Here is a 72,089-nt window from a genome sequence, read left to right as displayed (position 1 = left end):
ACCCAAATATAGGCCCTCATTACGACCCAGGCGGTAAGTTACCGCCTGGGCCGTGACTTTACCACCATGGCCTAAACTACGTTTACGCCATGGTGGTTGGCGGACTTACCGCCCCATTCCGACCTTGGCGGGGCGGTAAGTCCCCAATCCCCATTTACCCTTCCCCATTCCCATTTTTGCCCCATAGGGCATAATGGCAGTGGGGAAGGCGTTAATTACGCCACCGTAAATTATGGTGGCGTAATTAACTCCATGGTCCCTTAGCGCCATGGATTTTAACACCTGCTAAAAGCAGGTGTTAAGTCCGCCATGGCGCTAAGGGACCTCGTACTCAGGCGGTAAGGGTCGGCGCTGTTTACGGCGCCGTAAACCCCTTACCGCCTGAGTTGTAATGAGGCCCATAGACTCTGTTTTTCACTCACAGAACCATTCTTCTGATCATTTCACAGATACACACAGGAATGATCATTTATTGAGCATTAATTCATCCCTTTTTCCGTCCCGATGAAGGCCACCCAATTCTAAGCATCTTGCAACTGCTACAAGTGGCCAAAACACAACTGTGTCAATGACTTTGTCACACAGTATTGATTGCTCATACTGTCCATACAGCTGTTTGGTTCAGCCAAAAACATGACTTATGGCTCCCAATAGATGAAATGGGAGCCACATAATTCTTGCAATATTTGATGTAAAAAGTTTTGTCTTTACATGTGCATTTGCATTTGTTGCTTCTAATATACATTTTTATCTGTCATGTGAACACATCAAACTTATGTTAGTGTTTAAGAATGTCTAACACCATAATGATCCTTTGGAATGTGATGTCTATATTTTCTTTTCAACTTATGAGTAAATTCACTGAAAACTCTATGTTCACTGGAGTCTTTATGTATTTGGGCACGTCCTGATCAAGTTGTGTTTAGTATTGACCAAACACACCCAAGTAATCTTCGGTTCTGCAGCTGAACTCATTATAAGATTCAGACACGGTGCACTGCTCTTTGAAAAACGTAAAGTTTGATGTGGCTGAATTTGGTGAGTGTTACTGATTAAAAGTCAGATTTCCTTCCCTTGGCTCCCTATAGTAGCAAGAAGCAAGCTTGTAAGACTTAACTGCAAAACTCCTCCAGGTCTTTTTGAGGAGTATTTCACAGTTGTAGCCAGGGTCATTAATAGTGCCAAAACCTATCAATGGCCCCTTACTTGATCCAGATTATTACGGTATTACAGAACATAGGTATTTGTATTGTAATTATTACTCCAAGTAGGTAGAGACCACAACTCTCTGGAACATAGAAGGATGCACTGGTTATCACATAAGGTATGCAGCTGCTTCTCTGACTTTCATTCTCATTGCAATTTATGGCAACATTTCTGCATATCTTGGATATAAACTATATACTAGTAAAACCACCAAGATATACTGGCAAATATTTCTTCAGGTCATCCGTTCTCGATTGTTTTAAGAGTCGGGTGAATGAGAACTTGTGCTTCAGATTGAGTTAGCTATCATATACCCCATCCAATAATGAGTGCCAGATGACTATCTAGTTGTATCAGTATCAATCAATAACTATTTCACTGGTACCTAAAGTTAAATCCTTAAGGGTCCTCTTTGATTCACAGTTGAATATAATGGGCCATAATCATGGACGTTTGCAATTCTCTTTATCGTGGAGCCCTGCTAATCCCTGCTATCAGAGCTTCAAATACTACAGATAATTGAGCATCACATCATGATGAAATCCCCTTCAAGGACTGGGGCTTTCCATATCCTCAAAGAGTTGAATTCCTATTATTCCATTTATTACGCTGAAGGCAGCCATTTTGATCAGTAAAAAGGGATGTATGGTAACTCTTCCCTCTATCCCAAAAATCTATTTAGCTTGTATTGTTCTTGAAGGACAGTTCCATCCTCCACAGATGTCAAGTCAACAGTACGTGTGTTCAATCTAACCCAAGCTGGTGAAAAATCATTTGGGGAACAACATCTGGAATGCCCCCTTGCTATCCTGTGTTGTAACTTAGGGAATGTCGTCAAACGTATCTATTCCAACTTAATCTAGTAAAGTAGCCCTGTTGGATTTATTATTCCACCCCTCACATTCTTCCCTCACTCCAGAAATCAGTTGTGCTTAAATACTCCTTGGTCTATCACACTGTACAAGGAATATCTGATGTAAGACTGGAGGTCCTCTTACATCGCTGAATGTAGGCCAATGGCTGGCAGCTTTGCATACAAGTGGCGAAAGGTCTAATAAACTGCCTGAACATTTTACATAGACGTAGAACTTTCAATGAGGCCAACATGGAGTTGAATCACGGTTAATTAGATCAAAGAACAATCACTGGATCATGAACACTGCCTTTTACCCACCTGTACTGCATATTAAGGTACCACAATTACACAAACCTTTCACATATGCAACAATAATGCCAGGCTGTTAGGAACATTTTCTTTTAACAACTTTCCCTCCATAGTTTCCTTTCGAACCTCATTCTTTGGCTCAGTTTTTGATTCCGTCCTGATGTATTGAAGGGAAGTAAAGCCCTCAGCTTCACTTCACTGGCCTTTTTCTCACATGTTATGGGGAAACTGATCAGTCCTTCAGACTATCAGTACTGGGAAACTATGCTTCCCTTTTTATTTTATTTTATTTTTATATTTCACACAGCATCTTACAATGCAGTGCAATGGGGATATTTTGTATGACCATATCTTTTTACACAGAGGACTTTTGGTTTCTTTTATACATGCCATAGAAGTAAGGCCGCGGCAGCAGTTGCATTTTTTCAATGTATTCATTACTTTTGGTGTGCACATTCACGTTTACCATGTATGGCTACTAAACGTGGGTAGTGCCCTAAAATGGCTGTGCCACAAGATTTTTGCTTGACCTTTGGCCATATCGATTTTTGCCTTCTTCCCACCTTCTCAGATCAGGAAAGTCCTTATGGTCATGCCCTTACCCAGGAAAGCTGCGGTTTTAGCTGGCTAGTTAGCCTTTCTGTGTCTGTGGCCCTTGAAGATGGCTGGAACTGTCTTGATCCAGTCCACATCCTTGATGCCCGAAAGTCTGCTTCTGGGTTGGATGTGAAACCTTTTGTTGTCCCTGATTGAACAAATACTGACTGTTGAATGGTGCAGATCCTTAACATTGGTGGACCTAGACTTGCTTCCAGCTCGAATCTGGGATTAAAGAATGACCTCTGCAACTCTTTTGGAGATCTACGTTGGAGCTAAAACTCCCTCAAAGAAGAGCAGCCTGATGAAGATCCGAAGACAACTCCTAAAGTGGCCAAGGATCCCTTTATGTGTTTGGCCTTAAGAAGCCCTGCTCCTCTGTCTGATCTCTGCAGACCCGAACAGTGCTTCAGCCATTGGACTAGCGGGACCAACTAGTTTGAAAGCCTTCTCGAGGATGCAGTCCTTCAGAGCCTTCAGAAGTGTCTCTGGACAGCCCAGTGGATGGACCAGCTCTCTCATGGGCTACCTCGCCAGAACCGTTGCTGATCTGATTTGAAGTTCAGAACTTTGTTAGTTGTCAGCTTGTACCACATGTCACCTTCTTCCTGAATTTCACTTTCACACCTTCATAAGAACATGTCCTGGAGCAGAGGTTGTGACCGTGTCTGGAACAATGCCTGTCATTGCCTGAAGACAGTGATCCTCATTGGAACTCACCTTCTTCCATCCAGTGAAGGGAACTGAGGAGGTCTGCATCATTGTATTCTGGATTCCTTCTTAGATATAGTTTGCAACTTGCATCCGTAGCCAACTGGAAAAAATCATGGAACCCGCAACTCCTTGGCACCTTTCACTAAACCAACAGCAGGAGATAAAGCCCTCAGATGATCTACAAAGACAGCACAGAAAATCGGATTCTGGGGGTAAGTAAGCATCAGTGTGCCAGTCCCTCCTTCCCTGTCCTAAATAGGCTAACATTGGGAACAAGTACCTTAGTCTCCTTTCTCCATTCTACTCACCTTTGGTCATCGAACCTGGGTCGGGTATCCTGTCCTTGGGTTCGCCTTGGGTCTGGAAGAAAGGAGAATACTTTCCTTTCCTAAATTGTTGTACAACTTTGAAATAGCTTGAAACTAATATCACTGCAAGCCCATTGCCTCCATTCTAAAGTGAACTCATACTGGTGAGTTACTGCTCTTGTGATTTGGTTCCCATCATTTACTGCGTCTTACTTACTTAACTGCTCTGCTTGATTAAGTTATCTGATGTTTATTAAGTGAACCTACTAATGATTGTAAATATTTGTATTATAGTATTGTCTGATAATACTACCTGTTAAATAGAATTTTCAATGTATTCATAAGGCCAAAAATAAAACAAAACAGTATTTTTATAACTGTCTAAATTCTATTATTGTGTGCCATACTGTGTGGGCTCATTGAGGGCCCCTGACTCAACTCACACACTCCTGCGACTAAGCTTTGACCGCTCTCCACATTACCTTGATGTGAAATTCAAGTGGCGATCAATGCATGGACAAGTTCATGTGCCAGAAAAATAGGCCTCAATTGTGTAATGCAACCCTCAAGGGTACCAAATGTCGAATTGCCTCATGGGGAAAGCAATTTACAGCCACAAATTTGCAGAACTTGATCTCAAGGTGTTTGCTAGGACATCTTGAAAACTGACAAGGATCTGCAATTCAATTACCTAAAAGCGAATGCCTATGTCCTTGGTAAATAACGCACAGGGAATAACTGTCGCAACCAAAGAGATGGTGAAGGTTGAAAACCTATGTACTGTAGACATTATCAAGCCTTTGCAGGCTTGAGAATGGGCGCTCTTTGGGAATACAAGCAAATATGCTGGTAGGCTGTTACCGAGTGTTCACTCTTTTGTTATTTACAGTTCTATTCAAAAAGATCATGAAGACGTGGTTTTCGCCAAATGCCCTCAAATTGAAGAACCCATGATCGTGGTATACGCTATAGGAGGCATAACAGTAGAGAGACCCCAGATCTCAGAAAAAAACTACATTTTCATAACCCATAACTTTCTTCAGCAAGGACTTTTATAGGACACATTTTTATAGATTCAAAAATCCTGTATTTTTTAAGGTTTCTTCTTTTTTTAACAAGAGACTTCTTGGGAAAACACTTGGATACAAATAACCTAGAAGTAATCTTCATGCAATCCTTATATCACCTAATCCTTTCCCCAGTGATCCAGATCTTTTCTTCTCCTTGACCCCACAACCAACCCCCCCAGCCCCGCCCTTCAGTAGCCTTCAATATGTGAAGCTATGGTACAAAGCAAATGAAATCTCGGAAGGGGAAGCATTGGGTATGGTATACAACATCGTTCCAGCAACACCATAATCTGCCCCACTTTGCCTCCCCATAAGGATCATGTACATCTGGGAAGAGAACTTGTGAAAGACCTGACAAAGAGACATTCTCTCAAGTGCGCTAGGTCAATATACCTCCCCTGGCATCATTGATCGCTCTTTACTCTATTGTCAGCTGGACACTCAATGGTGTAGCAGTACTGAATGGAAGGCCCCCCGAAATGCTACAACTGCTATATTTCCTGTTAAGAGCAGTAACTCCACTCCAATTTCAAAGAGCTTTGGGACCCCACTGGACATCTGTGAGCCCCACCTAGAGGGGTCAGCCCCACCGTTTGAAGACCACTGTTCCATGTTTCTCAGATGAATAAAACAAGACAGTGAATTAACGCTCTTTGCGTTTCGTTAGAATGCCACATAATTAACTTACACCAAAAATGATGGCACTCAATACGTTTTCCCCCTGCATCTGGTATGCACCATTTTAAGCAAACTGGCTTTTAAACATCTTTCCAGCCAACAACTGGTTACATATTTGTGTATACCAGGATTATATTTTACTTTGAAGGTGACATTTTCGTGTGGGGTGATACAAGGCAAGTCCTTTTATTATTTCCAAGAGGACGCTTTTGGTTTCACAACAGACACCAGTCTGGTGCCCGTTTCTGGCACTATTATATGCCGACTTTGAGGCATAACTACAACCGCTGTCACTGGACCAGTGATCTTTTCCGACCTGCATGATGGCGCACAGTATTGTTTAATTACAAACAATGCTTTCTCGCACGCCTTCCAAACAAGCGAGTTACACGAACAACACATAGGGCCTCATTACACGGACGGAGGTAAGGGTTAACGGTCACAGTTAATGGTACTGGTGACTGTTAACCCTTACCGCCTTACTACGAGGTCCCTTTGCGGGTTGGAGACTTTAACGCCTGCTTTTTGCAGGCGTTAAAAACCAACCCGCAAAGGGACCAGGGAGCTAATTACGGTACCGCAATTTGAGGTGCTGTAATTAGCACCTTCCCCATTCCCATTATGCCCTATGGGGCAAAAATGGGAATGGGGAAGGGCAATGGGGGAAGGGGGAATTACCGCCCCACCAACCTTGGAATAGGGCAGTAATTCCCCTTTCCTCCAAGGCGGTGCCGGTATTTTACCGGCATGGACCAAGGTGCTAATAGCACCTTGGTCCACCGCTGTCCGTGTAATGAGGCCCATAGTCTTGTATGTGTTTGACCCAGCACCCCGTGACTAACCATACCATCCGGTGTTTAGGAAGTCTGCCCAGAGGAGAGTGGCAGGCTAAAACAGCCATACAGTGTCTGTACAAATCCTGTACCATTCTATTCCGAAGACTTCAGGCTTTCGTTTTCCCTGATGAATTTCCACACAATTGATTTAATAATGAAGATGGAAAGAAACATGTCGTTTTTTTTTATTCGTCCTTTAATTCATGTTTTGATTGTCAATTAATTTGAGATATTAAGTTTTCCAATTCTTGAGAAACTTTATTTCTAGCAGTATTATGTTTATTACTGACTAGATTTTGTGAATGATGCCATAAGTTTTTTATGCAATTAACTTTTGGTTTGTGTTCATGCACATTTTTGTGTATTTCCGTGATCACCATTGTATTTTAGGTATGCATTTTAGTATGTATGAGTGTAGTATGGATGGAGTATTTGGTGATATGAGTGCATCTGGTTTGGATGCACACTGTAAGTGATAAATTGTATTTGATTGAACTATTAGCAGTTTTTTGTTTAAATACATTTTCTGATCTGTTGTTTATTGTTTCCAATTTTTTATATATTATGAGATTTTTTAACTCTTTTGGTATATTTTAATGAATTAATAAATATATATCTTTTTGCAATACACTATGGATGTGAATTGAATTCTTTCACCTCCAGCCAAGTTATGTGTTTGCTTGGTTATGTTTATAATAAGCTGTGCTAAACACTTCGTAGTCTTGCTTTCCACCTAAACAAGATTTATATCCCGGCCTCTTAGTTGCTTCATATACACATGTTCTTTCCAGGCATGGCCGTGGATATATTTTGCCTGGAGTCCCCATTCGTGTGTTTTGCGTGATACAAGGCAAGAACACACAGAGAGGTTGCATTCTAGCTTAAATCTTTGAGTGCCACCAAACATGTGTACATTGACATCTTTCGAACCTGTGCTTTTTGCCTTCAGGGCCTATATACAGGGACGTTCTAATTTTGAAGCTTGAGGGCAGAAAGTTATGCCCCACCTTTTTTTGGCATATTGGCCTGTCGGGCGTTTGGTAATAGGGCAATTACCATTGCATTAATGAGGGAAAGAACACCTGGAGATAAACTGAATGCAGTTTGGTTAGACCTTGCAGGGGAGCCTGGGGTGGATTTTGCAGAGTTGTTCAGGTGAGGCCGAGTGAAACAAACTACATTTTCTGAATGCAGTTTACATTGAGTATATAATGCCAATAAGAGCTTTACAGTACCTATGAATTCACAGATGTAATAACACTTGAGCGCACCCAGTACTGAGGAATGTTTCCTTGGTCTTGTTTGGATTTGCAGTACACATAGTGAGAATGCGGCTCACTGGTAGCACCAAATGTTGGATTGTTACAATTTAAAAACTTAAGTATATTTGGTGGTGCCCGCTATTTCTCCTTCATTTCAGGTGAGGTAGAGGTACTGCATGGAGTGTGGTGTGTCTGGCATGGGCGGTGAGTATAGTAGCAGCGCCCAGAAATAACATGGGACATGAAAGGCAGCCTCAAGCTAAGACGTTAATAAGGAGCAAACACATGAAAACGCAATGGGTGCAGCTTAACTCAGGTGTGAACTGCCCTGAAATACCGTCTGCAACACGAATTGAGTCCAAAATAGAAACATAGTGAAAAATATAAGATAACTGTGCTGATTTAAAATCCCCATGCACGGGGGTTCACTAAGCTGTACAAAATAGAGACTTTTCCTGATGAAGGCCACCATAAACAAAGGGCACAATGATTGAGTTAGCTCAGGGTGTCGAACTCTAAGCTTCGAGAGGCGGAATCTGACAGGTTTTCAGGATACCCCCCATTAATATTCATGAGCAAAAATGTGCATACCTTTAGAATCATTGCATGCAAACGTATCTCCTGACTATTAATTAGGGGTATCCTGAAAATCCGACATGCTTCTGGCACTCTATGGAGTTGGACAACCCTGGTTACTAGCTCAAAATGGGCGAAATACAAGGTGTTGACATTATTTATTGGATGTAAAATTATAATTGAACCTGTGTATAAATAATGATGAATCTGATTGATATTGGCAAATTAATGATGGCATTCTGTAAAATATATCAACTATTATATGGTTCGTATATATTATTTGAAGTTTTCCACATTGAATAATTTGATGTAATTGTTTCTTAAGGCAAAGGTTTTCACCTGCGTGTGTGAATATTAATCAAATGGATGCAAGGTTGCTACATATATAGTTGTGATGTGGACCCACATGCAAATCTGGGAGGGATGCCACTATACATAGTTGACTGGGCAAAAGAAGACATTACAAATCAGTACATACTTGTAGACAACTTGATATGTTTGCTGTGTTAGGAGAAGAAGGCAGGTTCAAATGCAAATTGTCTGAAAGGGGGTGACAGTGTGAGTTTTTGGAATACAAGGAGAGTTTGAAGTGAGCCACAGTATCTATCCATTCTTGTATTGTGCACAGGGCAGACATGGCTATATGGTGTTCAGAAATGTTTCCAGGTGCATCAAGACACATGTGGGCAATTAGAATATTGGCAAGGTGATACAAGCAATTGATTGTAATTGGCTCTTCAATCGTGGGCCCGGGGAGCAAACCTGTGTTGCTCGCGTCGTCTTGCTACCAAGGCGAGAGCTTTGCCTTTGAGCTATCCTCCCGGTATCGATCGTATCGATCCCGGTATCGATCGTAGATGCTGTTGGAACAAGGGGGCGTGGTTAACATGGTCCGAGCCACAATCATTAGTTGGTATAGGGATCTAGACAGGCCTCTTACTGGGCTACACTGCTTCCCTAACCTTTTGTAAAGCAATTGTTGCATAACAAAGGCTGAAACTACACTGGGTGGAAATACATATTCTTGTCTTTAACTGGACTATGAGCATGAAAAAATGAATCAGTCTGTTGAAGTATGATCCCGTTGGTCACTTACTTTTAAGGATCCAGAGCACTATAGTTTATTTCTAGGAAAAATGGACCTGAAATGCTTCAGTTTCAACTTTTATGCCTTTCTGCCTTTGAGGGGAAGAATTTGATTGCAATTATCTGTATTGTTTTCTCCATCCTCTCTCTTCATCTTTATGTGCTCCCGCCACATTCCCTCAGACCTTTTCGGGCTCTGTAAAATGATTTCCACTGTACAATGGTGCATTGCATATGGGATGAAGTGCCTCCCTACCATAAGTTGTAAGGATATTGCACGTTACCCAGGAGATATGTGACGAAATAGAGGAATGAGGCCGGAGGCAGAGTTCTTTTATAAGCACACGGAATTCTGAGGTGAATTGCAATATTTTTTCTTATCTACGATAAGGGGTATTTTATTCCTCAAAATACATGGACAAGTCGTGCCTTAAAATAAGTGATGAAATGCAGATGTTTGCTCACCTGGGTTAAGCTCCATCAGGGCTCAAGCCAGATGCATTGTGACATCACTATGGAAGCATAACAGCTGATTACAGATCAGTTGTGAAATAATGTACTTATTATAGGTCAGTTGTTATGCCACAACCATCCTCAAATTAAACAATTATTCCCAGGCTTTAATATTTCTTCCATTGTTTTATATATGTATATATATTTTTTTTTACATCTGCTGAAGCTAACGTGTTGTGTGTTTAGGGAGGGTACTTGAGGGATTATTCCATAAATAATTACTCTCCAGCACTTCCGGGTATTTCTGAATGCCATTAGCTGTGGGTCAATTATTCTCCTTCCTGGCCCTCCTTCCTCCTTCACGTCCTCAGAAGTGTATTTCTTCCTAACCCCCTCATTACCTCTCCTTGCAAATTTCGCACTCTACAGTGAAATATATTTGCAAGTTAGATGCATTATAAATCATTCAAAGACACAATTCGAAAAAAAGGAGTAACATGTTGGAGGCATTTATAGCACTTGTGCCAATGTAAGTCTGGCATAGGTATTAAGTAAGGGTAGTTTCGTCCATTAACGACTGCTCTCACTGAGGTTCAGCAAAGCACTTCTAAATGATTTCTAAAAATCCAGGATTCTAACCAATTTCTTTAAAGTAGTGTACCTCCTCATTTCTCTAATTTAAGTAATAGAGCATTATATATATATACAGCCAGGGGCTCTTACCAGCCAAACGTATTCTCTCTGTATCCCAAGTCCCGACCTAAAGTGTAAATCAGGGATTTAGTTGCCGTCTATCTCAGGTTGATCACAGAGCTTTGTCAGGCCGGAAATTTGCTCACTGTGTTCCTTGCTTGCTAATTGCTTCTCCCTCACTGCCGTTTGCCCAATTTCAGCACTAATCAGAGGCGTTGCTAAGGCGCCCTGGAGGAGTGGGGGGGGTGATATAGTATAGCCCTGGGTCTTTTGGTTATAGCCCCAGACAGATGCTCGAGGGTTACAACCAAAAGGCTAGCAAGCCCAGAGTTTCGACAGTCCAGACATTAGACTTAGCAACACCCCTGCGGCGCTTCATCCACATTGCATTATTGAGGTCCTTATTTAGCTACCTTTCAGAACCCCTAAATATGTAAAACATCAGTGCTAACACCAGCATCCCGCAAAGCATGCACCCACCTCTGAGTCCATCTCGCCCTCTGTCAAATATTGCTCCTAACTATTTTCTGATATCCAGTCAAGATCGTCTTGACTAACGACAAATCACCAAAAATATCAGCCCGTTTCTGTACAATATATAGGTCATCATTTCGAGGGGTGCTAGCAGTAAGCCACCCCCAACTGTGCAGGATAAACCTGTGTTTTGTGCTTAACTACCTTCATTATACAGCATGGTCGTTAATCAATATCCATCAGCTACATAACCCGACATTCACAAGAAATGCAAATAAGAGATAATTTGCACCAAAAAGGAAGCCTACAATGTCCGAATAAATAATGTCCAATCCTCTGCTAAAGAGCTATTCACCGTCCTAAAGGAATTAGAAAATCCCAACCCTCCGACCGATACTTGTGTGAAGGACAAGCCATGGTGCACCAGCATCCAAAATGCCCTGGCTAACAAAATCACTGGTCTTCAAAACAAAATTGAGTCCAAAAGACTACAACTCTCAAACAGTAATGCCTTCATACCTAGCACACTCACCCCGACCAGCAACATTTCTGGCTTCACTTTCAAAATGGTCACTATACCCGAAATCCAAAAAATTATAGCATCCCTCAAACCATCTAATTGCAAAGGGGACAGTTGCCCCGCCCAGATCATCAAAGATGCTGCGCGAGACCTAGCCCCCTTCATCTCCAAACTAGTAAACCTATCCTTCTCGACCAACTCTGTACCTAACAACTTGAAACAATCATGGGTTCTCCCCCTTCTAAAAAAACAATCTCTCGACCCTGCCATTCCCACCAACTACAGGCCCATCACCACGGTCCCCTTCCTGCTAAAAATCCTTGACAGAGTTGCCTACCTGCAAATTCAAGATTATTTAGAGTCCAATCAACTGCTAGGCCTGCGTCAATCTGGCTTTCGTCCTCAACACGGAACAGAAACTGCCCTTGTTGACCTCAAAAGTCAGATTGATGACATCAAGGACAAAAACAAAGCAGCTATCCTACTCCTCCTAGACCTCTCAGCAGCCTTCAACTTGGTTGACCACAAAATACTCTGCAACCACCTCTCATCTGCTGCCCACTTCTCCCCCTCTGCTGTCATGTGGATACAATCCTTCCTAGCCAACAGAACCATAAGAGTCTTCTCATCTGTGGCTGCAGCAGACCCCATCCCCATCACCTGCGGTGTCCCACAAGGGTCCTGCGTCTCCCCCACCCTCTATAACATCTTTACAAAACCTCTCTTTGATAAGATGGACCATCTGGGTGTCACCTACACCAACTATGCAGATGACACCCAGATACTCCTCACCATCACTGGCAACTACAATACAGACGCCACCAGGATTAACAAAATCTTCGCCATTATTTAGGCATGGATGGCCACACACGGCCTCTGCCTGAATGATGAGAAGACCGAGCTCCTCCTAGTCTGATCCCCTAATAACTTACAGAACCTTAGTCCCGATTACTCCAACTTTATCATAGATGGCAACATCATCCCAGTCGTGACAAATGTGAAAACCCTAGGCTTCTACCTCGACGCCAATACCAACCTCTCCAAACAAATTAATATGACCGCCTCAGCCACCACCTACACTGGAAAACTAATTAGGGCCCGCAGACCTTTCTATCCACGAACAGCTGCCTCATTCTGGCTAGGGCCCTCATATAATCGAAGCTTGACTATTGCAATAGCCTCTACCTTGGTGCCAGCCAAGCTATAATCAAGAAACTTCAGATCCTCCAAAATAATGCGCTGAGAGCAGCATTAAATATTCCCAGGAGAGAGCACATCTCCCACATAAGAATATCCTGCAAATGGCTATCCATTCAACAAAAAATCGACTTAAAAACCCTCTGCTTTACCTATAAAGCCCTAAACCACCTAGCCCCCCGTACCTCACCAACAAACTCACCTTAAAACCAAACACAAGAATCACTAGATCCTCTAATACTCTCTGCCTCACCGTGCCCAGATTCACCACCAAAAGAGCTGGGGGCTCGAGTTTCACTGTCCTTGCCCCTCAACTTTGGAACACCTTGCCGCTGAATACTAAATTGGCCAAAACCTTCCAATTGTTCAGAAAATTAGTCATTAGTTGGCTTCTGTAGAAGGCAACCCTCAGATAGACTAAGCCTATTACTAACTGTATATATTGTACATACCCTGAAATGTTTAACCGTGAAATCTAACTACCTGCTTGTACATACTGCATATGGCATATTACCGCCACAATTGTATAATTGCAATCATTTTCTATATATACTATAATACTTGTCAAGGGTTTTGAACCATGTTAAATCAATAGACTGGGTAGATGTGGGGATGAGCTGTCGCCACCCATTATTCTATCCCAGAACAAACTAAATCAATAGACTAGGTGGATGTGGGGATGAGCTATCGCCGCCCACATTCACGCCAGAATAGGAGAACTGCGCAGTTGGCACAAGACCACTCCAAAGATACAACCTTCTTGTGGGGGGGTTCCACATCACCACTCTACTGTAAGGATGCCATCAAAACAATCTTAAGCAAGGGTCCTATACTATCAAGAAAAAGACCACTCTATTGAAATGCAGTAATTCAAGACAACTCGAAAATGGATGCAGTACCGACAAATTCCCCAAGGTGGCGCTAGCGGTCTAAACTCTGACAGGGAAACTGTATTTAGGAGTTGCAAGAGGGGCAGGGACTTCAAAGCTTGTTGGTTAATTGAAAATCTAGCCACTTGCTGTTCCCAGATGCCAAGAGGCTGGGAAACCTTAACACCTCAGAGATTCCCACATTTGGAGGCAGGATATCACATGACCCTGTTGATTGATTGGGGAGAGACTTCCAGGCAGCCTGCTGGAGCCCACACTGTTTCCTGTCAACAGCCCTCTGCCAGCAAGGAGAGACATGTGATCACTGACCCACCCAGACTCCTGGAGGCGGACCCAAACACTTGGGGGAGTTGAATTGCACCAAATATATATTTTATAGAAACAGTGATAATTTATTGTAACCAAATGACAGGAATGTACAACTTTGAGAGTCTTAGTTTGAAAAATGGCCTCATGATTTGAGTCCAAACTCCAATTTGTACCATGTTCTGGGGCCAAACCCCGCTAATTATGATTATTGTAGACAATGGGCCTCATTACGGCCGTGGCGGTCCGGAAATAACGGTGGCGGTAAACCCGCCGCCACCGTTGTTTCCGGACCGCCTGATCCCGACCCCTGCAGGCGGGAGGTGATGTTCCCGCCAGGTCTGACCTGGCGGGTTTAACACCGCCCGCCTGCAGGCGGACGAGGAAACACCGGCAGCATTACAAGATGCTGCCGGTGTTTCCATGATCCCGATTCCCATTGAGTCCCATAGGATTCAATGGGAATGGGGATTTACACCATTCCGCCTCCGTGATTCCCGGAAAACCGGGGTTGTGATGCCCCGGTAATTCCGGGAATCACGGAGGCGGAATGGTAATACGAGTCCGGCGTTAACCAGGCGGTTTTACCGCCTCGGTTAACGCCGGACTCGTAATGAGGCCCAATGTGTTTAAGCTAGAGACATGGAAAGTTACTGGGATATATGTGGAAGGGAAATGTACTTTTGTATAATTTTAGATGAAAATCCCATGTTGCAAAACCCACTAAAATCGAAAATAAGTTGCCATTTTTGAATGCAAGCTCCTAGAAACGCCAGAGTCGGGACAGGGACTATCTTCAGTAATATATGATGTGTGTATGTGATGTCAAACAACTGTGTACCTGGGAAATATGTATTTGGATCAGGAATAGGTTTGTGGGCAAATTGACCAGGGGAGGATCCTCTGACCCATAAACAGACCTCATCACTCTGACTCACAACCCAATTCCCCAATCATGGGAGAGGGGAGAATTGGGCCAATGACAAGTAGAGAGGGGCAGGCTCAGTTAGGCCACGCACACACCCACTTCCAAAACACATAAAAAGAGACTGCTGGGACAGGTAGGGATTCAATTCCATTTGCTGCGGAGCACGCTGACCGACGACTTCACATCCAGAGATCCAGACTTCAAATCCATCAATCTCCAGAACCTGTAGCAGAAATTAACTCCAGAATTTGGAGCAGAGAGGCCTGAATCCACCAGCTGAATCCTCTTCAGCAGGCCTCAAAACCAACCAAACTATTCAACGGCCGGGCGAGCTGTTTGAATTTTTGCCAAGAATTTTTGCAAGAACCTGTAGCAGTATCCAGAAAGCAGTGCTGTATCCAGAACCCGAGAGAACCACAAACCAGACCGTTGTGAGCAGATCCGGTGCTTGACAGACCCAGAGAGCAGAGCTGACCCAGATAGCCGGGACTTCAGAATCACCCGCCGGAAGTCCCGTCCAACCTGACCAGACCGTGACGAGGCCTATTTCAAATTGATATTGTGAGTACCTAGCAGAACTGTGCAGAACCAATCTCTTAGTTAAAATAATCTAATCCAAACTATTTTCACCTAATTAGAACTGCCTCCTAGTAATCCTGTCATCTGTCATTCTAAAGCTGCGAGCTGTCATCTGTCATTCTAAAGCTGCAAACTGTCACCTGTCATTTTGAGTTTTACTTTAAATCCGAAAATCTACCTTTATTAAATCGTCCGTATCTCTTGAACCGTTTGGGCTAGGAACGGAATTTATTTTAAAGCTGTGATTCTAGGCTTTCCAACGGACCTAGAACCGACTTCCTACTCCTTATACTTTTTCCGCAAAATTTGCTGCGATTTGACATTTTGCACAATTTCAGCCACGTGTAAAAATCTGCAGCTTTTTGCTTTCCTTTGCTAAAATTCGTTTTAACCTGCTAGTTACGCATAGAGCATTGCTAAAGTGAGCCTGAACTAATATAAAGTATCCCTCCCTCACCCTGAATCTCTAGAGGGAATTAAAATCAGTTGGCACATTTTCCCATCCATTGCCATCACATTTAAAAAGCATTTTGGGCCTGTGTTTCAAACTCCTACCTGTTTCCTCTAAGCTTGCTGGGGGGGGAACTGAATTTCGTATTGTATTTGATTGCATTCCTGAGAACTGTGTGCTCCTCTTTCCATCTCCTTCCATTTCTTACATTGCATAGGGGAGGGGGGTGAATTGCCAGAGAAAAAGTGATTATCTTATCTTTTGCTAAAATCATATCAAGTATTTCTGTACTGCATTTTATTCCTCATTGCATTTCCTTGAAACCATAAAGCATTTTCAGCTACCTCATCCTCTATACTACTCCTAAGTAATCCAGTGTACCACTGTAACATTACCCATTGTGGATCCACATCATATGTCTCAGTGTACTATCAGATATTAATATATTATAAAAGTGTGATAGATATATATTGTTGAATTGTCCAAATAAACCTTTTAATTTGCAAAACAAACCTACTTCTTGGCTCAGTGGGGTCAGGGGGATTCTAAGAGGGGGGTGCTATACAAGGGTTGTCATCCAGAGTACTGAACTGGATATAAAAATATATCAATAAGGGTTTTCCTCAGCATCCCAGACTAGGCATTGACTTAGCTGTAGTGTTGATTGAATATCGCTTACAAAAGTGGGGGCTCGGAGCCGGGATATTCTGGGTTAGATTTACCACTTGTGCAGATTAATACAGTGTGCCAACTGACCAGATACACATATCCGGTTAGATCACCACGCTGTTTTACACTGTGAAAGCATCCCTCAAAGGAACGCTCTAAGGAAGCGGTCTGTTTTGCAAAATAAAATACAAACTTCTGTAAGTCAGGAAGGAACTCAAATTCCAGAATGACGACCTTGGTAGATATGAAAATAGCCAGAGAGCACTTCTTACATAAGCTATTTGTGAGAGGTGAGTGGACTCATCAGGACCAAACGGTCTGGTTGCAGGCAATCGTGCTTCACCTCACTGATGATCCCCAACAAGGGTGAAACACGTGTATGGGGTTGCTGGTGGTACTCTCGTTCAGGTTGGAAATGCCATTGCATTTCGGTGCTGGACTGCCCCTGGGCAGGACAAAGACTGATATGCAAATGGATATTTCCCATCTGTGAAAGGCACAGTGAGTAAAAGCAGTGGCTGCGAACTCTCAAGTGGTTAATAACCACTGAACAGGTTATCAGACCTTGTTCTGTCGAGAGAGGGGCGCCCGCTACCTTTACAAACTAAATATCAAGGAACCTGGGATTGGTAACCCTAGGTCTCCTGGGGGCAACCAGACGTGGTCTCCCTCTCACTGTGCTTAGAGAGGCATCAGCTTCACCTCACTGATGATCCCCAACAAGGGTGAAACACGTGTATGGGGTTGCTGGTGGTACTCTCGTTCAGGTTGGAAATGCCATTGCATTTCGGTGCTGGACTGCCCCTGGGCAGGACAAAGACTGATATGCAAATGGATATTTCCCATCTGTGAAAGGCACAGTGAGTAAAAGCAGTGGCTGCGAACTCTCAAGTGGTTAATAACCACTGAACAGGTTATCAGGCCTTGTTCTGTCGAGAGAGGGGCGCCCGCTACCTTTACAAACTTAATCGTGCAACAGGTCACTGGAACAGGGTCAGATATATGGGGAGATCAGGGTCCCCTATATGTGGCCCTGAGTGAACTATATATGGCCCCTAAAGCCAAAGATGAACATAATAAGATTGCCAGGATAGCGGCATATTTGTATCTATATATGGGAGCCATGCAGGACAAATGTGCTGAAGGCCAAGATCTGGCAAATAGGCAACAGATGGCGTTAGAAAAGGCCCAATCTGACCTGGTCTCTTTTGAGCAGAGGCTGCAGAGGAGCCAGGAGTCAGAAAATGATAGTAGGCAGTATATCATTAAAATAAAAGAGGACATGGATATACTGCAACAGGAAAAGACAGACCAGGATACCAGAATTCTGGCTTTGCAGAAGGAGCACCAAGACAGTTTGGACTCCTTACTGCAGAGCCAGAAAAAGCTGGAGCAACAGATCAATTTCAAAAGGGCATGCACAGAGCAGGTAGCCACCCTGCAAATCCAACTAGACAGAGAGAAAGAGGAAAGCAATACATTGATTTTGAAAGACCTGGATACCCAGGCAGAGTTTGATGAAGAACGCCAAAAAGCTGGTGTCTTTCAAAGGCAGAGGGACGACCTGGCGTCACAAATGCAGGCTCTTGGTCAGGAAAGGGATACCTTAGGCCAGGAAGTCTGCCATTTAAAAAGAAAAATTGAAGAAAATCACTTGGCCCTCCAGGGGCTGGGTGACCTCCAAAAAGAGCATCAGGGCTTGCTAGATCACACCAGGAGGGTGGAGGAGGCTCTGGCAAGAAAGGAGCAGGCCAGTAGGGATGGGACTGAGGAGGTAACCCTCCTGCAGCAGAGACTGGCCCAGTACTCCAGGACCAATCAGGAGGCACAGAGAGAAAATGAGGCTCTCTGTCAGCACAATGATAGGCTCCAGCAACAGGTAGCGATGCAGGAGAGACTGAAAGAGTCTAGTAAGGCCTTAACTGAGGAACTGAAAGTGCAGGCTCTTGCATTGCAACAGGGAACAGGGGCGGATAGAGATGAGGTTCGCTGGGAAAGAGAAACTCCTGAGCATAATCTCAGGAGCCCTAGTGCCAGAGGCCTTCACCTCTACCAGTCCCTGGACCCTGCCACCCCCATGTTCCCTGGCGCACATGAGCATGGGGCCACAGGGATGGCAGATTACTATCCAGCTAGAAGTATGGGGCTCATAGGCCAGTACCTCCCAGGAATGGATGCGCGGGCATCCGGGTATGGGCACCCAAGCACAGTGCAATTTAGTGGGGAACCCCAGGAGAGTAGGCCCATTAAGGGCATCCTGAAAACCTCCGCCCGGTTAGGTCAGTGGGGGGGGTACCCATCAAATCCTGGCAGCAAGGAGGGATCTGAAGACTCCTCTGGGCATTACAGGACACAGGAGACCAGGTCCCCACATTCTGCCAGCTATTCCCAGGCTCGCAGAATCCGGGAAAACCTGGAAGATCAGACGGACACCTCTGGGAGCAGTGCTTCTGAGTCAGAGGATGAATGGACCAGGGTTACCCGAACCAAAAAGGCCAATAAGGCAAAAAGGGCCTTGCTTAAGGACCCATTGAAACAAATAAAGGCAATAAGGAGTGTCATCACGCCTTATCATAAGAACGCCAAGTATTCTGTTTGGGAACACTTGGAGCTCTATGAGCAAATGATGGAGACTTTCCATTTGAAGGACAGCAGTAGCTGCATCCAGTACGTCAAATGGACCTTCTCACCAGAATACTCCAGTTTCTTTGCAGGGCTGGAGGATCAAAACCATTCAAGGTGGTCCACATACAGGGTGGCCATCTTGAAACATTTTTCTGTGCACAGAAATCCTCAAGAGGCTCGCAAGGCAGCCTACAATCTGCAATGTGGGGAGGATCAGGCCCCACAAGAGTTTGTGCAAGAATTAAAGCGTGCTTTTGCGCAGACCACCAGAAGGGTGCGCACGGATAGCAGAAAATGTATCAATACGTTTTTCCATGCCTTACCCAAATACATAGACCCAGCTCGTGAGAGATTTTCATGATAAAAGATCTTTAGACTGGGTCATTGAACAGGCTACCCGGATCTATGTGGTGCAGAAGCCCAGCGAAAATAAAAGTAATGCACAGAAAAACCCCAAAACCAACAGCACCCCTGCTGCTGCCAAGGTGGCAGAGGTAAAGGTTGCCCCCGTTTTAGATTTGGAGATGGGGGGGCCTAAAAACCTGCCTGCGCCAAATAATTCACAGCCCAGAAGGCCCTCGGGCCAGTCACAGGCAGGGAGTCGATGAGGTAGTCCCACAAATGGGGTCCCTCGCTCCCCTGATTATGTAAGTCCCCGCTACAAGGGAAACCGACCCATCCTGGGTTATGTGTGGACTCCTCCAGCCCAAGGGGGGGGGATCCAGCCAAGTACCTGACCCAGGGAACTTCCCTCCTAACGTCCCCCAGGGGGGCAGAAATTCACCAAATCCTGGGCAGAACTTTTTCCCCAGGTATCCACCCAATTTCCAGCCCCAAAATCATCTATCCTTCTTTCCCCAATTCCCTGAGCCCAGACAACCTAATCCGGGAGAGGGGAGGCCAAGGGTGGAGGGGTACCAAAATCTTCCCAACCAGGGGTACTACCAGAGAAGGGATAGCTACCCTTCCCGGGATCAGCCCAGGGGAAAAAATAGAGCCCCGTATCAGCCTGAGCGGGTTTCACAACCTGAACGCCAGGTCCAAAATATGGCACGGGATCTGGGTCACATACTGAGGGCTCAACAGAACCATCAGATGAGCATGCCACCGCAGAATGCCCCAAACTCTGGACCTGGTGCTCCAGAACAATGACGGGGGCAGCACCCCGATAACCCACCGGTTCCCAGGGAGGAGGCACAAGGGGAAGGGGGGTGTAAAGCCTTGGAGGAAGCTTCCTTCCCAACTTGTAAACAGCCCCTGGAAAACCAGGAACCGGAAACAAAATCTCCTGCCCTGAAAGCCTGCCTCCCAAGGAGCAGAGGGGGGTAGGAGAAACAAAGGAAACAAACAGACCCACTTTGTGGAGGAGGTACAGGTCTTCCAATTTGAGGGAGAGGGATCCTCAGAAGATCCTGGGAAAAGGATCTTCTCCTTCAGAGATGGGGGAACTCCTCCCAAGGACAAAATGGGTCCCAAGGGATGCCAATTCAGACTGTGGAGATGTGGAGACTGAGCTACCGCCGCCCATCATCTCATCCCAGAACCGACAATACCAAAATCCCATGGGTCAAACCCATCCTGATGACTGCCTCCAAAAAGGGGGGGGCGACCCAGAACCCGAAACCATTTCCAGTTGCCAACTTTTTCTTTCAGATTCCCCAGGCTCGTCACAGAATTCTGCCCAAATCTCTTCGCTCGCCATGTCCAAAACCAGAAAGTTAGCCCACCAGTTGTCCAAAAATGTGCATTATCTGTGCCCCCTTGAGGAGAAGGAGGGAAGATATTATGCCCCGGTACAAGTACAGGGGCAGGGTACAATTTCGGCACTGGTGGACACTGGATCCCAAGCTACCCTTCTGTCCAAAAGGGCCTTTGATGAACTAAATGCAGGAAGTGGGGAGAATTACCGTATTCCTCTCACCTCTCTTCCTGGACAATTGCAGAACTTTGACGGGAAGGAAATTCCTGTCGAGGGGACTGCAGATTTGGACATCAAAATTGGGCGACACAAGGTGAAACACCCGGTCATAGTAGTGACTCCAGAGGGCACCCCTTGTTTACTAGGGAATGACCTCCTGAGAAGGTTGTCACCCCTAATAGATTGCGTAAACAAGGTCCTCTGGACCCAGACTAGCCGACCAATAAAATTAAAAAAGAGCGTCAACCATGTTAGTTTAAACGGCACCTGCCACATGGTTGAACAAAAATCTGACCAAGTAGAATTTCACTTCCAGAACAACCAGATTCCAGACGTGACAGTAATAGCAGTAGGACAACAGACTGGTGATGGGGGGTCCTCTCTATTTCTGAAAATCAACCTTCCTTCCAGTTTAAGGTGGTATTCCACACTGGAAGGAAACACTCTGAAATTCTTTACTAATCCACAATCAGAAACTCCCACTCCTATAGTCCAGAAAGATGTGAAATCAGCTCAGAGCCTGGTTGATATTCAGCAAATTGGAGAGCAGTTGTTCATCCCTGTTCAGTTAAATGATGGGAAGGACTCTGTTCTCGCTCAAGTGTGTGTGAACAACGGTAAGAGCTTCATCAGCGAAGCCATGTTCCGCCAACTCCCAAAAGATCCAGCCATTCCCACATTCAAACTGCTAGACAAATGGGAAATGGACCTGGAAGCACCTAATTCCAAACATCTCCTGCCAAGCAGGTGTATGCTCAAATCTCCATTGGCAACAAGAGCATAGTCCATAATTGTTGGGTAGTGCGAGACGTCACTGCCGCCTTTTACTTAGGCAGTGACATTCTCAATCACTTTGCCATTAGTTTGGACCTAATAAACTTCAAAGCTTGGTCCCGATTAGTGGATAATCCCATGGGCATTGATGATCCAGAAAAAGCATTTAGGTCAGCTCAATTGCTACCTTATGCAGTTGAAATTCAGATCAAAGAGGAAGTCACCATCCCAGAAAGGACCCGACAAGTCTCCCTGGAAGTGAAAGTTAAAAGAGGACAAAAATTGAAAAACCCTGTTGCCTACATACATCTAAATGCTTCTCTCCAACAGCAAGGGTTGGGGGTAAACCCAACACCATTTATTCAACATAGAACATGACACCATTCCAATAGAGGTGGATAACAGCGACTTAAAGAGTATTACTCTAGCCGCAGGCACCATTATTGGAATGGCGGTTGATGACCGACATTTTTCCATTGATTTAGGAAATGAACTGTTAGGACCAATCCCCAAGGACTGTTTTGACAGTGACAGTGAGGACAATACAACACCAGCCTGGATTTTCACCCGGCATGGGGGGAACTTCCTGGTGTACACTTCCTGCCCTATGGTAAGGAAGATGTGACTTGTGACTTCAGGAGGGATGAGGTGATTTTCCAGGTCCATGAGGGGTGCCTTTCCCACCTGAAGCCTCCAGTCCAAATCAGCACTCTGACCAGGGACTTCTCCACCCAGCTGGAGGAGGCCGCTGAGATACCCAAACCAGAACTCTTTCCAGGCTTCAGGCAGATGGTGGAAGAGAGAGTCAACCTAGCTGATGCCTTTGTGACTCTGGAACAGAAGCAAAAGTTGAAACAAGTTTTCTTGGATTTCCAAGATCTCTTTGCGGTAGACTCATATGACTGTGGTCGCACCGACATCCACACCACAACAATTCCCACGGACCGTGGAATGACTCCAGTGTTTGTGAAGCAATATCGTTTGCCTCTCGCATCCATGGAGTCCCTTACTGAAATAATTAAGAACCTTGAGTCCCGGGGAATAATCCGTCCAGTCCACAGCACTTTCAATAATCCGGTGTTGGGAATATTGAAGCCAAACGGCCAGTGGAGACTCTGTGCCGACCTTAGGGAGCTCAACAAACAGGTCCATACTTCCCGATGGCCTCTGCCCTACATTGACCAAAGGCTGGCCCAGATCCAGGGGTCACAGGTATTCACAGCAATAGACCTGACCAATGGATACTGGACCGTGCCTGTCAGTAGGGAGGACCAATACAAACTGACTTTGACCTTTGGGGGCCAGCAGTACACATGGACCCGGACTCCCTTCGGATACCTCAACTCCGGCAATGAATTCAACATTTTCCTACATAAGGCCATGCCCGACCTGGGTGCGAGGGGTAACCTGGCTTATGTAGATGATGTCCTCATAAAAAGTTCATCTGTGGAAGAACACATAGCAGAGATCCGTTATGTTCTGACACAGTTGAGGGCCGCCGGAGCAAAACTTTCCTTTCAGAAAGCACAGTGGTGTAGAACCCGTGTTAATTTCTTGGGGCATGAGATTACTCCTCAGGGTCTCTGTCCCCAGGAAAAGAAAGTGGAAGCACTTCAGAAACTGAAAGACCCCACAACTCTGCGGGAACTAAGGAGCCTCCTTGGACTGACTAATTACAGCAGCAAGTTCATTGAAGGCTACGCAGAGATCACTAGACCCCTGATTCATCTCTTGAAGGGGGGGTCGAGTGGGAATGGGGTCCAGAACAATCCGAGGCAGTAAGACAACTCAAAAGAAGCCTCTCACAAGCGCCTTGCCTAGCTTACCCTGTCAGAAACAAGGAGTTCTTCCTGGAGACAGGGTTCTCTAATACGTGCTTGACGGCAGTATTATACCAAAAGCATGACAAGGTCAATAAAGTAATCTCCTATGCGAGTAAAACTTTATCCTCTGTGGAGGAAAAATTCAGCGATTGTGAGAAGGCACTCCTGGCAATGGTGTGGGCATTGAAGAATTACCGCCCGTTTATCCAGGGGGAACACATCATAGTGGAGACTCCACACCAGCCTCTGCAATATCACCAAAGTGACAGAATCCGGGCCGGAAATGTGAGTAATTCCCGGATTACTTCATGGATTCTGTCAATGCAAGGCTTTCCTGTGGAGGTCAGATATGGCCAAAACAAGAAGAGTCCCCTCGCGCAAGGTCTGGCTGACTTGCATGATTGTGCCAGAGAAAACTGTCTCGAGGACGAAAGTCTAAAAATCAAGGACAACATGGAGGCATACCTTAATTCCCCACACAAAGTCTTTGAAGAAGACAAGTGTGAGGGAATGCCCACTGCCTATGTGGATGGATGCTCGTACCATGTTGACGACAACGGGGAGAAAGAACTGGTGGCCGGCGTAGGGAATGCATGGGTGAATGAGTCACCAGAACCCTCCGCTGGATACAAAATTGGTCCCCGAAGTAGTCAGGTGGCAGAGTTGATGGCTGTGCATCAGGCCATCCTCACTGCCGTCCAACATCAACTCCACGAACTAGTCATAATCACAGATTCGGATTATGTACGGAACGGGTTCGTGGAGCACCTGGTTAATTGGAAAACCAAAGGCATGTTATGTGCTAATAACAAACCCCTGAAACATGGGAAGCTAATCCAAAATATTTATGATCTGGTCACATCGAATGGGATGACCATCTACTGGAAAAAGATCAAGGGTCATTCCAAAGTAGAGGGACCAGACAAAACTGGAAATGACTTAGCTGATCAGCTGGCCAAAAATGGGGCCATCCAAGGGGATCTAATAGAAATAGAGTCCCTGTTGGGGGAAATCCAGGTCACTGCCATCACTAGGTCCCAGACCAATGCTCACAATGATCTTTCAACTGCACAATGGAGTAAGGAGACCCCTGATGCTGATTTAATTACAGCTCAGAAGGGGGATCCAATTATTGGTAAGTTTTACCAACACCTTGAGGACCCTGAGAACTTTCCCCTGATGGATACCGATTACATTGGGAAAGAGGACCTAAGAGTGTTGATGAAATGTCCAAAAAGGTTCAGAATCCAAGACGGTTTGTTGGTAAGGAAATCCCAAGCTGGCCATGATCAGTGGGTGGTCCCTACCTCATTCCGAAGCCTGATGTTAAGTCACGCCCATGATGCGGCCACCGCCGGTCATAGGGGGTTTCACACAACAATGGAAATCTTAAGAGAGGTTGCATACTGGCCACACATGGGGCAGGACCTCGACCAATACTTGAAGGGGTGTCTTGTGTGTGCACAATTTCAGCCATCATCCGTCACACACCGTGCGCCTCTCCAAAAGAGGGGGATGACACTGCCATGGTCAGATTTGCAAATCGACTTTGTAGGCCCTGTAATTCGCTCGTCTAGAGGAAACAAGTACATGTTGACCGTTACATGCTTGTTTACCAAGTGGGTGGAATGTCTCCCAGCCCCAAACTGCAAGGCAGAAACAGCAGCTACCCTGATGATTAACCACATCTTTTCTCGTTTTGGTCTACCTCAAAGGATTGAGTCAGACAGGGGTAGCCACTTCACCAGTGAAGTAATGACAAAGATGTGGGAGATACTGGGGGTCAAAAGAAAGCTACACATTGCTTATCGACCAGCTTCTTCTGGAGCAGTGGAACGCTACAACCGAACCATTGTGAGCATATTAAAAAAGTTTTGGCAGATTCTGGGCCAAGTTGGGATATCCGATTACCTCTGGTCCTAATGGCCATCAGATCTACCCCTTCATCTGCAACTAAAATGTCACCATTTGAGTTGATGACTGGACGCAAGATGGTGCTTCGCCAGCATTTGCTCTACAGGACTCAAGAGCAGACACTGATAAATGCCTCCACAACTCATGAGTATGTGGAGAATTTAAGGAAACACCTTCAGCATGCTTTTGCCTATGCTCAGCGGAATCTAGAAAGATCAGCTGATAGCATGAAAACCCACTACGACCTGAAGACCACCAGGAAGGAATATACTGTGGGGGACCGGGTCTATCTATACAATTTACAAAGGAACCAGGCCAAACAGCGAAAATATTTGCCTACATGGAAGGGACCGTTTGAAATTATAGACAAAATCTCCCCTGTGGCCTACAAGATCCGCATCCCCAAAGGCGGTTTGGCAGAGGGGGAAGACAAGTGGGTCCATATAAATCAGCTAAAGTGTTGCCATCCCAGACACACTCTGCAACAACTGGAGGAGTCCTCTGCAATACCAGAGGGGACCACTCCAGAGTAATTCAATTCCAACCCTAAAATATCCCACATATAGTCTCTAAAATATTATGATTTGGAAAAAAATGTCTTATAATTGTATCTTGTTTTGGTTAAAATAAGAACGCAAATGTTTTGACTATAAAATGTATATGCCACCCCACCATATCAATGGTGGGGAAGAAATGTCTAGGAATGTGTATTGCCGCTTTGCTTTATCATCCTAGGAGAGATGAAACCATGGAGACTGACCAAGGAGGACGACCGGGGACCGGGAGCAGAGACCCGAGGGGCCCGGGGTACCGCCCAATCCTCCCATCAGGACCAGCAAGGAGAACTGATTGATCGACTGGAGGGAGGAAAAGATGCTGAACTGTGCCATCTATGGAATTGGAAGAAGAGGAGGCGAACATCCCAGATCTTGCGAGTTCCATCAGTGAAAGGACAGAATGGCCATCGCAAGAGGGGGGCTTGTGGGATGTTTTTACCCATGCATCCAAGCCCTACCATAAAACTGTGCAGTATTGGCATGTAAAACATCATGATGGCCAGAACTCCCCAGAGAGTGCACAGGGAAAACATGAAGAATAGGCTGCCACCCATTTTTGCCTATGTTGTGAGCACACGAGGGCACTGCCTAAAACCACCATTGGGCTACACACACAATAGCCTGAAACCATTGGGAATGGCAATGCTGATTGCCAAAAAGCAACTCAGAACTGTGGGGAATTAATTTTCTTAATCCCAAAAGTGGTTGCAATACCGGTACTCACCACTATCAGAAAGCCGGCGTTTTAAAACCACCAGACTTTTGTGTAAAACTGAACAAATGAAACAAAACTAAGCCAAGGAAAGTCTTGCTAAGAGGTGGATACAATGTAAAACTATATTCTGAAATGACTTGAAGGAAGTAATTATTTAATGTATATGTAAAAATTGTAAGTTTGATTTAAACTGGGAACAAAAAGTGACATTTAGCTGAAACCTGGCTTAATGAAACTGGATTCTGCCTGACAACTACCCCCGACAGGAGTTGAAACCTGCTCAGCCACTCTTCCCAGGCCTAGCTGCATCCTGCTTCCCCACCAAAAGGAGTTGACACCTCTCTGATTAGATTAGGGGTGGAGCACCTGGGAACTGGAAGGGACAGAACAATGCAACTTCCTTGACTCAGGCAAATGTTATATTGGGGGCGTCGTAAAATAGCTTCCTCTTGGGAGAAACTGGGGGGCAGCTGTGCCTCTGTGAACAAGCTGGCTTGGGGGAAGTGGATAAACCAGTTATTCCACCATGTGATGTGGGAAGCCACACCCATTTTTGACCAGGGCATAATTTTAAAAAATAGATAACTCATAGTGCGGACTGGTCAAAATTATATAAGTAAAATCATTATTCTTGTGATTTTTCTGTGCACATTTTAAGAGGTGTTAGGACCCTGTGGTATGTTCCTGGGGATAGTAGCGGAAAAAAGGTTGTTACTCCAAATGTATGCATGTTAAAAATCTGACACTTTATCATCTGTAACCCATATCCCTGGTGCACATTTGTGTAAAATCTGGAAAGGTTTAGAGGTCGTTATCTGGATGAAAAGGGGAGAATTCTGTCATCAGTGGACACAACATCGTACAAAGACAGGGATCGGATGGTTTGGTGCTACAGAAAATATGTTAACTGGACCTATAATATTAGCAAAATGGTACATAGATAAATATGTATTTGGGTCAGAAATAGATTTGTGTGCAATCTGACAAGGGGAGGTTCCTCTGACCATAAAACCTACAGCATCACTCTGACACTCCATTTCCTCCCCCAATCAAGGGAGAGAGGAAAGCTGGGCCAATGACAAGTAGAGAGGGGCAGGCTTAGCTAGGCCCAGGCACACACCCATTTTTAAAACACATAAAAAGAGACTGCTGGGACAGGTAGAACATTCAATTCCATTTGCTGCGGAGCATGCTGACCGATGACTTCACATCCAGAGATCCAGACTTCAAATCCATCAATCTCCAGAACCTGTAGCAGAAATTAACTCTAGAATTTGTAGCAGAGAGGCCTGAATCCACCAGCTGAATCCTCTTCAGCAGGCCTCAAAACCAACCAAACTATTCAACAGCCGGGCGAGCTGTTTGAATTTTTGCCAAGAATTTTTGCAAGGAAATGTAGCAGTATCCAGAAAGCAGTGCTGTAACCGGAACCCGAGAGAACCACAAACCAGACCGTTGTGAGCAGATCCGGTGCTTGACAGACCCAGAGAGCAGAGCTGACCCAGATAGCCGGGACTTCAGAACCACCCGCCGGAAGTCCCGTCCAACCTGACCAGACCTTGACGAGGCCTATTTCAAATTGATATTGTGAGTACCTAGCAGAACTGTGCAGAACCCAATCTCTTAGTTAAAATAATCTAATCCAAACTATTTTAACCTAATTAGAACAGCCTCCTAGAAATCATGTCATCTGTCCTTTTTAAAGCTGCACAACTGTCACCTGTCAATTCTGCAGCTGCAAGCTGTCACCTGTCATTTTGAGTTTTACTTTAAATCCAAAAATCTACCTTTATTAAATCATCCGTATCTCTGGAACCGTTTGTGCTAGGAACGAGATTTATCTTTCATCTGAAAGCTTAGAATCTAGGCTTTCCAACGACTTCCTACTCCCTATACTTAATCTGTAATTGCGAGACACGTACTCGCGAAATTTACTGCGATTTGCGATTTGGCCCGATTTCTTCATCTGTAGAAATAAGCAGCTTTTTGCTTCTCTTTGCTAAAAATCTTTTGCAATTTGCTCATCATTCATAGAGTATTGTTAAAGTGTGCCTGAACTACTATAAAGTAGCCATCACCTACCCTGAACCTCTAGAGGGAAATAAAAGCAATTTTAGCACCTTTTCACTTCCTTGCAAACCACATTAAAGTAATTTGCCTGTGTTTAAAACTCATCCCTGTTTTCCCTAAGCTTGCTGGGGGAACTGGAACTGTGTATTGCATTATAAAGTGTGATTTTTGGGGATTCTTGAAGACTGTGTGCTCTCCTTCCATTTCTTGTTTTGCATAGGGGGGGAGTGAATTGTCAAAAGAAAAAGTGATCATATTACCTTTTGCTAAAATCATAACAAGTTATTTCTGTACTGCATTTTATTCCACCGTGCGTTTCCATGAACCATATAAAGCATTCTATCCCACCTTATTCTTCTGTTCCTATTCATAAGTTACCTCTTGCTGACTACTGCTCATATTCACAAGTGTAATTTCCATTATCAATTTATTTATAGAAGTGTGATATATATATATATTGTTTAAATTTTCAAATAAACCTTTTAATTTGCAAAACAAACCTACTTCTTGGCTCAGTGGGGTCAGGGGGATTCTAAGAGGGGGGTGTTATACAAGGGTTGTCATCCAGAGTACTGAACTGGATATAAAAATACATCAATAAGGGTTTTCCTCAGCATCCCAGACTAGGCATTGACTTAGCTGTAGTGTTGATTGAATATCGCTTACATACTGTAACCATGTAATCTGTCCTTAAGCGCCCATTTACCCCTGGATCTGGAGCGCTATACTAAATAAAATAAACAAACAAAACAAACATATCAGCTCTTGGAAGGTTGAGCTTTATCCTCAATTATTAGGGCATGGGGAAGCGTCCCAGTCAATATCAGCTCTGCACCGGAGATGGTGTGCAGTCTGAGATTTCATATCCATGCAGAGGTAGGTGGGAACTGCAAAATAGTGCAGCAAAACCAAATGATGGTAAACAGTAAGTCCAACAGTAGATTGAAAGCCCACATCTCTTCACCTCTTATGCCTATATACCATTTCCTTGGCAAACCCATTGTGATGGATTGCCATCTGTGAGGGTGTGGATGGCCTTGGTTTTCATTAATTAAAATGATGTGGGATCATTCTGTTTCTAAGCAGGAGGTCTGCTAATAAGAACCCCCTCAATAAATGTTTCATGCCAGAATTATAGGGCTAATACATGCCGTTTCTGTGAAAATGTCCTGTCCCATTTAGCACCAGCCCCATAGTAGCACAAGGCAGGTTAAAATGTCACCTGTACATTCCTGACTACTGATAAAAAACAAATTCCCTGCAGGTAGTCAGGACATTTTAATCTTCTGCACTCCTATTTCTAAACGTAATAACTGTATGGTGGCACACACATTTATAAACATAAGCCATGCCTGGTAGGGGCATGAGGATTACTAAGAGTATACAATTACACAGCCACTACAATGTGTTATCCCACTGATGCCAGCTGTGTGAGAAGGGCCCAGATGTAACAGGACTGACGCTTAATATCGTCTGATATGACTGTCTCGGCAACTGCCATGTAGAACAATGGCCAAGATATTGCCTCTTTAATTCTCCTACAGAAACACTCAAGGCTTAGGATTATTCCTGAGGAAATTTCCTGGGAACTGGTGCCTCGAGGGCAGCACTGACATAGCAAATCGACTCACCCAAACCATTTTGCAGTACACCAGAGTCCCTTTAAAGTCAGGCCTAGGAAGTTGATGAAGTTAGATTAGCCAGAAGGGAGAGGTGTGCTGACAGAAGGGTCCCCCATCGTAGTTTCAGTTAAGGATGTCTTCCTGTACCCTTCATGTGATTTCTGGGAGTCCCACTCCAAGGGCTTCAGGACAAAGTGAGTCCTTCCGTTCTACACTCCCACTCCATGGAGGTTGGCTTTACTTTACTTTAATATATTTATATAGCGCACCAAATGACACGGAGGCTTACAGGTGCGGACAACATATAACATAAAGAATAAACAATGGGGAAACCCAGAAAGAGAACAAAACCAGGCAGGGAAGGGCAAGCCTGTCAGTATTATCTAAACAGCCACATCTTCCATTATTTTCTAAATATTGGCACCACTTTACCTTCAAGGAACAGTGTCCTGGTACCAGTGCAGCCAGCAGTGGGGTGTTGGTCCGACAACAGTAACCTTCACTTTTCAATAACTGCCTTTGTAAGGGTATGAGTGCAGAACAGAAGGACTCACCTTGTCTCGAAGCCCTTGGATTGGGACTCCCAGAAACTCAAAAGCCCAGAAGCATCTGGAATCGTGTTTTGCCCCCTTGTGACATCTTCTAGCCAGATCGACCGTGCTCAATGACCTATGAGCCACCACAGGACCTTTGGTGCTACTTTTGGCACTCTATGCAAACTTCAAACTTCTTGCTGCAGTTGAAGTCATCGCTTGGTCGATCCATTGAAGTGAACTGACGCATCAGAACCCAATCGCAGGCTCAACATCATGGGAGCAACTGATTCAAGCACTAATTTGACTGCTGGAAGCCTTCGACTCACCTCTCTTAAATGCCAACTCGACCCAAAAGAACGATTGTCTTGCCGCTGACTTGACTGCGGAAATAACTGTTGGAAGCCATTGTCTCAGCATCTTGATTCTGACGCAACCCATCGGGAGTCTGTACCTTCAAACCCACTCGAAAGTCTTAACGTTGGGTCAAGCACAATTAAGGGGTCAAGAAGGCAGGCCCCAGAGATGAGAATAAGGTTACTGTGAAGGGGACCTGGTCTCCTTGTCATCTTTTTGAGATCATAGGGATGTGTATGCCCCTCTTCTCTACCTTATTCTTCAAAGACATATCCTGAACAATTACATTGTCTCCAATCTATTGCCTGAACATCCCATCTCATTTACTCAGAGTGGCTTTCACAAGAAATCTGCATTCCATGTGTTTCTTTTACAGGTTTTTTTTATTCTACTGTTTTCTGATTAGTTGTTTGCATTTAAATTTTTTGATTAAAAGTCCATATTCTTATAGAACCTTGATTGGACATTCCTGTGTTTTGGACTATTGTACTGCAGTTGTTTTGTTTGCTACTGTTATCATCTCACACCCCTCGTGAAGATATAGCCAACCCTCAGCTGTTCTACAAAAAGAGATAAAGGAAATATACCGTCCAGGATGTGCCTGTTGCACTCTTATTAATTGGGATCAGTGCTGGTTTAGTGTTAGTGTGATTTAGCCATACTCATCCTGTACTCTTGTAGATCAGTAGTCATTTTGACCCCCCCATTTTCTACATTGGCTTTGACTATCACCTCCTTGAATGATAGTTATTTTTCTCTCCCTCCTTCACCCTTGCAATCTTCTAACACATAACCAACTGCTTGAAGGCCATCTGCTACTGAAAGGCATTATGCTGCATCATGCAAAACACTTCAAAGACAGAAGTAATCTTTATACCTGCCCCCAATGCCATACCCAATCTCCCTCTCCTAACACTTTCTCCCTGACCTTCTCATTCCCTCACAAATTCCTTGCTACCTTCTCTTTGCGAGCAACCTGAAACGCTAACCATCTCACTGTACTCTCCCTCTTGAGGTCTGTGCTATGCAACTCTTCACATCCTATCAGTTCCACTGTGCATCCTTCTGTTTTCCTCATTTTCCCCACTCGCTCCACTCAAACGGAATGCTCCTTTCTCCCCTGCCATCAAATAAGCCATCTCTTCATTGGACACCTTCAAAATGATGCTCAAGCCCCACCTTCTAGCAATGAAAGGGCCCTCTTCAGCACAATTACCCTCATATCCAAACTAAGCACTCAACCCGCCTCTCCTTTATTCTGCTTGTGACTATACGCTATGTATTTTGTAAATATGTAAATACTGGTCTCAAGTTCTCAATGTTATAAATGTTGTAATGTCCCCCATTCCCTCCTACTTTATGTTTCTGTCGTTACCCCTATGACACCTAGGGTATGACTAGTGACCTCTCGGTCCACACTGCATTCCTACCGTTAAAATGCAACTTGGTAACACTCTATAACGGTATCTGGAGAAAGAATACAGATACAGGTCACAAATTACAAATTTCTAGACAAATTTCTAGAAAATTTCTAGACATTCTACATTAGATAATGTCTAAATCTTCAGATTCCTAAGGCTCAATATCAACAGGAATTTATACTACTTTAATCACTAGTAAAATATCAGCTTTTTGATAGCTCAACTGACTTGTTCTGGTACTAAAAACGTATCAGCTCCTACATGCACGAGCCTAAAAACCAAAGGCTAGACCTAATATTACTATCAAGTCAAACATAACTTCTGACATCTGTGACAATTTCTTCAGTTAACAGGTTGTCAATGGCATGAGTCCAGCTCATGCCCTATATGGTCGACCGGTTTCATTGACCGTTGTGACTATGGTCATCTTCGTCAGGACAATTGATTGAAAATGCTGGGGATCTTGCTCCCTTAGTGGGCCACCACTTGTAGCCAATACAATGCTTCCTTGTCCTAAGGGAGAGACAACAGATAGGGTGCAGGGGGTAAGTATATAGCCCCCTGTTGGAACACACTAAATATATTCATGCATGATGTGTTCTAAACAGCGTGTATTTACTGTAAATATTAACTCAATACTTGTGCCTAAGTGAAAGAAACCATACTTGTATCCTTTATCCACCTCGTCATGCAAGATTTAGGGGGAGGAAAGAGGGGGAAGGGGGAATGTGATAAAATAGTGTATAAATTCCAGTTAATATTGAGCCTTAGGAAACTCAAGATTTAGACATTATCTAATGTAGAATGTCTAGAAATGTGGTATTTGTGACCTGTATCTGGTTTTCTATATAACAAAAGCACTTTTGGTTAGGGAAAGTCTCTTCATTCTATCCCTCTTAGATAGGTGGTGCAACACCCGACCCCTAGGGCGAGATTGTTAAGGATAGGGACAGGGTGTTCTTCCAGCAGGGACAGTCATGTGTGTGTTAATGTACAGAAGTAAGTAGTCGGTGATATTTATACAATACATTACCTCTATTTTTTCTCCAGATACCGTTATAGAGTGTTACCTGTTCTTACGCCTTCACCACACTGTAAATGTCATTCAATTCAAAAATGTTTTTATGTGGAAGCACCTTACCCTGGGATTTCCTCTGCTCTGCTATTTACTTCTATCGAAGTAATTTCTGTTGAAAGTGACAACATGTTCTTAAATAAATACAAATAAATAGACAAATAATTAAATATTCAAAAGTATATTTGTGAACACTCATTTGTGAACACTGTCTCTGCCAAAGTCAACCAAATGATAGAATGACTAAAGCCGAAATAAAGAACCAACCATGTGGATAGCCAAATCATTTCAACCGATCATCTGATGAACTATCAGGTCAATCCAATGGTCAGGTGGCCACATTTTGTGGGATCAAGATAATCAGAAGGTACGTGAAACAAACAGGACCATTGAAAATGTTGCATACATTCAGATTAGGAGGACGAGGTGGAATTTAACAGTGAAGCAATGGCATCAAAGTGTAATTGTGAGTCCTTTTGGAAGAAATGAAACCAACAAGCTACATAAAAACGACAATGGAGACAAACAAATGTAGAGGAGCAGGTGATGTCATCTCTAGGGCCCGCCCCCTCACCTCCATCATACAGGGCGAACACCAGTAGAAGAGCTCTATGTGTGACACCAGGTATTGTCGTTGTACTGAATCAAGCATATGCGAGATGTTATGCACTCAGCCAGCCGTATCGAATGTACCCTCATACTGAATTGGTGGAAGGATGTCGACATATACCATTGGACAAAGAAGTGCAAGTTGACACAAGTATAGTGACGTCATAAAGGGATGATAGGAGGATGTACAGAAACAATAAGTACATACTTAAAGAATGAAGGTGTCATTGAAGTAACAAAGTAATCAAGTTTAAAGAGATGGAGAAATTGTCGATGATGGAAAGATTAGTCAGATGAAGCTCAGCGAATGTACATATGCAGAAACACTAGGTAGATGATACATATCGAAGCTTGCTGCAGTAGAATCTATAACATAGAGTGGCCATGATAAAAAAGATGGATGTCGGATCGTTTTGAAACTGCTTCTGAGACAAACCAGGTCTGCTGAGTTGGGAGACGCTGTAGAAACAGCTTCATGCAAGGGACAAAGAATGTCTGTTTTGCTAATATTAAAGACGACACAGCAAGGCAAAATTGGAAAGTACAAAGGGAGTTACCTTGGATATGCTAAACATGAAGGGCACATTTCTCAAGTATTGGACAATCAAGGATGCAAGAAGCATATGTAAGATGGAATGACCAAGTCTCCAGAGGTCAAGAAGAGTAATATCACCCAGCAAGATTAAATAATAAAACAGTAAATAGAAGGATGAAATGAACAAATTTGTGGTCTATTAACACATGGTTCAGAACTTTAAATCAAGCCCAATTTATTAAGCCTCAGACAAAGATAGTGGTGTACTCTGACTCCCTTAAAAGCTGCAGAGAAGAAAACAGTCAGCAAGGTCAACTATAAAGGAGAAGCCTTGGCTTGTGGCCTAACTGATGAGAGATGATAGGTTAATTGACCAAAGTGGGCAGTGTTCTGACAAAATTCTGTGCACCTGGGTTTAGTTTTGTTCATGTGCTGCTAGCAAGCCGAATATCCACTGCTGGGAGAGTATGCCAACCAATTATGAGTGGCTATAAAATGGCCTGCTATACAATGTTGCAGAAGCCAATCCGCTGTTAGGATTTTTGCCATAATCAGTATTATATGTATTTTAGAGGTAGTTTGAGGCGTGCCCACCAGATAAGGGGCAGCCAATGATGTTATTAACACTTACACATACTATAGGTATATATGTTCCTGTTGTGATGTGCTTGGTTAGTCTGATGTGGTCTGTCATGTGATTTATGATGTCACCAGAGTGCATGTGGAATGTTGATGCATGAGTGGGAGAATGCTGTGATGGGAGTTCTATATTGTGTCAGTTGAGCCCTCCCTTCCTGGGTGATGGGTGCCGGTGTCTTTGCCTTAGTCTTTCTTTCTCCTATTTGCTTATGTCTTAATCTTGGAACTGTAACTGTAACATAAGAACTGAAGTAAACTTAAGAAGTAACCTTAAGCTGCCTGGACTGAGCTTTATAACAATGGCGACGAGGATTTCTTAAAATCAAGAACCACATGCAGAGGAAGCTGATGAAACTAAGGAAGAAGCTGAGGATTGAAGTGGCCTGCTGTGGGGGGTGCAGGAAGAAACAGGAAACAGAAGCATAGACGACACCGCACCCAAATAACCAAGTAAGCAAAACCATCACCCAGGGCAGGACAAGGGAGGGGGTCCAAGGCCCACAGCAGAAAGCCCCTTTGGACGGAGATACCAGATAGCAACCCTTAAGCGTATGGGAGTGCTGAGTCCGGGGGTTTAAGTGTTAACATTGGCCTTAAAAGTGGAAGAGAGGCTCCCTAATTGTCTGATCTCCCATCAATGGGGAGTGCCCCATCGGCTTTATGGGGTTGAAAGACTTTTTCAAGAAAGCTAATGTAGAAATTAAGGCAAGAAGGGAAAACAATTTAAAAAGGGAAAGCCTCCTTGAGAATGAGAGAGGTCGAGAAGTACACAAGTCTGATGTTTAACCTGGCACTTAAATATGAAGAATGGAGAAAGGCACTGCGAACCTGTACACTTCTGCACTGTGAAGTGGCCGTTGGTCAGAGCAGGAGTTCTTCTGTGCTCCGTGTCATTTTAGACACTGATGACGTCAGTTCAGTAGCAGAGGGATCCGGTGAAGCAATCGAACGCTTTGGTTTGAGTGGCGCGCGCCCATTCGAGCCCCTGCGTTGGCTGGAACACACGAAAAATGCCTGCGCCATCTGTTTTTTTCTTCATGTTCAGAGCTCCGGAGTTTTGGGTTTCAAAAGGAGGCCGCATCAAAGGAAAGGCCTTGGAGACGTGGGTAAGCGTGATGACGTACCCAGAAAAAAAAAAAAATGTATTCGACCAGAGAGCAGCCTGATTAAAGGTACAGCAGCCGTGCTGAGTACGAGGCACGAATCTACGAGGTGTTTATTTGCTGGTGAAGTAAATTATAGTGGGTGCTCGATTTTGACAGTGCCTGAGGGCAGAAGGCACATTGACTTACAGAGCACAGGGTTGTGATGTTAATGAAGCATCTCTGCAATGTTGTTTTTAACATGTTATATTTTGAGAACATTCATGGTTTATGCTGCATTAGTAATGAAGGTGCTGAGACTGATGGTAAAAGTTGAATTTAAGCAGCATATGCCAAATTACAAAGTCTTGTAGTGAAAGGAACTAATGGGGAAGTGAATGTTAGTCGGAGTGCAGAATGTGCATGAAGTTTGAAGTGAAGTGACAAATGCATTTTAGGAAATATGCACAGTCAGTTATATGTATTCATCCGGTATACATATGGGGAATGCGATGAAGAGGCGAGATGAGTCAGAAGTTGGATGTGGAGTTCATTTCAGGGTGAGTGGTTAGTAAATTAGCAAATATGTTAGGGACCTAACATATTTCATGGATTTGCAGGAATGTGGACTTCCGATTAAATTGTGCACAGCGGAATGCAATGCAATATGATGATGTGAGGTGAAGACTATGTGAATTGACCTATTTAACGTTTTGAGGATTTTCAGGGGTAAGTTGTTACACAACAACATGGACTTTTAGGCATATGTGACAATCTAAGCGAGAAGTGAAGGAAAATTGCATATGCTAGGTATAATATGTTGGACTTTAAAAAGAAAATGTTAAATGATGATGTAAAAATTGTCATGTATATCCATGCACTTGAGGTATGGAAGTGAAGGCATGTCACGGGCATATTAGCTAGAATGCGCATGGATGTATGAAAGAATGAATGGGTGCAACATTCATTTTAATTAGAAGTTTTAGATACTAGGGAGGTAGCGCCTCCGTTTGGTATGAACAGTAGGAAGTTTCTCTGTTTAGAAGAGTTAGGTTAGGTGGTAGCGCCACTTAGAAGTGCACTCTATCGGTGTTAGTTAACGCTGTTTAGGTCATGAGATTGAGTTTAGTGATGTAACTAAAGTGAGGTAGCGCCTCGGTAGGTTTGATGTGTTAGAAAGGGGAAGCCTGAGGGTAGCGCCTTGTCAGGAATTTTAATTAGAGTGGTTAGTGAGAGTTGCACAAGTATGCTTGGTACTGCAAGCGTCTAGTGTCTTTGCTATAGCGGTAGTCGAGCCTAGTGCTTTTGTTTTGGAAGTAGTGCAATCTTTGAAGAAATGATTCTTATCCTAAAGGACAGCTTGTGAAAGTCAGATGAAGCGGGTTGCTGGTAGGGGACGCCCTCCAGTAAACACTATGATAAAGATGAAGATGCTGTTCGAGGTGAAGAATCCCAGGGTGATTTGTTATCTTTATGTGTTATGTGTTGATCCTGGCTATTTTATCTGGTCAGGGTTTGATAATGGGAACGGATTGTACTGCCATTTAGAAGAGAGTTAGAGTCAACCATATGTATTTTAAGATGGTCTTGGAGTTGACTGGCCAGCATCTCCAAGCTGTTTGAGGAGTTTTACACCATGGTATGGTCAGGTTTGCTTGATTGGCTTGGTCCGCCTATATATATATATGTATATGCTTGTGTATTTCTGAGGCATGCCTGTTGCTGGTTGTGTGTTAGTGAGCTGTAGAATTTTACTGAACCTCTTATCTGTCTATGGTGATTTCGTTGTCATCCTGATGACTAGTATTGCGTCGGGGTGACAAGTAGGTGCTTCAGGGTGGCAGCCTGAAGGCTCGCCCGTGGCGGGGGCGAGCAGGAGGACCAAAGTTATTTAGTGATGGTTATGGTATTGTGGGTTAGGTATAGCCTTGGAACTGGGCTGGTTTGTGTCTAGTGTGGGAGACTAGAGTCTGCTCGTGGCAGGGGTGGATGGGAGGTGATTAGTGCTGTTATTGATGGTGTTTAAGAATGATAGGCGGAGTTCTGAAATTGCATAGTTGTGGGCTTTTCAAGTGAAACCTCCATTGCTCTTGGGTCTGGATGAGATGTGCGTCGTGCTTTTGTGAGAATGTCTGATAGGAGGGAGATGTGTTGTGAAGCTTTTGTTGCAAGTGTGTTTTGTAAGGGGGAAGATGTGTTGTGATGTGCTTGGTTAGTCTGATGTGGTCTGTCATGTGATTTATGATGTCACCAGAGTGCATGTGGAATGTTGATGCATGAGTGGGAGAATGCTGTGATGAGAGTTCTATATTGTGTCAGTTGAGCCCTCCCTTCCTGGGTGATGGGTGCCGGTGTCTTTGCCTTAGTCTTTCTTTCTCCTATTTGCTTATGTCTTAATCTTGGAACTGTAACTGTAACATAAGAACTGAAGTAAACTTAAGAAGTAACCTTAAGCTGCCTGGACTGAGCTTTATAACAGTTCCCCTAACCAATCCCTCCCCTCAATAGGTTTTGTTGTTTGTCACATATGATGACATCATAGCTGATGTACATTGAAGTATAAAGTCTTTGTGTAAGAGAAAAGTAACCGAGAGTGTGTGAGCTGCGACTTGTTATGCTTGCCAAATTTCCCTACTTTATTTGTGCTGACAATAAAGTAGTACTTTACCATACTCTTTAAGTCTCTTCGGTAATTTGGTTCAGAGGTCATTTATTATGGTAATTCAATTCTGTGCATGAGATACGCTCCATGGTGCTAGTGCACATTTAGGGTAGCAGAGGATGGTTCAAGGTCCAGTTGACTGGGCCCAGATATAGACTCTCGGACGTCTTCCGCCATTAGCCAGAAGATCGTGGAGCTTCCTGTGGAAAGAAGTGGTCAACAGGGGCCCCTCTGATGAAATACCTTTCTGGTCCCCACAGGTACCATACGAACAAAAGGTGAACTGGTCGATTGGGGAAGAGTCGATGCCGAGGGCCTCGAGCTGAGCCACGGATGCAAGTAGAGCCTTGAACCTGTCAAACAAAGGGGAGGAGATATAGCATAAATGTAAATATATGATAACAGGATTTGTGTTTAAAGAGATAGATACCTCGATTTCAAGTTCCAAGGGGACCAAAGAATATGCATTAAACTCAAAACAGAGTATATTATAGGAATTCCTGAGGTAAGCACTAATGAAGAAGAATGTGTATTGCACTCATAAATGGTGTAAATAGTGAGATGAGATACATTTACTAAGTGAAAGTAAAGGAAGGTTATCACAGAAAAAAAGAAAAAGTGCATGTTTATTTTGGGGTTATAAATATGTCTGTATAAAACGTTAATTGTGTATAAACTAAGAAATATAAAATGATAATAATAAAATCAGTTGAATATCAGGCCTTAAAATCAAGTAATTTACATCAATCAGAGAAGGATAAAAGTTGATAGAAAATACTAAAATCAAATAAAGGTTTGTGCAGCAGTAATAATAGAATAATAGGCCGGCAAGAATCAATATAAGCAAAAAGGAAGAAATAAAGCAAAACAATATCATAGGGATTTGAAAATGTGGTTAAAATATTGATTTTAACTGGTAAAAGGCAGCAATTGATAGTGCTTGCCGAAATCAATTTTTTGTGTTGTGAGTATTTTTAAGAACCCAGTAAGTATTGGCAGCTGAAATTGACTTGCCATTATGGAGGACACGCCTCATTTACATCTATGTAGGACATTACCAGGATATACACCTAAGATTAGACAGTATCACGCAGAGTGTGTGAAGGGTACGACTAACAAAACCCTTATGCCGCGGCCTCAAGAAGGCTTGTTATCAAAAACAGTATTGCGACGCATGACAATTAACCATAGGACTCCATAATGTTTTGGTAACAATTGACTGATGACTTCTTTGCCTTACGCTTTAGTGAACATGTGTGATTATAACATGGGGTTCGTTTCCACTCCACTTACAGGAACTACACGGGAGTTAAGCCTAGATCACAAGACACAAATTAACATTGTCAACAAAACAAAAGGTAGGTGCCATTGTATGACCTAAGCCTCCAGAGTGAAGCCATTACAATACCTCCTAGAAAGTAGAGGCAATGTCCATAACAGATACTCTGTATGTTGACTCAACAGAAACCAACCGTAAGGCTCCAGCTTAAGGAATCCACCACAAGCTGTCCCTGTTCCAGTCTACTACAAATAAGGTTAGTAGAATAGGCCCACCCTTCATTATAGCAGTTCATAACTATTACTGCTCACCCATTCTGACTCAGAGTTCTCATCTTATCAATTTTAATATAGGAAGAATTAAAGGGTTAGAAGAGTTTTTCATAAGACCATCATCTGTCCTGAAGAAGGCCTCTGGAAGAACATTCCCTAAAATGGGGTTTATTCTATGGAAATAGGTCAAAATGCATTGACATAACATCCAGAAGATATATCAATTTGAGAAACCAATCATTCACAGTGAATCACTTTGTGATGAGATATGTTTTCTTGTCTTTTCTGAAATTAAAGAAAGACAAATGTGAATAGATTAAAGAAAATTGAACTCAGAGATAACCCTTGCAATAATTTGTAGCTATTTTGTTAGTTATGTTTTGTCATGTGATGTTTTTTGTATAAAATGAAAAAGAAAAATTATTTTTGATGAAATAAATTACCCATCATGTGTATGTGATAAGAGTACGGGTTCTTCTGAAGAAGGGTGTTTCTACTAGCAATAGAAGCTAAACATTACCATTTATATGTCATAAAGTGTGTGGCTAGTACATTGATAAATATACAGGAGACAGGGGTAGTCTGTGTTTCGCTTTTCTCACTGTTTATATGCAAATAAATAAATAATAAATAAATAAAATTCTTTATAGCGAACTGTTTCAGTGAATTTCTCGGAACTGAACTGAAAGGAGATCCCATCACATTCATGTGGAAGAGTGCTACAGAAGTAAATCCAGCAATAGTGAACCAGAAGAGTGAGCTCCAGGGGATCCAGCACCATTTTTCAAGGTGAAAGACTTCAGAGATGAAGAAACAATTCTGCAGCCTGCAAAGAAAAATTGATAATTGGAGTAGAATGAACATAGGATACTGAAGGAGACTGTTAAAAAATAAAGAGCATGTACTGGATCCAAAAGACGTCCCTTGCCAGAGCCCCCATTTCCAGCTCAGAAGTGATGACATGGAGAATGATGTTACTAGGGAAGGGCGAAATTGTTCAATTCTGTTCCGATTTTGTTCCACTTCACCCCAAACCCCCATTCTGCCACCGCTGTGAATCAAAAACAGCGGTGCAACGTTTCTTGAGTTGATGCATGAACAAAAAGAGCTGCACACATTTTCTAGTGCCACCGGGCGAACCCCACACAAATCGAAAAGAGCTGCCCGAGATTTCACATGCTGCTGCGCGAACACAGCACAAATCAAAAAGAGCAGTGCAGGGACGCCACCAGGGGCCGCAGGCAAGATGGCCGCCTGAGCCGACAGCTCCACACCCAGCCCCGGGAACTTGGTGGAGTGTAGCAGGAAGAAGGTGCCCATCTCTCGCAAGCATCGCAGGAAAAGCCGTGTGAACCCCTGCCCATCCAGGGGGTCCAAACCAGGAGCTTCTATGACACCCACAGACCGAGTTTGACCGTCCGGGGTCCCCGCGGCCCCTCCCCCTGCGGTCCTGAACAGCACGCGGGCGTTGCACGGCAGCGCTCGCCAAGGCCACAGCAGAGCACAGGAGCGGAGACACCTACGGAGGGAGCACCTACTTGGAGCGAGGAGAGGCCGGGGTGAGGGACCTCGGGGGCTCCATCGGACCCCGGGACCCCTGGTACCCCGTCCCCAGAGGGGCCGAGGCGGTGCGGAACCGGTGCGAGGCTGCGCTCGACATTGAACGAAGACACCGGAGATGCCACAAGAGCACTGCTTCACCCTGACACCCCACCCACCCACGGGGTATATCTGGCCCACCCAACTGCACGCCAGAACTCCCTAGCCTGGGCCGTCGCGGGAACGCGCCCACACCGAACCCGCTGGGGACGCTGGAGAGGGTACTGGAGAAGACACACGGCAGGTGAGAGGCCCTCGAGCCTGGACTTCGTGTATAGGCCGCCGCTCCACTGGCACCGAACCCCTCGAATCATTCGGCGGGCACAACCATAGGCGCCCCCCCATCCGGCGTCCCTCCACATACATTCAGCCGCTACCAACACCCCATGAGTTGGAAGGAGGCCCTCTCCAAGTATCAGTTTGCGGCTGGAGGGGACAAAATGGCCGCCGGGTCTCCATCGGTGCCGCCTACCGACCTGGGGGCCATCCAAATAACATCCAGATGATTTTGGAGGAGATACGTGGGATTCGAACCGACATGGGTGCCAAGTTGGCAGACCTTACCACCAAGGTCACCACCCTGGAGGATCGCATGGAGGGAGTCGAGAACAATCAGCTCTCCTCGGCGATCCTGGAGACGCAAATTGAGGCCAGATTTCAGGAGGTACACCGTAGGGAGGAGGAACTACAGTTCAAGGTGGACGACATGGAGAACAGGGAGAGGAGGAACAACTTGCGCATCTTTGGCCTTGTGGAATCCAAAGGGGAGAGCCCGCAGGCACTGGAGGGCAAGGTCCACGACATCCTAAGAATCGTCATGGGGGAGGAGGCCGACATCGAGATCAAATTTGATAGGGTGCATCAAGCCGGCAGTGGTGGCAGGGGCCCTAGGTCGGTGCTGGCTCGACTACACTACTATAGAGACAAAGCCAGGATCCTGGAGAAGGCGAGGAACTTTGGTGATATCCAATACGGAGACTCTAAGGTGGCAATCTACCAGGACCTTTCGACCCTCACCCTCGCAATGAGAAAGAAATGCAGGGCCCTAACCAGATGGTTGCAGGGTAAGGGGTCAGGTACCGCTGGGGTCACCCCTTCTACCTGGCATTCGAGTGGTCGGGGGAAAGACACCGCCTGGTGATGGAGGAGGACATTGTGCGGGCCACCAGCGACTTTGTGGGAGATTGTGCAGGTCTGTCCGGCGGAGCGGGGGGTGAGGCCAGGAACCCACCACGGGCCCCTGACAGACTGGGTCAACCTAGTGGCAAGACCAAGGTTAAGGGGGCACGCAAATTCCAAAAAACTAGGCACCCATCATCGGCCTCTGAGGATCACCTGAAGTGACTGTAACTTTCTATAATGTTGATTGATTGGTTTGATGGACCTCCGTGCCGGGCCTGCGCCTGGTGACACGGGGGACCACGGGAACAGAGTTACGTCCCATAAGTTCTGTTTGAAGGTTCACACGTGTTCATTCTGGTTTAATAGAGAATGGGTTATCTATATGCTCACACTACCCGGGGTTGGGGTAGAGTCCTTGGTGGTTCGTTGACCGTCCCCGAAGAAGATCGGGTGACATGGACGAACACCTCAAGACGGGGCGAAGGGGGAAAGGAGCAGGGGGGGAGAACGACCATTATCAAGACCGAAATGGGAACGTTTAGAGGGGTCCACGGGGTGTGTGGGGGGACTAGCCAGTTTGAACAGGAACCCAATATTTTCCAATGTACCATATGCAAGCATTACATAGCAGTGAATCTAGAGGCGACTACCTAGATGATAATGGTTGAAGGCAAGATAGGCACACTTAACGTCAAGGGCCTCAATTCACAAAACAAGAGGTCCCTGACCAGTAACATGTTCCGGAAACAGCAGTTGATGGTGCTGTTCCTCCAAGAAACCCATTACAGACAGGGGAGGGAATCACCCATCAGGGGGAAGGACATCGGCGCCAACTTCTGGGCCTCCCACAGGAGTTCGAAGAAGGAAGGTGTGGGGATTCTCCTGAGTAAGACACTCCATCTTACCAACACAGAGACCAAGAGAGGCTTTGGGGGGGGGTTCCTTGGGATCAAGGGTACATATGAAGGAGAACGCATAACCCTGGCCACCCTCTATGCTCCCAACTCGGGCCAGATAGGTTTCCTAACCCAGATCCTGGGGGTAATGGATGAATGGGCTGAAGGGGCTATGATACTGGGGGGGGACTTCAATCTCATTTTGGACCCCAGGCTGGACTGGTGGACGGCCCGGGTGACTGAACCGAGAGGAATCACCAAGGACAATCTAACGCTCCAGACCCTGCTGAGGAAACATTACTGGGAGGACGTCTGGCGAACGACACACCCGGAGCCCGGGGGATATACATTCTTTTCCCCTCCACACCACACCTACACCAAAATCGATTTCCTCTTGACTTCCACAGAAGGGAGCGGGGTGGCTACAGCTCCGAGGGTCGAGGCAATAACATGGTCTGATCACAAACTTCTGGTGGCGGATTGGTCGCTTCCCCTGTCCCCCAGGTCGGCCCAGTGGAGGTGTGATGACACGCTCCTACGGGACCCGGTCTTCAGGGAATTCCTCAGAGGCGAAATGGAGGCATATTTTGAGACAAATGACGATGGGGAGATAGATATGGCGGTAGTGTGGGAGGCGGTGAAGGCCGCCTTCCGTGGTCTCCTTATAGCCGAGGGCTCCAGGCGCAAACGGGAGAGAGGGCTCATTGAGGCCAAGATACGGGCCGATCTCAAGAGCCTGTGGGGTAGACTCACCCAGAAGGGGGTCGTTAAGGAGTCCCTCCTATCGGAAATGCACGAAAAACGTCATGCTCTGCACACTGTCCTCATTGGTGAGGTGATCAAGAAGTTGAGATACACTCGACAAAGGTACTACAAAAAGGGGGACAGGGTGGGGACCCTATTGGAGCGAAGAGCTAGGGGGTGTAGACTGGAGAGGAGGGTCAGACCGATTAAAGATGGGGAGGGCAGGGCTCTCAACAGGAAGGCAGAGATAGTGGGCTCCTTTGCAACTTTCTATAGGGACCTGTACACTAAACAGGAGGGGGAATCGCTGGAGGAGATCCAGGCTTATCTGGAAGAACACCGGCCATCCCGCTTAACGGAGGTCGAGCTGCAGGGCTGGGAGGGGGACATAACGGTGGAGGAGGTGGAGGCAGCCATCAAGAGACTTAAAGCAGAGAAGGCCCCCGGTGGTGATGGATACACGGCTGATTTTTATAAACAATTCCAACCCATTCTGACAGAACCCTTAGCCAAATTGTTCAACCACATTTGTAACAAAGAGACGATCCCCCCCACATTCCTACAGGCCCTTATTTCGTTAATCCCCAAACCAGGAAAAGACCCCACAGAACGGAGCTCCTATAGACCCATCTCCCTCTTGAACCTGGATGCTAAAATATTTGCCAGGATCCTGGCCACTCGCCTGGAGAAATGCCTACCCCGCCTGGTCCATCCAGACCAGTCGGGCTTTATATTAAACAGACAAGCCTCAGACAATATGCGCAAAACCCTCCATGTGTTGCATTCAAGGGAAACTCGGAATGAGGGGCTCCTCCTGCTGTCCCTAGATGCAGAAAAGGCCTTTGACCGGGTGAGTTGGACCTTCATGGGGGAGGTCCTCTCGGCAATAGGGATGGGCCAGAGATGGTTGGGATGGATGGCCGCATTATATTCAGCCCCCACGGCTAGGGTGGCCGTCATCGGGATGGAATCGGAAGCCTTTCCCCTAGAACGTGGTACGAGACAGGGTTGTCCACTATCCCCCCTGATATACGCCCTTGTCATGGAACCTTGGGTGATCTTGGTGCATAACAATGAGGCTATCACTGGAGTGCAGATGGGCGGCTCCCACTACAAGATCAGCCTGTTCGCCGATGACGCTCTCCTCTATGTTACCAAACCGACACTGACGGTCTTGCATGTGTTGCGGGCACTGGAGCGTTACGGGAGCCTCTCGGGGTACAAGGTCAACCTGGGTAAATCTGTGGCTTTCATGGGAGGTCGACTACCGGACACCGAGAGGGAATATGTGGAGGGCCTTGACTTCCAATTGCAGACAGAGGGATTCCGGCACTTGGGAATCCGAATAACACCGGACCCAAAGGACCTCTTCCCGAGTAATTTCACCCCTTTGTGGACGGAGGTCATGAGGGATATGGAGAGGTTGGCGGTCTCGGAATTCTCGTGGATGGCAAGACTCAACCTGATCAAGATGGTGGTACTTCCCAAATTCCTGTTCCTCTTCCAGATGCTCCCCACCCAGGTCTCGGCCGCGTTCCTACAGTCCATGAAGCGCACCCTACTCAGGTTCCTCTGGGGGGGGGGCATAGGATCTCCTACGATGTCCTAACGAGGATGGCGGGGTGGGATTCCCGGACTTCGATACATATTATAGGGCCTCCCAACTAAGGATTCTGGTCGATCACTTCAACCCTGGGACACAAAAGCAGTGGGTAGCACTGAACAACAGGTTGCTTGCCCCGGTCACGCTCGATGAGTGGTTGTGGGTCCCCAGAGCGCACATCCCCGGGCGTGTTTTAGACCATCCAGTACTGGGGGTCCTGTGGTCTATCTGGAAGGAGGGGGGTTATTATAGGTGGCTCACGACCTGGCCTTCCCCACTGAGTTGCATCTGGGCGCCACCATTCATATCCAAGGTAGCGGAGCCGGCCGCGTATCAGAGGTGGTATGAGGTGGGCCTGGTTAGGGCTTGCCACCTGTGGGTGGGTGGCTCCTTCATGCCCCTCCTGGACCTAGAGGAGGCCTTGGGGTTGGGCAAGCTGTCACCTTTTCGCTATCTCCAATTGAAGGGAGTCCTCTCTGAACCCTCATGGGGGGACACGCTCAGGAGGGAACTCACAGACTTCGAGAAAATGATCATCTCCACACGGGGCTTCAGGGGGGTCATATCTCGTTTGTACAAACTTCTCTTGCTTTCGATACCCAGGGACCCACCGCCAGCAAGAGTACAATGGGAAAAAGATTTGGGCACGGCAATAGATGACAAAAGGTGGACTAAAATGTATATCCGGGCCCATCGCTCAACAACCTCCCCCCAGTTCAGACACCAGGCCCTCAAGATTTTACACAGATGGCACTACCCCCCGCAGTTGATAGCCAGGATGAGTCCGGGCTACGACCCACACTCCTGGAAATGCAAAAAGGAAAAAGGGGACTACATGCACATGTGGCGGTCTTGCCCGAGGGTGCAGTCATACTGGGAAGAGGTCCTATCATGGGTTAAGGGGGTGGATGGTGTCTCTAGGCCCCTGTGTCCCTGGTTGCTGCTGTTTGGTATTGAGGTGGGGGACGACCAGGAGGACACCCAGGGCCACATGTTGCAGGTCATGCTCGTAGCGGCCAGGTGCTGCTTGGCCCAGAAGTGGAGGAATACGCACATGCCTGATGAGAGGGAATGGGTAACGAAGGTGTGGACAATATATGACCTAGAATTTTTAACCCACGTCCTGGACGAATCCAGATCCAACATTGAGGAACTTTGGCTTCCCTTCTTTGAAAAGTATGAGCGATCGACGTGATGGGTGAGTCCATCAACTGTTGGTCTATTTGGGTTTGAAGCCCAGTGGAAATGGAGGACCTACTAGGTACCCGTTGTATAAGGCATGCGCCCCCCCCCCGGGGGGTGCTGCTAGGTTGAGCCCTAGACTATGTGTGCACCAACCTATTCAATAGTCCGAACTCGAAAAATGCATAATGCGTCCCGACAAGACAAGCTTGACATTGGCACCTGTTCACTGGCTAGGGGAGGGTGGAGGAGGGGGAGGGTAAAAGGGTTATTGTTCGAATGTTTCTTTTTTGGAGAATGGCATCGGTTTGAAATTACATGTTTGTTGTAATAACCTTAAAAAAATGCTAATAAAAACTATATTTAAAAAAAAAAAAAGAGCAGTGCAAAGTTTCTCATGCCGCAGTGGGAACCTAGTACAAATCGAAACAAAGACTGAGTGAAGTCTCGTGACCATGCACAAACCTAGATAGGATCAAAAATCCCATTCAAAGTGTCTTTAGCTGAAGTGCGGAACTAGTACGGGTCGAAAAAAAAGGCCTGCTTGAAGATTCTCGTGTCGCTGCGTGAAACTAGCACGGATTGGGGAAAACTATTCAAAGTTTCACATTTCGCTGTGTGAAACTAGCACTGGTCAAAAAAGAACTGCACAAAGTTTCTCGTCTCACTGCGTGCAATTACCAAGGATCGCAAAAGACCTGCTTGAAGTTTCTCATGTCGATGCGCAAACTTAGCACGATTCGAAATACTGCGCACAATTCTCATGACACTGCATGAAACTAACACGGTTTGGAAAAACTTGCAGAGTTTCTCGTGTTACCGCACGATGCCAGAACAGATCGAAAAAAAAGACCTGTGCAAAGTTTCTCCTTTCGCAACACAAAACCACCATGGAAACGAAACACCATGCTCTGCGCAAAAATGCACAAAACCGGGCGAAATTTCGGTGGCAGTGGAATTGGAATGCTGATTTCGCGGAACAGCCACCACTAGTTGTTTACAGACTACTGTCCCATAGCTGTGTTGCAGGGAGCTCAAGGGGGGAACCCGGGAATAGATGTATTGTATTTCACCCATCACAAGTCAATGAATGATCTTAAATGACAAAATCAGTGGTTGGGACCGTACATAAAAAACGTTCTCTAATCAGTTTACTAGGGGAAATATTGCAAACCCACAGTCGTAATCTAAAAGGTTAAAAGGGGCATGAATAAGGTTGAAAATCTTGCCGATGTTGTATTATTAAAAATCGAGTAGAAACACATTGGAAAAAATAACCTCTTGTTTTCGAACTTTTAAATTTAAATTAGCCCCAGTAATGCATTTTGGTTAATTTTCGTGAACTCCTTAGTTTTGAACATTAAACGAAATTCTAAGTAAGGTACCTCTTTTAGCTCAATTCGCAGTATCAGCCCCTGATTCAGCTGACTCAGCCTTTTACCATTCTGAGGTGGATAAAACAAGTACATCTGATTGGATTTTGGTACAATCTTATTGCATCAAACCAACTGATTCGGGTGCAATTATGCATGCATAATGCGTCACTGTGCCTGTAGGAACGACCTACTGGGGTAAAAACACAGAAACCTGTTTCTCCTTGGAAAGAGTTGCTTTGGATTGAATGATCGGTAAGTTTGAAAGTTAATGAATCAAGAAATAAAACCTTAAAACATGTTTGCAAGTGAAAAATGTATACACAACCTTTTTTTTATTTTTTTTATTATGTTTATCCATCTTTCTGGATTTTAACAAATGCTTGATTTTGCTTTGATTAGACAGTGACTTTGGCAGACGCCCCTTGTGAGCACTGCGCTAAGGCGTCCTGTAAGATTTTTGCTGCTGCAATAGGCCAGTTTGTCTTCTGGCCGCTGATTGGACGGGCCCACCATGTTTCCTCTTTACTCACGACGTGGGTTTCCAGGAGGGGGAGTAGATAGGATTGTCGAGCGTGTTCAGTCCCAGGACATTGGAGTAGCAGATGTCTAATTGTTTCTGTGTCGGCTTTGCATAAGCGGCAGGTTTTGGAGGGTGACTGACCTCGCAAGAACAGAATCTCGTTGGTATGTAGCAAGTTTAAACAGGCTCTTAGGAGGAATTGCCGTAATGGTTTGCTTGGGAATCTTCTGAGTAGTTGTGTTGTTTGGTTTAACTTCTTTGGGGTTTGGGGAAAAAGAGCCAGTGTTTTGTTTCCTTTGGCGCGCTCTTGGGTGTCAATCCAGTACGCTTCTTCCAGTTTTTTTTTTATTTTGTTGGGGTTCTTGATGAGGTCTTCGTTGGAGCAACCAATTTCGACCAACTGCGATTGTATCTGCTCGGCCCATTTGACAATCATCCTACAAGTGCCTGCTTTGATCTCCAGGTCTATTAGGTTGTAGAGGCGGGGCGCGTTGGGAAGGATTGTTTTCCTATACAAGGATATGCTCGCTAGGTTCACTTTGGCACTCAGTGAAGAGAGGCCCAGTTCGCGCCTGATTGCTTCGATCTGGGTGGAGTTCGGCAGGTTCAGGACTGCTTTCCAAAAGAAGCCCTCGAGTTTTTTCCATATTGTCATTGGAATAGCTGGCATCGCCTCCGCTCCATACGTCAAGGCAGGTATCACCTTAGCTTTGTAGAACCTTATCGTAGGTATCAGTGAGAAACGGCCAAACTTCTTATCCAGAAGTCGGGCTTGGGAGGTCAGTAATCTGGTTTTCCTCCAAAGGTCTTTTTGCATGGCTGAGTCTGTGGGGGTGCTGTCTATTATTATTCCCAGGTATCTGAAGTTTTGCACTGTTTCGACGTTGACTTTTTCCAGGCTCCAGTTGAAGTGCTTCAGTCTTCTGGGTTTTTTTTCCAGTATGAGGACTTTTGTTTTTGCTTTATTTATAAGAAGGTTTGCCTGCTTGATGTAGTCAGCCAGGTCCGTCATTTGTCTCTGGAGACCGATTTCTGTTCTGTCCAGTAAGGTGATGTCATCGGCGTATAGCAAACGTGCTGTTGGGACGTTGCCTATTTTGGGGGGGAATGATCTGGAGCTCTTTTTTATTTCTTTCAGGTCACCAATGAAGGCTATGAAGAGTTCTGGTGCCAACGGGCACCCCTGTTTCACACCTCGATTGGTCGGGATCTCTCCTGAGAGTAGGCCCTGCTGGTTTAGCTTGACCCTCATGGTGGTGGCCTTGTGGAGGGCTTTTATTGGGGCGAGGATGCTCCGGGGACAATCCCATGCTGTTAACTTCTCCCATAGCTTTGTTCGGTCCACCAGGTCGAATGCTTGCGATAGGTCTATGAACAAGAGAAAGACTCTTGATGTGGATTGAATGGTCTTGCTTTTGATAATGCTAAGTAGCATAATGTTTACGGTGGCGGATGAGTTTTTCTTGAAACCTGCTTGAAATGGGTCGGCACAAGGAGCTGCCCTCGCCCATTTTTGGAATCGTTTTAGCAGCAGTGACCCGTATATCTTCCTGATTGTGTCCAGGAGTGCGATTGGTCGGTAGTTCTGTTGGTTTGACTTTGCTCCCTTTTTGTAGATAGGGACCACTATGGCAGAAGTCCAGGACCTCGGGATGGATCTGGTGGTTGAGCAGTTGCTGAACACCTGGCTGATGAAGGGGACCCAGTTTTCAGCGTGAGATTTCAAGTCGGTATTTGTGATCCCGTCTGGGCCGGGTGCTCGCGAGGCTTTGAGTTTTCTGAGTGCGTCTTGGATGTCTTCTTTGTCAGAAACGTTGACCCACTCTGTTTCAGCCTCAGCTTGAGTTGAGGGAGACGCTGATGGTGGTTCCTGAAACAGATTGGTGAAGTAAGTTTTCCAGTTTTCTTCACTTACTGCGTTACAGGGGATTGTTTGGTTTGCGGGACCCGCTTGATTTAACAGTTTCCAGAATTCTCTGGCGTCTTTTCCGGCCCCCTTTTTCAACATGGCTTCTGAGTCATTTTGATATAAGGTTATGCAGTGGTTTTTTATCCAGGCTTTGTATTTTTTTGTTTCCACTGTCAGTTCTTCTTGCATAGCTTCCAAGTAGTTAGTTTTGATCCGCCTTCTTAGTCTTCTCAGTACTGCCCTTCTTTCCACCACATGTTTATCGAAGTTATGAGATTTGGTCGAGACCGTGGATTTTGTCCCTTTCGAGGTGACTTTGAAGGGACTTAAGAGTGGTTGGTAGTCTGGTGATGGTCCGCCCGCTCTGTATATTGATGTTAAATGGGCGATGCGTTCTTCCGTTAGTCTGAGGCGGGTCCCTTGGTTGTTGCTTTCGACCGAGTAGCCCGTCGAAGTGTTTTTTCCTCTGAATGAGATCCAAGTGGCTTGGAGTAAGTTGTGGTCACTCGCTTCGGTTTTGATCACGTCAAAAGAGGACATCACCATCTGTGTTCCTGGGGATATGAAGATGTAATCTATTGTAGCATACTTATTCATTCTTTCCCATGTCGGGAGTCTTTTTGGGTTGGGGAAGGACTGGGCCATATTGAGAAGCCCTCTTGGCGCCATCAAGTCGTTCCATTGGGCTCCTCTGTCTTCAGATTTGCTCTTTCGGTTCGCTGTTCTTGGCCATGCCGTTCTTGTTTGGCAGGTTGCGTTTAAATCTCTGCATATTATTATGTGGGCTGTGTTTTCATCCACACGGAGGGTGTTGATTGCTGTTTCGATCAGTTTGAGGAACTTTGCGTCCGAAATTACTTGAGGGTTCCAGTACACCACGATGATTCCTAGGATAATCATCAAACCCGCATCTTTATTTGGTTTATCCCGCGCTGGTTTGTTGTCCCACGACAATGTGGCAACCAGGTGGTGTATCGAGGTTTCTAGAACTTTTGATATGCTGATTCCGCTGCCCGCTCGGGCCGCCAGGAGAATTCCTGATGATGGCCTGCCGAGGCGGCTTTTCACAGCCGGCGCGAGCACAATTTCAAAGCCATCAAGAGCCGGAACCTCCGTAAGCCATGTTTCTTGTAGGGCCAAGATGTCAAACTGCCCTAGGTTGATTCCTCCTCTTTGCGTCAGATGTTTGAACCCACACGTGTTCCAAGATCCTAGTTTGAGGATGTTAACTTCAGCCCCGGGGGATTCTTCTCCATTCGCCCGGTATGGCCCTACTGCGGGGGCCTCGGGTTGCTATTTTTTTTTCGAGGATAGTGAAAAAACATTCGGCAGCCTGGTCCAGAACGAGGTCCTTGTGTTTTGATCCTCCTGTAACGTTGAGTGTTCTCTGATTCTGTCGTTGGTTTGTTTTGGGGACGATTGCACGTCCTGGGATTTTAAGTCTCGAGCTCTAACTTGGGTGTACTGCTGCCGCTTTTGCTCTGTCGCCTTTGCTGTTACCACCCTTACTTCTTTGGCCCTGGCTTCCATGTGGGAGTTGTGATCTAAGTCTCGTTCTCTCGCATTGTTGTGCTCAAGGGCGTTTTGGGGTGGGTTTCTCCGGAAAGATGCTGAGTTAGTGTTCTCTTGGTTAGTTATGTGATGTGGTCTTGGCAGAGAAACTGTTTTCTTTGCTCTCCATCGAGGAGTGCGAGAATAGGAGTCTAAATGAGGTCTCCTCCGGTTTGGAGTTAGTTGGCGTCTCGGTTGCAGAGTTGTGGACTTTTCTCTCCACCGTGATGCATCACCTCTGTTCTCCGCCCAGTCAAGTATCCTGATTCCGTGCTTGTGTAGCTCTCTTTGGACCTCCTCAAAATCTTTTATCCGGAAGGACAATTTTAGATGTATGTATTCTTTTGCTATTGCCTTTTTGTGGTACATTCTACCAGTGCCAGATCTTCTGACCTCAATTTTTTTTAGCAAGTTTGTTTTTCTGGAGATTCTAAGTATGGCGTTTCTGTTCAAAGTTTGAAAATCCTTGTTCCAGGCCTTCTGTTCAAGCTTGTACGTCGTTGTTTGCGGCTCTGGTCTTTGTGTTGTCTGTTTGTTTAGGAGGCGAGTTGTTGTCGGTCTTCCATGGTCTCTTTGATTTTCACGGGACCTCGACCGGGTTCTCTTCACTCGGGTTCTTGATGTTTCCGCCGGGGGAGCTACTGTTATTTGTTTGGAGGGCTGTTTCGGGTGGGTCTCTTTGTTTGATCTTGCCCGGGGGCTCGACCTGGGGTGTAAAGGTCCCGGGCTCCCATTTCTCCCCGTCTGTGGCTGGAAGGGAGGATAGACTTTATCAGATGTTAGGTCTATAAGGTCTGAGTCGACCGTTGAGTTCAAGTGCTGGGAGATGTTCATCGCGGCCTTGTCCCTCAGAAAGTCTTCAACCAATTTAGGTGATGTTGAAGGAGGCTGGTTGTCAGGCGGTGTATCGGTTGAAGCGGGTGCTGTACCCAGTGGTGTTTTGTTCTTGGCCGTCAGCTCTTGGGAGGGCCGGTCGATTGCCGAGATTGAACTAGGCGGGACTCCGAGAGTTAGTACAATTTGTGCAGGGTCGGACCCAGGGGGGGTGGTCCTGTTCTTAACACCCTGGGGGCGAGTTGCCTTTGCCGCTGGGACCGTCCAGGCATCCCTTGTGGGGATTGAGCTGTCCGGTGTTGGTACCAGTGCTTTTGTTGTCGTCGGGGTAGGCTTAGGGTTGATTGTAGGCGCGCTGAAAAGCGCATAGTTCCCTTCCCGCTTTTGTTTTAGAGTTGTGGACAGGTTTTCTGCCGTATCCCTCGGTGGGCAGCGGGGTTATGTTTGAGAGGCGGTGTTTGTCCTTAAGTGGGTCTTTGGTACCTGCCTGTCCTGTCCCGTGCACACTGAGGAGCACTCTGAAACAGGTGTGATCTTTTCGTTTGTGCGGACCTCCAGGGCTGTTATATACCCTTCAAGGAAAAGCAATTTGGTGTGGGTCATTGCGAGTAGGGTGGTCTGATCTTTCAGTGAGTCGCTCAATGCCTCGTAGAGCTTGCAGAAGGGGGCGAGAGCTATTGTTATTGCTGACATGAGGGCTAAGGAGTCATGTTTCCTGCCAGGAGTCTCCAGTTTACTTTGTGGAGCCACCTCGCTGGTTCTTCTGGCTTTGATTGGTGTTGCAAAGATCTCGTCCAGCGACAGTTGTTGCGCCACTTGGTGAGGTGTGAGGGCGCAATGTTTGTTCAGTTCCTGGTTTGCTGCCTCCTGGAGTTTTTTTGTCAAGGGGGGCCCGGGGATTTGGACTTGTCCCCTCTGTCTGAAATGGAGGTTCGTCTGAGGTTTGGCTTGGTGCTGCCCTCGGTAATCCAGCTGCGGACTTTCGGCGTTGCCTTGGTTCTGGCTGGATTGGCTTCTTTATAAGTCCGGAGATGTGGCGTGTGGATCCGGGGGCCAGCCATTCCCGGGTGCCCGGGGACTGTGGTGTTTGGTGCTGGGAGGGGGGTCGATCATTCTTAGCACCCTGGATGCTTGAGTTGGGGAGGAGCACTGACAAGTCAGTCTTCTCGGACTGAGTACTAGAGGGCGGGGAGTTCCTCAGTGTGCTCGGGGTTGCAGCGTCAGAGTTCTCAGTCACGGATATTGAGGTGGTTTCACTGAAATGCTGGGGGTCTGAGCCTCCCCGTTCGTTACAGCCCGTTGTTGCGTCCTCTGGTGCGCTGAGTGGAGGTGAACCCAGGATTGGCTGGTTCTCGCTATTTAGGCCAAGCGGCTGGGTTTCTGTCCGTGGGGGCTGCCTGAGGCCCATGCTTCCCTCTGTTTTCCTCAGTTTAGAGGAAGGAGCTGGGTCAGTGATTGCTTCGAGAATGTCTGCGTCCGAGATTTCTGCGTCGATGGCAAGTTTTCTTTTACCCAGGCGGTTAAAGAAGTCTTTCACCGTCATACCCAGCTGATTTTTGCCGTGTGCTGTCTTCACGGGGCCACTCTGCCTAGCTTTGGTGTTGTTTTTTTTTTTTGTTGTAGTTGTTGTTGCGAGGAGTTCGGTGTGGACTTGTGAGTTAATGGACTTGTGGTGGTTTCATTGTTTTTTGATGTTGTGTTTTTTTGCTTCGTTTTTTTTTTTATTGATGTTCGGGTGAGCTTTGCTCTCTGCTTGAAAGTCGAGTGGCCTCGCATGTGGGGTGGCGTGGGGGAGGGAATGCTATTCACCTCCTCAATCTCTGCCCACTCCCCTTCCGTTGTCAGAATTCTCTCGCCATTAGTGCCCAGTGGGCCGGTTGAGTTGAAGGCTGAAGCCGCAGTACCTGGACTTGCCGTGGGTGGAGCTCTTTCAGGAGAGGCGTGGATCAGCGCCGTGATTACAAGAGCTGTTTCTGCTCTTGCTTCTATCGATCCCTGAGCTGGGCCCTCCACCCCCTCCACCGCCGATGCCCCGAACTCCATCGGTTCCGCGAGCAAAGGCGACCGCCCGAGGCACTCAAGGTGCAGGTAGGATTCTTTGTTAACGCCCCCAGGGGGGCCGTGGGCGGAGCCCCCGGGGCGCATCCAACGCGGGGGACACTCAGCCCCGCGCTCGGAAGGCCGCGCTCAGGGTCGTCCGCTGTCGGCGTCTCTCTTCGACCCTGTGCTGGCAGCGAGCCACGGGAGCCACGGGAGCCATTCGCGCCTGGAGATGCAAGTTCGAGCCGAAGTGTGGAGGTTGCGTCTCCGGGCATGGTTGGTGCCTTCATGGGATGCAGCTGAGCGATCGGAGCTGTCGGGATCCCCACCGGCTCCAAAAGGTGATTTCTGCGAGTTGGGGTTGTGTTTACTGGCATTTTGCTGCGGTCCGGCCCCAGGGGATCGAAAGTAGTTTGAAGTCTTTGGCAGCTAGGCGGAGGGGAAAGCTCAATCGGAGGCGGCTCGGGGAGAAGAGAGGTAATCTCCCGTTCATGTCTCTGATCCGAGGTTGGACTCGGATTTGTGGGGTTAGCCGCCCACTGCTCGGGTGAGGATTGGGATGAGTGGGACCTTGCCGGGTGGGGAGGGGGTTTGGGCGCCTTTTTCAAGATATTGCTGGATTTTGAGCTTCTTAGAAGTCTTTTCCCCCCTTCTCCCTCCCCCGACCGGAGATTCATCAGATTGAGCAATGGGGAGGTTTCCATCCTACCTCCCTTCCCGTCGCTGCTCGCTGGGACTTGCAGGGACTGCAAGGACTGCGACTCCTTCAGCGACTGGCTCCGCGGCCGCTCCGCGGCAGGGAGGACTTTATGTAGAGGATCCCTTTTCAGTAGAGACTGTAGACAGACTGCAGGTAGAATCAGGACCAGGAGAGAGGGATGACTGCAAGGACTGCGACTCCCTCAGCGACTGGCTCCGCGGCCGCTCCGCGGCAGGGAGGACTTTATGTAGAGGATCCCTTTTCAGTAGATACTGTAGACAGACTGCAGGTAGAATCAGGACCAGGAGAGAGGGATGACTGCAAGGACTGAGACTCCCTCAGCGACTGGCTCCGCGGCCGCTCCGCGGCAGGGAGGAGTTTATGTAGAGGATCCCTTTTCAGTAGAAACTGTAGACAGACTGCAGGTAGAATCAGGACCAGGAGAGAGGGATGACTGCAAGGACTGCGAGTCCCTCAGCGACTGGCTCCGCGGCCGCTCCGCGGCAGGGAGGACTTTATGTAGAGGATCCCTTTTCAGTAGAGACTGTAGACAGACTGCAGGTAGAATCAGGACCAGGAGAGAGGGATGACTGCAAGGACTGCGACTCCCTCAGCGACTGGCTCCGCAACCTTTAAAATGACAGAAGAGAAAATGTCAGGCTGCTAAAAGGCCCGACCCGGGAAACATGTAAACATCAAACAGATGTGCTAGTGCATGACTCACAGGGTCAGGATAAATGAATGGAGACAAGACGTTCCCTGTGAAAGGGAGTACAAGAGGTATTTTGGGGTGCTTAAGTCAGGTACCACTCACAACAAGGCGCACTTTAAAAAGAATGAGCCTCTGCCTGCAGACAGGGGAGTCGGTGACAGAGGGATCCTACCGGGTGAAGTATATAAGTATACACCAATTAAAAAGAGTAGGGCCTAGCTGAAATTGGAGGCAGGCGGGTGAGATGTGATTGTGTAAATAATGAGCGTTTTCACAACTTGATCCATTATGACTAGTCTGCAATTGCTAGCACCAGGACTTTCACAGTCACCTGCAACAGTGTGATATGTGCTAATGCAGAGAAAAAGAGAGGTTTGTTGCCATGGCCTGTCAAATATTCCACCATTAGTTTCAAAAATAATGTATGCCCTAAAGCCAGGGTCTCCAACCAGTAGCTAACCGGCCACTGGTAGCTCTCCCGAGGCTTCCCTGTAGCCTCTTGCATCAGACTCCAAAAAGAGGCACTTTATGATTTATTTTGGTGTCTGTAGTCCCTGGGTGTCTTCTCCTGTGCCCTCCATCTCCTTTTCCTGCAAGCAAACAGTCAAAAGCTGTGTGCACGGTGAGAGGAGGGGTTGCATCTGAGCTTGGAGGACACTGGGCAGTGTCCCAACGAGGGGTTAACTATCAATGACAAAAGTAAATGGGAAATGTGTGTTGTGGCCATTGTGACCAAGAGGTGCAAATGATGGCTGATAGGGAAGGGGAGAATACATCTACATGCCATGGGAAACAAAGCTGGGGATGTGGGCGTTTCAGTCTCACTGTGTTTCTTCAGATTTTGTTTTTCAGTTAGCATTACTTTGCATGCAGATAAATGTAGGCAATCCGTGCGAGTCCCATATTGTAAGAAAAAAGGTACATCTAGCAGTACATGTTGCTGTTTATGATAAAACTGATGATACTGAGTTCTTTGTTTCAAGGCAGTAGTACCCTAATTGTATTTGGTATCTGCAGAAATGATCGAAATAAAAATGACAAATGCAGTGGCGTAACACAAAATGTGGGGGCCCCCCTGCGAGTCTTAATGAGCCCCCGCCCCAACTCGGCAAGGCCCTCTGTACGGATCTGGCCTCTCACTTCTCCACTAAATCTCAAGACATCCTGTCCTCTATCTCCTCTTCCTCTCCCTCTTTCTCTCTCAGCCCCCTTTGGCCATCTCTACCTCTCCCCCTCTTTTTTCCTCTTTCTCTCTGACAACACCTGACAAGGTTCCTAGACAAGTCTGATCTATGAAAGCGTCATGCAAACAGGTGCTCCCCTGCTCCTCCAGAACCATCAAGGACCATATTGGCACCCTTGCTCCAGCCTTGGCTGATTTTTGTAATGACTCTTTAGCGACTGGAATGTTCCCCGCTCTCCTTAATCACTCCCTTGTGCACCCACTCCTCAAGAAGCCATCTGCTGATCCTACCTGCCCAGCAAACTATTGCCCAATCTCCACCCTTTTCTTGGGCAAACTCTTGGAAAAGCTTGCCATCTCTCAGCTTACTCTCCACACTGCATCTGTTGGTTGTCTTGATGACCATAAGTCTGGCTTCAGAGCTGCAAGAGGCACGGAAACTGCTCTCCTGAACACCCATGAAGATCTGCTCTCTAACCTTGATTCCAGCATTCCTTCTGTCCTCACCCTCCTTCTTTCCTCTGCTTTTGACACAGTCAACAGTGCCAGCCTGATCAATCAACTCTGTGGGAACCTGGGCATCACGGATCAGGCCCTGGAGTGACTGACCTCCTTCCTCTTGGACCGTCCCACCCCTCCCAGGTCCAACCTGGTCCCAATCTCTCTGCCACCTCTCTCTACCTGTGGTGTTCCCCAGGGCTCTATACTCTCACATTGGCTTTTCAACCTCTACTTGGCCCCTTTGGTCCACCTGATCTCTACCTTCTCCTCTAACCTTTAGTGTTATGCGGATGACTCAGCCTTCCTTCTGGCTCCCCTCGGCCTCCTCTCCTCTCTCGCTCATTCCTGACTGTCTATCCGCGATTCAGGATTGGTGCGCCTCCAACAATCTCTGCCATTAAGAAGTAGATCCTTCTCATTGGGACCCTGGCACCAGCTTTCCCTCTCTCAAACTGGCTGTCCGCCTTGGGCCCTCTACCTTCACCTTCCTGTGAGGCAAAAAACCTTAGTGTCATCTTCTATGCCACTCTCTCTTTCTCTCCTCACATCTTGGATGTCACCAAGAAGTTGCACTACCAGCTGCTCCTCCTCAAAGGGACTCTTCCCTTTCTCACTTTCCACCAGAAGCTCATTGTCTACAGAGCCCTGGTTCTCTCTAGGCTGGGCTACTGCAAAAGCCTCTTTCTCATTCTGCCTTCCTCTACTCTCTGTCATCTGCAACTAATCCAGAATAGGACTGCAAGACTTATCCTTGGCCTCAAGCCCAGGGATCATATCTCTCCAGCCCTGAAATCTCTCCACTGGCTCCCGGTGGCTGCAAGGATCAAGTTCAAGACCCTTTGCATTGCCCACAAGGCTTTCTAGGGCAGGGGCCCGCAGTACATCCAACGCTCTCTTCCAAAATACCTTCCTTCTCAAGCCCTTCGCTCAGCTACCTCCAACTCTCTGTTAGACGCTTCTCCAGCCAGAGAGTGGGAGGTAGAACTCTCTCCTCTGCTGGTGCCTCCCTCTGGAATGGCCTCCCTGCCCCTCCAAACTTGGGCCAGACCATCTGAAGTTTCAGAAGCAGCTCAAAACTTTAATTTGCTCCTCTGCTTTCTCCCTCTCCCTCCCCCGCTGACCTACCTGTCTGCTGCACCGACCGGTTGCTTAGATACCCTCTGAGTCTCTCCGAGTCCAGGCCCTTTCTTGATTGGTCACCCTTGCACTGTCTCCATGCCTACCATGCACTTAGGGGATGTAACTGTAACCCTGCAGCCCCTTGTTCGCCTTGCACTACCCATAGCCGCGCTGCCCTGGCTGCACTTACTCAGAGCATTGCAGCACTTTTTGCCCCTCCCCTCTCCCTTGTACTTCCCCCCTTCCTTTCCTCTTGCACCTCTCATTCTCACAATGACACAAGGCCTAGTGAGATTGTTTGTCTTGTCCTCCCTCTATGTTCCCTCCCTTGTCTTTTCGCACATAGAAACACTTGTGCACAGGCGCATTATAAATGACTTTTATCATATCATTTTATCACAGATGCCCAGAAAAACATACAATGCCGCAGTAAGACATGGCTAGACTGGCAGCCAAATGCCAATCTAGCCAGGTAATTGCACTTAGCAGGACTGCTTTATCAGAAATTCCCAGTTAAAAGAAAGTCATACCAAACTGAGGAATGACTGGACTGGCTGCACCAAAATGCCTTTCTAGCCACTAATATCACATATCATGCCTGCTTAGCCTGGACATGGACAACCATTATGGTTTATCGCACAATCCTGCCCCCCACACATCCCCTCTCCCTCCCACCCCCTACCCCAACCTCCAAAATCAGCTCCTTGGCCAAGAATTACCTCCATGTCCCTCTTCCTTGTCCCAGAGCTTACGTGTGAGGCTGCTTGCCTCATAGGGAAGTACTGGGATGAGGAAGAGTGGGACTAGGAGTAATGAATATTACAGGTAGCTAAGTCAGGCATTACCTCCATTTACCTCTACCTCATCCCAGTACTTGTGTATGAGGCAGAGTACACAAGTACTGCCTCATACATAAGTACTGGGATGAGGAAGAATAGGGCTAGGAGTAATCAAGGCATTAAACACAAGTAGTGGTGCAACACCTTTGAGTTTACTGGGCTTCAGCACTACCCCTGACATTTTGGGCTATGTTGACTCGGCCTGGGTGACCTTTAGAGCAGTTGCCGGACAGAACAGGACACAGATGTTAAACGGCACCTGGGTTTTGCTGTTAATAAGGGCCCAGCAATTACCAACGTAAAGCATTTCACTGCTAGTACCTGCATTCAAATGCCACATTTTTTAGGCATTTGAAATCGTGATGTGGGTCTAGTACTTGCATGCCAGGGGAGTGATTGGAAGGGTAGAGAGGGAATACGAGACTTAAAGGAGAGAGTTAACTGCTTGTAACATTGAAGCTGCTCTAGATTAGTCTCATTAAAACGCGTAAAGAAGGTAAATGCCCCCACACAAATAAGTTTGCCCCTCGCCCACCACCCGTGAAGTTAGCGCCTCTCCCAACATTTGAAGGGTTAGCCCCCCGAAATGTAGGTTTTGTTGTGCCCCTGTACACAAGCACACACACACCATTCACCATATACACACCCAGCCATCCGTACATTTAAGTGTGTACCCTTTCACTATACAGGCACACCCAGGCAGCCACCCATACATTTAAGTGTGCACCCTTTCACCATACAGGCACACCCAGTCAGCCACCCGTACATTTAAGTGTGCACCCTTTCACCATACAGGCACACCCAGGCAGCCACATATACATTTAAGTGTGCACCCTTTCACCATACACTCACACACATCATGGGGAGCCCTATTACTTCAAAAAGAAATTGGGGCCCATTACATGTCTGGTGGTAACCGTGCTGGTGCTACCGGCGGGTTGCCGCCAGACCCGTAAAAAATGACCGGCGCCGGTAATTTCGGTAATCCCCATTCCCGTGGAGTCCCATAGGACTCCATGGGTTTGGGGGCACGGAAGTGCTTACCGTGGCCACTGTGCCCGGCAGGGTCAGACATGTTGGGCACAGCGGCCCCAGCAGGTAGACCTGTAATATGCCGGTCCGGAAACAATGATGCCGGTAAGATTACCAGCACCGTTGTTTCCGGGCCGGCATGATCAGAATGAGCCCCATTGTTTCTTTTTGAAGTCACTCTAACTTCATTAAGAAATTACTCAGTTAAGGACCGAACCATAACGGAAATAATTTCTTTATGAAGGCAGAATGACTTCAAAAATAAACTATTTATTTTTGAAGTCATAGGGCTCACCCCAACCTCATGACATGGAGCCCTCCAGCCTAGTGTCTTCCATGTCATGGCTTGGGGGAGCCCTCAGCCTTCAAAAAGAAAGTTTCTTTTTGTAGTCACTGTGCCTTCATAAAGAAATGATTTCTGTTACAGAAATAATTTCTTTATTAATGCAGAGTGAATTCAAAACGAAACTTTTTTTTTAGTTGAGATAAAAAATGTGTTTCCTTTTTTTTTCTTTCAAGTGGGGCCCACTCCCAAGACATGTGCTGGCGGGGCCCCCCATACCCTGGGGGCCACAGGGACGCCTGTTACGCCAGTGGACAAATGGAGAAATTACCAAATTTTGTTACCGATTTATTTCAAAATTTTGGGATATTTTACTAAAAATATAGATGTAGGATGGAGTGGGGTAAGGGTAATACTTAAGTTGGGGGAGGAGGGGGCAAGGAGGAGTCTCCCCCGGCATTTTTAACAAAAATAAAAATAAATGTGGTTATTTCTTTTTTTTTTTATAACATGTTTTTATTGAGGTCTCGACAATTGCAGCAGCGCCCAGCAAACACAATATATAGTAGTATGCATAACAATATTGTTGTTAAATACATAAATAACAGTAGTAATTTAAACAGTTGTTTCGATATCAGAAAGCATGTCACAGAGGTATGTCCTGAATGGGCCCCAAATGTCTTTTGGCCTGCTCATGCTCGGTTGGGACAGCACGAATTGTTCCTCGCATTCATTGATGTAGGTTAGTTCACGTAAGAACACGTCCATGGTGGGGGCAGCCGGGCTCTTCCACAACTTCAATATGCATCTTTTAGCTATAACACACGACACATTGAACAATCTTCTACGCTTCTCGGAGCATTTACCTATATCACCAAATAAGTATTTTTGTGGGGTCAGGTGCGGGGGAATCTGTGTGACTTCATTTAGCATTTCCGCTACTTTCTCCCAGAAACGCATCACAACTGGACACTCCCAGTACATATGATAAGACCCCGCTGCCGGGGACCCACATTTGGGACATTTGCCTGGGTCATCTGGTGTGAATGTAGCTATCCTGGCGGGTGTGTAATGCAGTCTGTTGAGGATTTTAAATTGTATTTGTCGAAGCCCGGCATTGAGGGAGACTTGCTTTGTTAGTGCACAGTATCTCGCCCACTTTTCTTCTGGTATTGGCATTTTCATGTCCACTTCCCATTTCTCCCTCACCTGGTTTACCACTGCAGAGTGAGTCTGCATTGCCTTGTAAAGTCTGGAGATTCCCAGCCCACCCCGCACTGTAACCAACTGCACACACGGGTGGGAAGGGGGTTCGTCTGGGAATGACGGCCAGCGACTGTGATACGCTGATCTCATTCGATAGTACTGCAATGTCTTGAGCTGCCCACCTCCCACGCCCCTGGTGAACACCTCCAGGGTCACGAATTTCCCCTCTAGGTACATATCGCCTATTTTCATCTCCCTGCCGGGGTCCCAGGTTTCCTGTATATCGGTATCGAACGTGGGGGGGAGGCCAGGGTATTTCCACAGGGGCACCTCAGGGTTATATGGAGTCTCTATTTTCAGCCTTTTATATATCGCTCCCCAGGCTTTTACTGTGCAACTCACAGGGTCGAACTCGCAAGAGTCTTTATGTCTTGTGTTGAAGATCACTGATCCAATGTTAGTGGGCTCGGTAGTGTATTCCTCTATTTGCGCGTGAGGGGAGTTGTCACAATCATCGTACCAGTACTTTGCAAATTGTGCTTGTGACACAGTATAATAGAGCTCAAAGTCTGGTGCGGCCATTCCCCCCTTCTCGTAGGGTTCTGTCATCTTTTCCCAGCTGATTCTGGCTGTCTTCCCGTCCCACAGAAAGGACACCACCATAGAACGAAGTCTAGAGAAGAACTCTCTCCCTGGCCATATGGGGATGTTTACAAATAGGTATAACAATTTCGGCAGTACGATCATTTTAAGAATGGCAATTCTACCGTGTAGTGAAATTGGGAGACGCCTCCATATCTGTAATTTAACATTAAGTGTGTGTAGCGCCTGATCGTGATTGTCGATGTATAGTGTTTGTTTGTTGCAGGAGACCAGTACCCCGAGGTATCTGATGTGGTGTGCAGACCATTTAAGGCCACAAATATGAGCCGGGCATCTTGTGGAGGGGGTGAGCGGGAACACCTCTGACTTGGAGTTGTTGACCTTGTATCCAGAATATTCTGTAAATTCGTTAATATCTGTCATGATGGGAACAATGTTTTTGTCAGGTTCGCGAACATAGAGTAGCGTATCGTCCGCATATAATGATATTATTTGGGTGGCTCCCTTCAGTGTTATGCCTCTATTATCGTGTCTCAATCGTATCGCCGACGCCATGGGCTCGATTGTTAAGGCAAAAAGTATAGGGGAGAAGGGGCACCCTTGTCTGGTACCCCTGCCTAGTTCAAACAATTGGGACATAGTTCTGTTTGTGTGTACTTTCGCACATGGAGCTGTGTAAAGCAGTTTAACACACCGAATGAAAAATGGGCCAATCCCAAATGCCTCCAACACCGAGAACAGATATTCCCAGGAAACCGAGTCAAACGCTTTCTCAGAGTCCAGGGATATCGCCACCGCTTGTTTGTTCGGGTTGATCTGTGACATTATGCCAAATAGCCTACGCAAATTGAGGGCGGTGGACCGTTGGGGAATGAACCCGCTTTGATCGGCATGTACTAGTGCTGGCGTGATGGGTAGCATACGGTTTGCCAGCACTTTCGCAAAGATTTTGGCGTCCACGTTTATTAGGGACAGGGGCCTGTAGGATGACATGTCTTGAGGCGGGCGGCGGGGCTTGGGCAACACCGTTATTATGGCCTCACGCATTGTTTGTGGTAAGGATTGTTTACCCAGAGCCTCCCCCCACACCTCCAGCAGAACTGGGACCAGTTCTTCCCGGAATTCTTTGTAAAATTCCACTCCCAGGCCATCCGAGCCCGGTGCCTTACCAGACGTGAGCCCCTTGATCGCTTCAGTGAGCTCCTCTGCCGTGACTGGTTGCTCCAGTATGAGCCTGTTTTCTTCTGTGAGTTTAGGGAGATCCAAGGCGGCCAAATAGGCTTTGATCTCATCAGGGGATTTCCTATCTTGGTTCGCGTACAGTGCTTTATAGAACTGTACAAATTCATCATTTATTCCCTGTTCACTTGTTACCATCACGTCTTGCGCCGTGAGTATAGACGCAATCGGGGTCACTTTGTTTTCCTGCTTGACCAGATTGGCCAGCATTTTCCCAGCCTTGTTCCCCTCCCCGTATCTCCGGGCTCTGGAAGGGGCTGCTATATAGTGAACCTCCCTCATTGCCAATTTATCGAATTCCCTAAGAGATTTATGTATTTCAGAGAGGGTATCTCCACCATGTGTTCGGCTATATGTCTCCTCCAATACGGTTAGTTCCCTTTCCACCCTTTCCAGGTCTCGGCGTACCTCTTTCAGTAGGCCCGTTGTTTTAGATATTAGGACCCCTCTTGCCCACACCTTGAATGTTTCCCAGACTGAGGAGATATGGTCCACAGACCCAATGTTGTCTGTGAAGAAGTCGGCAATGTCTGTGTGCAGGCTTTCTACTACGTTTGGATCTTTTAATATACCGGTAGGCATTCTCCACCTCCTGGCCGGCTTAGGGGCACCCCTGATAATAATTTCCATGGTCACTGGGGAATGATCAGACAGTGTACGGGGAAGGATTTCGCAGCTCTGTAAGGCGTGTGAAGTGCCTGAGGGGATAAACCAATAGTCGATGCGTGACTCACTGTCATGCACAGAGGAATAGAACGTGTAACGCTTGCTTGTTGGATACAGCACCCTCCAGGCGTCCAGCAGGGACAGCTGCTGCATTATCTGTTTCAGAGCTAGCGACGTCCTAGATGGTGGTCTAGGTGTCTTGGCTGACCTGTCCAGGGCCTGGTCCAGCACAGCGTTGAAGTCACCTCCCCATATTATGTTTGTTGCCTCATGCTTAGCAAGGATTTCAAATATATGCAAGTAAAAGTCTGGGTCCTCAAGATTAGGGCCATAGGTATTTACCAGGGTTATCTGTTCGCCAGCAATTTCCCCCCAGACCAGTACATATCTACCCATCGAGTCCAACAGGTGGCCTTTTTCAATGAACCCCAGTGATTTGTGAATCAGAATGCTTACCCCCCTGGATTGTGAGGAGTAGTTCGTGGAGAACCGCTGCTTACCCCATTTCGCCAGTATTTGATCATTAACCGTGCTCTGCGCATGCGTTTCCTGTAGCATTAAAATTTGGGGCCCGTGCCTACTGACATAATTGCCTACTTTTCTGGTTTTCATTGGATTGTTTAGGCCTCGGACATTCCATGTCATTAGTTTAACCTTTAACCCATCACCCATTATCTGTGCGTGTGGTTTGTGTTAAGTTTCGACAACCGTTAATGCACATGTATTCAGGACTGGAGCGATGCCAGCACTTGTGAGACCGTTTTCCAACCAAACCACAACCTTCAACTGCGCACATTTCCCTCCCAAACTGAAACTCGTCTGGGCGGTGATCACAACAAAAGAACTTACCCTTTGGCCCTATCCCTCCCACCACCCACATCATCTACCCCAACTTGACGATGAGCCCAAGTAACTGATTGGAACAATCCTGAGGGTGCATCGTCGCAAAGCAATGCTCAGCCGTCTGGCCGCCCATGCGGGAGGCTCTACGGCCCGATTACGTCAGATTTCGGTTCAGTTTAGCTGTGCTGACATTGTAGTGAAAAGAGAAACAAACTGCAACTGGTAGGGGGGAGTCTCATCCATCCACCGGATCGCCTCTACCCTCACCCGGGCAGGGTCTTGCATTCGGGTCTCTTGCGCGGTCTCTTGGGGGCAGTGGGATGGAGGCCTCGACGTATGCCAGTGCCTCTACGGGGTTTTCAAAGAAGTGGGCTCTACCGCCATGTTGAATTCTCATTTTTGCAGGGAATATTAAGGCATAGGGTGTGTTGCGGAGTCGTAGTTGCTTTTTGACCACCTCGTAGGACCTGCGTTGTGCCTGTACATTTGCAGAAAAGTCCGGATATATATGTATTCTGTTGTCTTCATAGTGTAGTGTCCCCTTTTCCCTTGCTGATCGAAGGATCGCATCTCTGTCCCTGTAGTTGAGTAGACGCGCAATGATGGTTCGGGGTGGGACGCCCGGGTTGGGGGTTGGTGCCAGGGTGCGGTGGGCCCTTTCAACGAGGAAGTGGCCGGACAGGGAATCCTCCCCTAGTACAGATTTCAATAGCTCCTCCACCCTTCTCTCCATGGAGCCCTTGCCAAACGACTCTGCCACTCCAACAATACGGATGTTGTTTCTGCGGGATCTAGATTCGAGATCCTCGCACTTATTCTGCGTCTTGCGGAGTTCTGTCTGGAGTAAGGCTATGTCACGACCATGTTGTGTGAGCACGTCTTCATTTACACCTATCCTGTTTTCTGCCTCCGAGATGCGTGCGCTTTCCTTCTCCATTCGCGCTTTTAAGGAGCCGATCGTCGCCACAATGTCGTCTAATTTCACATTGACCGCCAGGAACCCGTTCTGTACAATTGTAGCCAAGCGGTCCAAGGGGTCCGAGTTTTGAGCATCAGACGCTTGTGTTGCCCCTCCTGGCGTCTCCTGTTGTTGGGAGTTTGTGTAGGAATCCATTGGGCCGGTCTTTCTCACCCCCGTAGTTTTTTTCTCAGTGCGGCCCATTGGGTGGCGTTGCAACTTCTAGGGTGAATTGTGCTCTCCCACGTCTGTATGCTGCCGGCCACCAATGACCACCAGCAGCGGTTCTGTTGCGATGTAGGTTGGGGGGTGGGCACCGGGATATACAATCTCGTCCCCGGGGTGCTGTGGTGGGCCTCCGCGGTCCCCGTATAAAACAAAGCCTCGGCCTTGAGTATGTCGGGAGTGCAAGAGGTTGGCGTTCAGCCGTTGCCTTGTCTTTACATCGAGGGGATCCAGGTGAACTTCTGGCCTGCAGCTCAACCGGGATGTAATGTAGTGCCCCCACCGTCCACACCGCAGTCCCCGTGTAGGGGCGGATGAGTGTTGGAATTAAGCGGCCTGGCGGGCCTCACTGTTCAAGGTGTATCGCAGCGTGTATGGGAGCGCGGGGCTGTCCCTTCGCACGGGTAATCTGTGCGTTTGGCGTCCAGGCAGATTTTGCTGCCGTCCGTAGCACGTACCCCCACAAGACCACAACGGCGGGGAGTGTATGCTCCCGGGGGGGTCCCGTGAATAGGATGTTTATTCCTGGTGCCTGTGTCGTTCGCCCCCGCTCCCGTGGCACGGATGTTCCCTGTGGGGGGGGCGCTGGCCCCCTGTCCGTCCACCTCCCCGGTCTGCCCACTTACTTCACCAGCTACGTCCTAGCTGGGCTTTGCCGCGGGCGGGACCGGAATCAGGGGGTTGGTGTCGTCGTCGCAGCGTTTCCTCGCCCGGTCTATCCTGCGGCCTGAAGTCCGGAGCGAGGGGGTCTGCTCTCCCACCGCCGATCGGTCCAGCAGGAGGATGAGTGGTGCGTCGCCGTCCTCAGGCAGCGTCCGTGTTCGGGCAGGTTGCTCCTCCCCCACAAGGCCGCTCAGCCGTTTCAAGCCCGGGGCTCGAGTGCGAATCGCCCGGAGCCCACCAGTGGCCAGGCCGCCGCTCTGCAGGCGCTGCCGATACAATCGATGATTGCTCCGCCGTCTCGAGATCCACTCACAGAGCCTTTGCAGGATGTCTTCCAAAGGCATTCCCCAGCAATATTCTGCAGTAGCGCGTCGGCCAACGCTAACCTGGAAGGATTTATTAATAAAAAGGATTACGTTCGAGCCGGAGCTCTTCACCTAGGCGGCCATCTTAGCCGTGCGCAACAGCGCCCCAAATGTGGTTATTTCACCGTTCAGTTATTTCATGGTAGTCCATTGTATTATAGGTTAAGATGGAATTTGCCATGAAATCGCGGAGCCCACTCTTTCTGAGCCCCAATACAGTAATTCAAAAATTTTAAATTTAAGAAAATTCTGGTACTTGTCCACTTACATTTATACAAATAAACAGGAATGGAAAATAACATGTGCTTACAATGCCAAGACTTAAAAAACATGATTTGAGAGTTCTGTTTCAGCTTATGTTTTACAAAACAAGAGTATGAATTAGGTAATTAGGTGAGGAAAGTGAGCAGTGGTTTGTATGTATATATTTTGATTTGTGTAGGATTAATAAAGCTTGAACCTGGTTACTACGTAACAGAGCACTGTACAAGTGCAAGTGCTGAGGGTGGCAATGAGGGCAAGAACCAGGGGAAAGAGGGGAAAGGGCCGATAAGTGCGAAGGGCAGGGTGCACCAGATTAGGGCTAGTCCGGGGAAGGGCGCCCAAGGGCAAGTGCTGGATAGGGATGCTGGGGGAGACTGGTTAGGGGTGGTATGGCCCCTGTATGAGTCAGAAGGGAGCAGGCCCCAGTTGCAGCTGCAGAGGATCATTAGCACAGCATGGGTAGAGGGAAGGAAGAGGAGAAAAGGAAAGTCTTGAGAAGTTTCCAGAAGTTAAGAAGATCTGGCTCAAGTCTGAGGGGGGCAGGGAGGCAGTTCCAGAGGGAGGAACCAGCCGAGGAAAGGGATCTACCTCCAATCTCTGCTTGGAGAAACATCTGACCTGCAGAGAGTTTGAGATAGAGGACCGAAGAACTCTAGCAGGGAGGTATCTAGAGAGAGAACACTGCATGTAGAGAGGTCCCAGGCCCCAGACAGCCTTGTGGATATTGCAAAGGGCCTTGAATTTGATCCTTGTGGTCACCAGGAGCTAATGGAGAGATTTTAGAGCTGGAGAGATGCAGTTCATGGACTTGAGTCCAAGGACAAGTCTTGCAGCCCTATTCTGGATTAGTTGAAGAGGGGGCAGAGCGAGGAAAGAGGGAGAGTGAGGAAGAGGCTGTTGCAGTAGTCCAGCCAAGAGTGAAGCAGAGCTCTGGAGATTTGGAGCTTCTGGGGGAATGTGAGGAAATGGTTAATGTCTTTTAGGAGCTGGTGCTGAAGGTTGGACTTCTTGGCAAGATCTGTGATGTGTAGAGAGAGAGGGGGGAGTTAATGATGACCCCAAGGTTTTTTTGCCACACAAGAGGGTGGGGGAGGTGGCCCAAGGAGGGTGGCCAGAGAGTGGGGGGAAACAGGGAGCAAACGCCCCAATGAGAAGGATCTCTGTCTTACTGGCATTAAGGGAGAGATAATTAGCAGAGCGCCATGCCTGAATAGCAGTCAGGTATGAGAGAGAAAGGAGAGGAGTTAAGAGGATGGCAGCTTAAAGCAGAGCTGCGTGTCATCAGCGTACCACTGGAAATGAGTGGAGAAGGTGTCATTTTAAACCATTTTTGGATGCTGGAGTACTCAAAATATCAGAGAGCTGTACGTGCAATCCAGGCATGGCTCATTGGTCATGCACCAGAATGACCTGCATGATTCAGGTAGCGGTAGCAATCCTGTGAGCACTTCTCTGTCATATTGCTTCCTTCTTAAAGAGCAGGCGGGTGGTAGGTCACCACCCATATGAATATTTCTCCACTCACATCAACCATACTACCTTTGCTCAAAATGTTAATCTAACTATTCATATATTGTCTGGATTGTTTTTTGTATGAGTTGTGTGCGTTTCAAGTCATAGCTAAAAACGGAATGTTATTTTAGATCTGTGATTTACACTTGTGTAGCATATAACTTGATTACAAATCATGGTCTAATATGAGCAAAGTAAACAAAAAGATATACTCAACCGCGGAGGCATTTCAGACCTACTATCAAAACTAAGGAAATTTAAGAATGTGAAAACCCTGGTACAATCAAGAGTGATACTTTCAGGGAATCACCCTAAGTTCAATATAAATATCCAAGTCCAGAAACCTCAAATGAGGAAGGATGCTAGAAATCTAGTTAAATCTATTTCAAAAAGTTGGGCAGAGAAATAAAGGGAGAAAGTGGCGTTAAAACAATATCGAAATTGGTGCAAACAGCACAAACACAGCAAATATATAGCAAATAAATCAAGATTTAGTGGGTATAATCTTCACAAAGGATATACAAGCTATATGGTGGATTCTTAACAGCAAAGATAGTAAACATATTCAGTGTCAGTCAGCTGGAGTATCGGAGGAAGTATGGGTGGATTATTTTTCAGAAATATTTGGCCTAGGCCATAGTGATGGAAGGACTGAAGGGA

The sequence above is a fragment of the Ambystoma mexicanum genome, chromosome 4p (assembly GCF_040938575.1).
Source record: "Ambystoma mexicanum isolate Mex_15411 chromosome 4p, UKY_AmexF1_1, whole genome shotgun sequence".
Classification (NCBI taxonomy): Eukaryota; Metazoa; Chordata; class Amphibia; order Caudata; family Ambystomatidae; genus Ambystoma; species Ambystoma mexicanum.
The sequence above is the reverse complement of the archived record's forward strand: the minus strand, read 5'-3'. Positions refer to the sequence as shown.